Source organism: Papio anubis, chromosome 5, assembly GCF_008728515.1.
Source record: "Papio anubis isolate 15944 chromosome 5, Panubis1.0, whole genome shotgun sequence".
Classification (NCBI taxonomy): domain Eukaryota; kingdom Metazoa; phylum Chordata; class Mammalia; order Primates; family Cercopithecidae; genus Papio; species Papio anubis.
Genome location: NC_044980.1, coordinates 119,424,530 through 119,487,659, shown reverse-complemented (window position 1 = coordinate 119,487,659; position 63,130 = coordinate 119,424,530). Strand labels below are relative to the sequence as shown.

The window sequence follows — 63,130 nt, the reverse complement described above, 5'->3', positions numbered from 1 at the left end:
TTTCTTTCTTTCTTTTTTTTTTTTTTGAGACGGAGTCTGGCTCTGTCGCCCAGGCTGGAGTGCAGTGGCCGGATCTCAGCTCACTGCAAGCTCCGCCTCCCGGGTTCACGCCATTCCCCGGCCTCAGCCTCCCGAGTAGCTGGGACTACAGGCGCCCGCCACCTTGCCCGGCTAGTTTTTTGTATTTCTTAGTAGAGACAGGGTTTCACCGTGTTAGCCAGGATGGTCTCGATCTCCTGACCTCGTGATCCGCCCATCTCGGCCTCCCAAAGTGCTGGGATTACAGGCGCGAGCCACCGTGCCCGGCCTACCCAGGAGGTTTTCACCTTCCCATAAATACAGTGGGTTTTTTTTTTTACTTCCTCATTGCCTCTATTCGTAATTTTTCCTCGTGTAGAAAGTCCACTGCAGTTTTAATTTCCTCAAATCCTTTTCTTTTTAACAGAGATGGGTTTTCACTATGTTGCCCAGGTTGGCCTTGAACACCTGGACTCAAGCGATCCTCCTGCTTTGGCCTTCTGAGTAGCTGGAACTACAGGCCTATGCCACCATGCCCAGCTCTCATCTCCTCAAATCCTGTGCCCTCTTGGAACCCACTCTGACCCTTGGCTTACAAAACCCTCTCTCTCCTCTGACAGGTAGCACCAGTCAAAGACTTCTTGCCTGTAAACACTTAGGATAAAATGCACAAGCGATTGCTTGAAAACACTATGACACAAGCATCATCTTTGTCTTCCAGTACCAGAATGACAACGAACCTTCCTGTACTTGAAAATAATTCTTCAACTCCCCAGAAAGACCAAAGGATGAACACCTTTATAATCCTGACCAAAAAGGAAAGAAAGAAAGAAAGAAAGAAAGAAAGAAAGAAAGAAAGAAAGAAAGAAAGAGAGAAAGAAAGAGAGAGAGAGAGACAGAAAGAAAGAAAGAAAGAAAGAAAGAAAGAAAGAAAAAGAAAGGAAGAAGGAAGGAAGGAAGGAAAAAGAAAGAAAGAAAGAGAAAGAAAGAAAGAGAGAAAGAGAGAAAGAAAACAAAGGAAGAAAGAAAGAAAGAAGGCCGGGCGCAGTAGCTCATGCCTGTAATCCTAGCACTTTGGGAGGCCGAGGCGGGCCAAGACCATCCTGGCCAACATGGTGAAACCCCGTCTCTACTAAAAATACAAAAATTCGCTGGGCATGGTGGCGGGTGCCTATAGTTCCAGTTACTTGGGAGGCTGAGGCAGGAGTATTGCTAGAACCCAGGAGGCAGAGGTTGCAGTGAGTCAAGATGGCACCACTGCATTCCAGCCTGGGTAACAGAGCGAGACTTCGGGAAAAAAAAAAAAAAAAAAAAAGAGAGAGAGAGAGAGAAAGGCCAGGTGCGCTGGCTCATGCCTGTAATCCCAGCACTTTGGTAGGCCGAGGCGAGTGGATTGCCTGAAGTTGGGAGTTCGAGACCAGCCTGGCCAGCATGGTGAAACCCCATCTCTATTAAAAACATAAAAAATTAGCCGGGCATGGTGGCAGATGCCTGTTATCTCAGCTACTTGGGAAGCTGAGGCAGGAGAATCACTTGAACCCAGAAGGCAGTGGTTGCAGTGAGCTGAGGTCCCGCCATTGTACTCCAGCCTGGGCAACAGAGTGACACTGTGTCTCAAAAAGGAAGGAAGGAAGGAAGGAAGGAAGGAAGGGAGGGAGGGAGGGAGGGAAGGAAGGAAGGAAGGAAGGAGGTTATCATTTTGAAGATATAAGGCCCCAAATCTTTAGGAAAATGACTCATAAATATAGAAAAGAGAAACGATTTAATGAAAACAAACTCACAGGGTTACAATGTGGCAAAGGGCTGCTGGTCTGGCTGGGAACGGTGGCTCACACTTGTAATCCCAGCACTTTGGGAGGCCGAGGTGGGTGGATTACCTGAGGCCGGGAGTTTGAGAGCAGCCTGGCCAACATGGTGAAACCCCGTCTCTACTACAAATACAAAAAATTAGGGGCATACAGTGACCTCGGGCAGCAGGTCCCGTCGGCCAGGCATGGCGGCCCGGAGCCTGGCCGCAGCAGCGCCTCTGCTCCGCTGGATCCGCGGGCTTCCACTTCACCACCGGATGTTTGCCACCCAGACTGAGGGGGAGCTCAGAGTGACCCAAATTCTCAAAGTTTCCATGAGCTACAGCTGTCAAAGTCACTGACATTTCAGGAGTTGTGGGACGATGGATGAAATTAAAATTGAATCAGAAGAATTAAGGAGAAGAGAACTACCCAGCAACACCAGATGGTTAATCAGGCACTAAAAGAAGAAATCAAAAGGATGCATGGATTGCGGATATTTACCTCTGTCCCCAAACTCTGACCACGCCCTGGCTGCATAGATGCTGCTGCTTAAGACCTTGGATGAACTTGACTGACCTCATTCTTCCCTAAGCATTCACCAAAAAATGTATATATTTTGCTCATATACATTTCCATATTATAATTATAAAAGATGTATAACCTATTTAGATGTTAATTAAAGGAAACAAACAACTGAAAAAAATACAAAAAATTAGCTGAGTGTTGTAGCACATACCTGTAGTCCCCGCTACTTGAGAGGTGAGGCAGGACAATTGCTTGAGCCGGGATGCAGAGGTTGCAGTGAGCTGAGATTGTGCCACTGCACTCCAGCCTGGTTAATGGAGCAAGACTCTGTCTCAAAAAATTAATTAATTAATTAAAAGTACATTATGCTGAGTGAGAAAACCCAGTCTCAAAGGTTATATGCCTTATGATTTCATATTACATTTCTGAAGTGGCAAAATTACAGTAACTAAGAACAGATCGGAAGTGGCCAGAGAGGCCAGGCATGGTGGCTCATGCCTGTAATCCCAGCACTTTGGGAGGCCAAGGTGGGCAGATCACCTGAGGTCAGGAATTCGAGACCAGCCTGACCAACATGGCAAAACCCCATTTCTACTAAAAGTACAAAATTAGCTGGGTATGGTGGTGCGCACCTGTAGTCCCAGCTATTCAGAAGGCTAAGGCAGGAAAATCGCTTGAGCTCAGGAGATGGAGGTTGCAGTGAGCCGAGGTCGTGCCATTGCACTCCAGCCTGGGTGACAGAGGGAAACTCCATCTCAAAAAAAAAAAAAAGACAGGGTGCAGTGGCTCATGCCTATAATCCCAGCACTTTGGGAGGCCGAGGCGGGTGGATCACCTGAGGTCGGGAGTTCAAGACCATCCTTGCTAACACGGTGAAACCCCATCTCTACTAAAAATAAAAAAAAATTAGCCAGGTATGGTGGCATGTGCCTGTAGTCCCAGCTACTCGGGAGGCTGAGGCAGAAGAATCACTTGAACCTGGGAGGCGGAGGTTGCAGTGAGCTGAGATCACACCACTGCACTCCAGCTTGGGCAATAGAGTGAGACTCCGTCTCAAAAAGAAAAAAAAAGTATTAAAGGAAAAAAGTGTGTGTGTGTGTGTGTGGAGGGGGTGGGTGGGGGTCTGCGGGAGAGAGAGAGAGAGTTAAAAAAATTCCAAACACTCCAGACAGAGGACAGTACCTTTTTCTCCTCCTGGTGATCTTTAGGAAAAAAAAAAAGAAAACTGATTTCAAAGCCTTTGCTAATTCTTCATGCTGCTGATGGTAGAGACTAGGTATAAATGGCTGTTTTGTTTTGCTAAGTAAAGCATCTCAAAGAATTTTCTTGTTGGTGCAAAGATCTGGAGAGCCCAAATTATTTTCTTCATTGTGTGCAGGAGTCATCTTAGAAAATTATTTTTGTGTTTGGGAAAATGTTTGTTGTTCTTAGTTTGGATTTGAACTTCATCATCGCTGAGAATTATTGCTCATCTGTGCTTGGTGTGTGTGTGTGTGTGTGTGTGTGTAATTTGTCTAAGGCCTATCCGTAGGAGACAAGAAGTCCCTAGAGAAAATAAAGGGGCATGCTTTTCCCTCACACTGCCAGAGAACAGAGGATACTCTCTTTTGTTAAATGCCTGTTTGTCTGTTTCCCATTTGAAAGATTGGAGCCCGGCCAACATGGCAAAATCCTATCTTTATCAGAAAAACACAAAAATTAGGCCAGGCGTGGTGGCTCACGCCTGTAATCCCAGCACTTTGGGAGGCAGAGGCGGGTGGATCACTTGAGATCAGGAGTTCGAGACAAGCCTGGTCAACATGGTGAAACCCTGTCTCTACTAAAAATAAAAAATAAAAAATAAAAAAAATTAGGCTGGATGTGGTGGTGTGCACCTGTAATCCCAGCTACTCTGGAGGCTGAGGCAGAAAAATCACTTGAACCTGCGAGGCAGGGGTTGCAGTGAGCTGAGATCGTGCCACTGCACACTCCAGCCTGGGTGACAGAGTGAGAGTCCATTTCAAAGAAACAAAACAAAACAAAACAACAAAAATTAGCTGAGCGTGGTGGCACACGCCTGTAGTCCCAGCTAATCAGGAGGCTGAAATGGGAGAATCGGTTGAACCTGGGAGGTAGAGTTTGCAGTGAGCCAAGATTGTGCCACTGCACTCCAGCGTGGGCAACAGAGTGAGACCCCATTTCCAAAAAAAAAAACAAAAAACAAAAACCAATTGGATTGCTTATTTTTTCTTATTGATTTAAAGGGGTGTTTTATATATTCTGAATGGGAGACTTTAGATTTATGTATTTCACATGTCTTCTATCAGTCTATGGCCTTCTTTCACTCCTTTAATGGAATCTTATGATGAAGATAAGTTTTTAATTTTAATGAACTTCAAATTTTCAATCTTTTCTTTATGGTTAGTGCTTTTGCATGAAGTCTAAACAATCTTTTCGCTAACCTTAAAGTATTTGTATAACGGTTGCCTCGGCCGGGCATGGTGGCTCACGTCTGAAATCCCAGCACGTTGGGAGGACAGGGCTGGAATCTGACTCCAGGAATTCGAGACCAGCCTGGCCAACATAGTGAAACCCCATTTCTGCTAAAAATACAAAAATTAGCCGGGTGTGGTGGCGCACGCCTGTAATCGCAGCTACTTGTGGGGCTGAGGCACGAGAATCGCTTGAACCTGGGAGGCTGAGGCTGCAGTGAGCCGATATCATGCCACTGCACTCCAGCCTGGGTGACAGAGAGAGACTGTGTTTCAAAAACAAAAACAGTTGCCTCTATTGACTCAGGATATACTCTCTATGACCTACCAGCCTTTGGGTTCAGTACTGAGGACTCAGCACTCTGTATTTGGTGGTGGAGAATGACTCTTCTCTCTGTTTCTAGATCACTCTGTTTTCAAAAGCTAGGCCTAAAAGCTTTCAGAAAGGAGCAGTAATCAAAATCATTGACACACTGTTCAGCACTAGTATTCATCAATCAGAATGAACACTGGTCATAAGCAGCCTGTACTAGTGAAATAGCAACATCATCGACCTTGCTTATAGGAAATGAAAGTCATTTACCCGTGATCCAATTTCTTTAACTCTGCCTCAGCTATGTGGGCTGTGACTGTGACTACTGTAAACAAAAAGTATCTGAGACAGGTCTCAATCAATTTAGAAGTTTATTTTGTGAAGGTTAAGGACAGGCCTGGAAGAAATAAACATGAAATCACAGAAACAGTCTGTGGTCTGTGCCTTTCTCCAAAGATGATTTTGAGGGCTTCAATATTTAAAGGGGAAAAATGGGCTGGAGGGGAAAGAGGAAGTGTGTGGTAATCCACATGTTGCAGGAGAAAAGGAGCAGGGAGGGTAATAGTCAATTATGTATTCATCTTGCTCTAAGTAAATCATAAATCAGCACTTTACATAAAAGAAGGTGAACACAGAGTAGCTACCTACAGAGAGATTTAATCTTTTATCTGTAGCTATCTGCTTAGGAACAAAAGGAAATGCAATTTCTTTTTATTTATTTATTTATTTATTTATTTATTTATTGAGACAGGGTCTTGCTCTGTCACCTAGGCTGGGATGCAGTGGCGCAATTTTGGCTCACTGCAACCTCCACCTCCTGGGTTCAAGGAATTCTTCTGCCTCAGCTTCCTGAGTAGCGAGGATTACAGGTGTGCAGCACCACCTCCACCTAAAGGAAAGGCAACTTCTTTTTTTTTTAGACAGGGTCTCACTCCATCACCCAGGCTAGATGCAGTGGTGCGATCTTGGCTCACTGCAACCTCCGCGTCCCGGGTTCAAGCGATTCTCCTGCCTCAGCCTCCCAAGTAGCTGGAATTACAGGGGCCTGCCACCGTGCCTGGCTATTTTTTTTTTTTTTTTAAGACAAGAGTTTGGCTTTTGTCGCCCAGGCTGGAGTGCAATAGCGCAATCTCGGCTCACGGCAACTTCTGCCTCCCAGGTTCAAGGGATTCTCCTGCCTCAGCCTCCCAAGTAGCTGGGATTCCAGGCCCATGCCACCACACTTGGCTAGTTTTTGTGTTTTTAGTAGAGATGGGGTTTCACCATGTTGGCCAGGCTGGTCTCGAACTCCTGACCTCAGGAGATCCACCCACCTCAGCCTCCCAAAGTGCTGGGATTACAGGCATGAGTCACTGTGCCTGGTCTAAGAATGCTATTTTCTGAAATAGAAAATGTATATTTATATTAGACCGGGAGCTCAGTCCTCAAGTAGGTTCAAAGCTCTTTCTTTGTGTTTTTGTTTTCTTGTTTTTTAAGAGACTTTTCTCCAAAAGTAAGAAAAAAGAAAAAAAGTTGAAAAAAAAAGAAAAAAAGGTTAAAAAAAAAAGGAAAAAAAGAGTTAAACTTTTCTCCTAGTTAAAATGGCCAAGTAAAATGGCTAAGCTAGTAAAAATAGCTAAGAAGTCCAGAGTTCATTGTTAACACTGACAAATCATTTACAATGAAGAGTCATCTGGTTTTTGGGAGGAGTCTGGGGGGACAGTGTCTTACTCTGTCACCCAGGCTGGAGTGCAGTGGTGCAATTATGGCTCACTGCAGCCTCCAACTCCTTGGCTCAAGCTATCTTCCTACCTCAGTCTCCCAAGTAGCTGGAAGTACAGGTGCATGCCACCACACCAGGTTAATTTGTGTGGGTGGGTTTTTGTTTTTGTTTTTGTTTTGGTTTTCCGGTTTGGGTTTTGGTTAGAGACGGTGTTTCACCATGTTGCCCAGGATGGTCTCGAACTCTGGGCTCAAGAGATTCTCCCACTTCAGCCTCCCAAATTGCTGGGATTATAGGTGAAGATGCATCTCTATAATGGAGATGTTAACATAATGTTAACTCCTGGCAACAATGGAGGCAAAGTTACACAAGGGACATCCATGCATTCTTCCACGGTTATTTTCCTGGAAGATAAAGTATTGCTCGGCAATCATTCATTAAGAAGGTAACGGCTGGGCACGGTGGCTCACAGCTGTAATCACAGCACTTTGAGAGACTGAAGCATGTGGATTGCTTGAGCTCAGGAATTCAAGACCTGCCTGGGCAATATGGCAAAAACATGTCTTTACAAAAAATACAAAAATTAGCCAGGTGTTGTGGTGTGTGTCTGCAGTCCCAGCAATTTGGGAAAGTGAGGTGGGAGGACAGTTTGAGCCCAGGAGGTCAAAGCTGCAGTGAGCTGTGATTGCTCTACTGCACTCCTGCCTGGCTGACCAAAAAAAAAAAAAAAAAAAGGCTCGGCGGGGTGGCTCACATCTGTAATCCCAGCACTTTGGGAGGCTGAGGCAGGCAGATCATGAGGTCAGGAGACCAAGACCATTCTGGCCAACATGGTGGAACCCCTTGTCTACTGAAAATACAAAAATTAGCTGGACGTGGTGGTGCATGCCTGTAATCCCATCTATTCGGGAGGCTGAGGCAGGAGAATTGCTTGAACCAGGGAGTCGGAGGTTGCAGTGAGCTGAGATCACACCACAGCACTCCAGTCTGGCGACAGCAAGACTCCGTCTCAAAAAAAGAAAAAAAAAGGAATAAGATAATGGTGCTTAACATTTAAAATTTTATCAAGATTAATTCATTATCTTTAAAATCATGTCCTTAGGCCATCCAATTGCAAAATGCTGCTAGCACACCCAATAAAGAAATGGAGTTAGAGAGATAGAACATTCCTTTCCTGGCTGGGCATGGTGGCTCACGCCTGTAATCCCAGCACTTTGGGAGGCCAGGTGGGTGGCCTCAAGGTCAGGAGTTCGAGACCAGTGTGCCTAACATGGTGAAACCCCATCTTTACTAAAAAAATACAAAAAATTAGCCGGGTGGTGGTGGCGTGCACCTGTAATTCCAGCTACTCAGGAGGCTGAGGCAGGAGGATCGCTTGAGCCTGGGAGGTGGAGATTGCAGTGAGCTGAGATTGCATCACTGTACTCCAGCCCTGTACTCCAGCCTGGTTGACAGAGTGAAACCCTGTCTCAAAAAAAAAAAAAAAAAAAAAAAAAGAATGTTCCTTTCCTACAGGTTTTCCATGGGAACCTAAGGAATATTGACTATAAACCCATTATATTTTGGTCCCACAATTTCATAATTTAGAATTTAATGACTAATAAAATGAAGAAAGAGGAAAACTAACATTTCCAAAAACCATCAAAATGAAATGTTACACCAAAGCATGTAAAGCCCTTTAAATGCCTGTGCGGACAGGTTGGGGATTGGACCTTAAGAGTCAGGGGTGGTGCAAAGCTCCACGGGGATCCCAGCATCAGCTTCTGCGCTGTCTTTGTCTTTCACATCAGCTATTCAATAAATGGTCATTGCAGATCTGCTCTGTGTGAAGCACTGTGGTAAAAGTGAAGGGAAATACCAAGAGGATTAAGGCACGGTCTCAGTCCTTAAGAAGATTTATACAGGCTGAATAGTGATAGAAAACACTATCGAAGCCCAGCAAAAGAGAGGATTATTTCCAACATGACAGATGTGAGAGGGAAAACTTCATGGACAAAATGCAGTTGAACTGGGCTTTGAATGGATGGAAGGTCAGCATATGGTTATATCCAGCAAGTCTGAAAAACAAAAGAGCTAAATCCAAGACAAAGCACAGGCTAGGTATGAGGACTTTGAAGGAAGTTGTTGCCGAGAAAGGAGTGTGAGTGCAAGCATATGTGGGGGCGGTGGGGGTGGCATGAGCATCATACAGTAAGATGCAGTTGTACTAATGAAGATTGACTGGAGTTGGATGATGATGGTCCCTATAGAGCATTATGTTGTGGATATTTGAATCATTAATGGGTTTTTGGTAATAAATATGCATAACATAAAATTTATCATTTTACCCATTTTTGAGTGTACAGTTCAGTGTCACTAAGTACATTCACATTGTTGTGGAATCACCACCACCATCCATCCACAGAACATTTCATGAATGGCTTTTTTTTTTTTTTTTTTTTTTTTTTTTGACAGTCTTCTTCTGTCACCCAAGCTGGAGTGCAGTGGTGATCTCTGCTCACTGCAACCTCCATCTCCCGAGTTCAAGCAATTCTCGCGCCTCAGCCTCCCGAGCAGCTGGGACCACAGGTCCGCACCACCACGCCTGGCTAATTTTTTGTGTTTTTAATAGAGACGGGGTTTCACCATGTTGGCCAGGCTGGTCTCACACTCCTGACCTCAAGTGATCCACCCAACTCGGCCTCCCAAAGTCCTGGGATTACAGGCGTGAGCCACTGCGCCCGGCCTATGAATGGCTTTTGAACAGGAAGATGAAGGGACCACAGGTGACTACATCATTCTAGTAGCAGCATACAGAATTTACAGAACTGTCCCAATTTATTTATGGGAAAGGTGAGAGAGGAGGCAGGGGATGAACTAAGAGGTTATTGTAAGACACTTGGTGCCAGGAGAGTAGTTCCCACAATGAAAGTTAAAGAAGGAACAGCTATGCTAGGTGTGGTGGTGTGTGCCTGTAGTCACTGCTTGGAGGTTGCAGTGTGCTCAGATCGCACCACTGCACTCCAACCTGGGGGATAGAGTGAGACCCTGTCTCAAATAAACAAAACAAAACAGAAAACCCACCATTACCACCACAAAATAAAAACAATATTATGAATTAGCTATCAGTATCCCCATTTTCAAGATGAGAAACTGAGGATAAGGCATGTGGTATACGGAGCTTGCTTAAAGTTGCATAGTAAGTGATGGAGTCAAAACTCAAATACTGGCCGGGTGTGGTGACTCACACCTGCAATCCTAACACTTTGGGAGGCCAAGGCAGGCAGATCACCTGAGGCCAGGAGTTTGAGACCAGCCTGGTCAACATGATGAAATCCTGTCTCTACTGAAAATACAAAATAAATTAGCTAGGCGTGGTGGTGCACACCTGCAAACTCAGCTACTTGGGAGACTGAGGCAGGAGAATCACCTGAACCTGGGAGGCAGAGGTTGCAGTGAGCTGAGATCGCACCACTGCACTCCAGCCTAGCTGACAGAGCAAGATTCCCTCTGAAAAACAAACAAACAAACAAACAAAAACAAACACAAAAAACCTTCAAATCCTAGTTGGTCTAACTCCCAAGTTGATGCTTTGAAGTACTGTACTAATGGTTTTTAGTTTGTCGGAAAAGTTTGGTTTTCCTGTTTAAACGTATTCTCTCTTGTTTTCTCTTTTTCTACTTTCAAATTTTTACATATCAGATAAAATTCTCTGTGGCTCAGTAAAGTGCTAGGTACTAATGAGAATAGTCCAAAGTGTGTAAGTTCCCATTTGTTGATAAGATACTCCACTTGAAATCTTGTTAGTTACAGAGGCACTGATAGATGTTTATGTCTGACTTCTATAATACCATAATATCTCTAGGAAATATAATATCATATTTCTAAAGAAAAAGTTTTCCCTTAGTAAAAAAGAGCAAAACAAAACAAACAAAAACCCCAAAACAATTTATCAGAAAGGCTTTGTTTTTTCTTAAGCGACACAACACTGACCTCTTCTGGTCAGGAGGCAGAAGTATTAGGCAAATAATGAATTTGGAAATCAGGGTGGAAAAGTCAGGTTAAGGAGAAAATAGACAAAGAAACAGATTTCACAGAAGACTTGACATTTATCTTGGATTTGACACTCTGCCAGAACAGAGGGAGAGTGCATTCCACATGAGGAGCAGTGTGTGCAAAGCAAAAATGGTTCCTTCTTTTCTGATGAAATACATCTGCTGCAGATAATTATTCTTTGCTTTTTCCTTTCTTTCTTTCTTTCTTTCTTTCTTTCTCTTTCTTTCTCTCTTTCTTTCTTTCTTTCTTTCTTTCTTTCTTTCTTTCTTTCTTTCTCTTCTTTCTTTCTTTCTTTCTTTCTTTTTGAGGCAAGGACTTACTCTGTCACCCAGGCTGGAGTGCGGTGGTACAATCACGGCTCACTGTAGCCTCGACCTCTCAGGCTTAAGTGATCCTCCCACCGCAGCCTCTGGAGTAGCTGGGACTACAGGAGTGCACTACCACACCCAGCTAATTTTTGTATTTGTTGTAGAGACAGAGTTTTGTTATGTTACCCAGGTTAATCTCGAACTCCTGGGCTCGAGCAATCCCCTTGCTTTAGCCTCCCAAAGTGTTGGGATTACAGGTGTGAGCTATTGCCCAGCCCAGCCATGCTGTTGATAATTTTTAAAGGTATAAGGATGTAAATAAGAATCATCCATAACTCCACCAAGCAGAAATAATACCGGAAATATTTGGATGCACTGACTTTGTTTTCTGGTCATATACGTTATTTTTGTCCACAAAACTAGGTAAATCTCAACTTATTCAGTATTCTATCACACACATGTTCCCACATTCTAAAAAGAAGAAAAAGATGTTTTCCGAAAGGCAGGCTTCTATCAGTAAATCACGTTAAAGAGCTCCTGGAGTGCAAGATATCTGTTCATAGAGGGTGTAGCCCCTTCAGGATATCCTGTAACATTCCCATTCCTTATTCCTAGGAAATTTATTTGGTCTCAGTAATTACCTTGGATTTTGAATTCTAGTTGAGTGGTATAAACATAAGAAATACCTCAAAATTTTACTCAAATACCTTGCTGGAAATTATCCCATCACCAGTTAAATTTACCTTTGTTTTCAGTGGAGGATAAAATTCTTTTTTTTTGAGACGGAGTTTCCCTCGTTGACTAGGCTGGAGAGCAATGGTACGATTTCAGCTCACTGCAACCTCCGCCTCCTGGGTTCAATCAATTATCCTGCCTCAGCCTCCCAAGTAGCTGGGATTACAGGCATGCAACACCATGCCTGGCTAATTTTGTATTTTTAGTAGACAGGGTTTCTCCATCTTGGTCAGGCTGGTCTCAAACTCCCGACCTCAGGTGATCCGCCTGCCTCGGCCTCCCAAAGTGCTGGGATTACAGGTGTGAGCCACCGCGCCTGGCCCTGGAAAGATTCTTAATAGACACAGAGTGCTGATAATGCTTCCTCTTAAAGAGAAGTGGGTTAAGTGGCTCTGGCATATTTTAGTGGTAAGGTAGTGTTAGGGGATTATAGGAAGTAAAAATCTACGTATCCTAAATAGCTTTTAGAAATTCAGGACTACCAGCTTTTTCTTCCTTACATGTGATGTATAAAATAACTCCTCTATGAGGTACTCCCCAGTTATTTCTCGAGTCTTGGACTGAATTGGGTGACAGAATGGCATAGTTATGTAAATTATAGCTCACTGTTTATCTTTTCTCATATACCTTTACTTAAGTTTCAGTACTTGCCAAATAAGAAGACAGAATTAGTCTAGTATTTCTTCTAATTCTTTGGTCTGTACTTATGTTCTCTATGTTACACGAGTCTGTGTGAAGAGAGTCCACCAACAGGCTTTGTTTGAGCAACAAGGCTGTTTATTTCCCTTGGGTGCAAGTGGGCTGAGTCCAAAGAGACAGTCAATATAAATATTGACACGCAGTCCTTTTGCAAGAATGAGGCAATGAGTTCGGCTTGCTGAGAGGTAGTGGAGTGGGACAGAGCGGTAGCCTCAAGGATAGACGTGGAAGATACTATAGCATAGCCTGCCTTTGCTGGTGAGTGGCGATTAGGCCTGGTGGAACTGCCATCAATAAACTAAGTGTGATCAGGGTGAGGAACAGGAAAGAAGGAAATATGGGGAACTGGAGTGAAAGCCAGGTGGATCCGAGAGATACAGCCATGGGGGTCAGGTGTGGTATCAGGAATAATGTGGGAGGCCGGATTGAAGTCTGGGCCAGGAACAATGGTAATTGTGAGAGACTCAACAAAGAGTGAGTACAGCTGAAAGAGCTGGGGAGCAGAAAGTATATGCGTCAGGTGTGAGGAAGAAAATAGATTTTGGAAGTTATGAGAACTGTAGAGAGTGAGTTGAGCATAGTTTGTGATTTTGAGGGGCTCTGAAAGTATTAGAGCTGCGGCAGCCGCCGCACGCAAACACGAGGGCTAGGCTAAAAGAGTAAGGTCAAGGTGTTTGGACGAGAAGGCTACAGGGCGCGGTTCCGGTGCTTCTGTAAGAAATCCAACCGCACACTCTAGAGAAACATGAATATCTAGATGAACTTGAACACAGGGCTTCTCCTCTCCCATTTCTAGTCAGAGGGCTGTCTTTGCAGGAGGGGCAGGATGTCAGTATTTCTCATCCTTCCCCTTACCTGTTTCTCAGGCTAAGCACCAGGCAAGTGTTACCAGGAGGTGGGGACTCTCTTCTACCCTGCTCCAACCCATGGGATAGAAGCTCTCTACATTGGGCACAGAGCCACCAAGAATATTGAGGCCCCAATTACACTTGCCCAGGTTGTAAGGTGGTGGTTCCATGCTGGGAGAAGCAAGATAAGAAGACCCAATTACACTGTCCTCCCACTCCACTGAGTGCTCAACTCCTGGAATAGGTGTGTCATGTGGAGAGATTTGTGCCTTTTTTTTTTTTTTTGACACTGAGTTTCACTCTTGCTGCCAGGCCGAAGTACAACTCCCAGGTTCAAGTGATTCTCCTGCCTCAGTCTCCTGAGTAGCTGGGATTACAGGCTTGCACCACCACGCCCGGCTAAATTTGTATTTTTAGTAGAGACGGGGTTTCTCCATGTTAGTCAGGCTGGTCTCAAACTCCCGACCTCAGGTGATCCAATCGCCTCGGCCTCCCAAAGTGGGAGGCGTTAGCCACCACGCCTGGCCTACGTGCCTTTTTAAAAATCATCCCAAACTCCACAGCCATGGCTTGGAGATTTTGCCTAAGGGGAGAAGCAGGCCATAACACACCTACTTTCTTCCCAGAGGACGTGACTTTTTTGCAAAAGTGTTTGGAGAAGCTTAAGCCTAAGATGCTCTCCAACACAAGGGAGGTTGTCATGAAAGGCAATCGAAAGGAGATTGGTAGACTCCCTGGAGATATAAACTGTAGGCTGGCTAGTTTGACTGAGAGAACCAGGGAAAGAGATAGCTGGAAGAATCCTTTTGGAGTAAGAACAAATCTCATTGACCTTGAGAACTATCCCTTCAAAAGAGCCCAAAGCTGTGGTGGCTCATGCCTGTAATCCCAGCACTTTGGGAGGCCAAGGTGGGTGGATCACTTGAAGTCAGGAGTTCAAGACCAGCCTGGACAACATGGCGAAACTATCTCTACTAAAAATACAAAAATTAGCTGGGTGTGGTGGTGTGTGACTATAATCCCAGCTACTCTGGAGGCTGTGGCACAAGAATAGCTGGAACCCAGAAGGTGGAGGCTGCGGTGAGCTGAGACTGAAAAAAAAAGAACCCAAATGTAATGGGATTAGTCTTTGGAGCAATTCATTCCTTAGGGTGTTGTTGAAAACAATAGAGCAATCAGCTGCAATTAGTGGAGCTTAACAGCTGGGTGGAGTCAGGAAAATAAATATTGAAGAGAGTTCTGCCAAAACCACTGTCCTCAGAGGGTAACTGGGCATACCTAAGGCTGAGATCCTGAGAAACAACATCAGAGGTTTAACACTGCAGGTGGATGTGGGGGTGGGAATGGGGGTGGGGAGAGATTATACTTCACTAAAATTGTCCAGCCAGTCACTAAACAAATAAACAAGCAAATAAGAACAAAATGCACTAGAGTTGGGTGGGACTGGAAGGAATTAGTACCCTAAGTTGCTACAATATATTTTCTAAAATATCCATTTTCCAAGAAAAAATTTTGAGACATGCAAAAAAAGAGAGAAGTTTAATCCATTCACCAAAAAAGAAAAAAAAAAAAAAAAAAAGCAAGTAAGAGAAATGACCAGCTTTGTTTTGTTTATTGAGATGGGGGTCTCACTATATTGCCCAGGCTGGTCTTGAATTTCTGAACTCCAGCAATCCTCCCTCAGCCTCCCAAAATGCTTGGATTACAGGTGTGAGCCATTGTGCCTGGCTGAGCTGTCAGTTTTAACAAAGCATTCAAAGGAACCATTATAAATATGTTCAAAGAACTAAAGAAAACTATGATTAAAGAAGTAGTTCCACCAGCCTGGGCAACATGGCAAGACCTTGTCTCTACAAATAAATAAATGAAAATTAAAAAAAATTAGTACGCCAGTTGTGGTGGCTCACACCTATAATCCAAGCACTTTGGGAGGCCGAGGCAGGTGGATCACCTGAGGTCAGGAGTTCAAGACCAGCCTGGCCAACATGGTGAACCCCATCTCAACTAAAAATAGAAAAAAATTAGCTGGGTGTGTTGGCACGTGCCTGTAATCCTACCTACTTCGGGAGGCTGAGGCAGGAGAATCGCTTGAACCTGGGAGGCGGAGGTCACAGTGAGCCAATATTGTGCCACTGCACTCCAGCCTGGGTGACGAGAGAGAAACTGTCTCAAACAAACAAACAAACAAACAAACAAATTTGGTGTGGTGGCATGTGCCTGTAGTCTCAGCTGCTCGGGAGGCTGAGGCAGGGGGAGTGCTGGAGCCTGGGAGGTGGAAGCTGCAGTGAGCCATGATCTTACTACTGGACTGCAGCTTGGGTGACAGAGCAGGACCCTGTCATGAAAGAAAAGGAACAGAAAAGAAAAGAAAAGAAAAGAAAAGAAAAGAAGGAAGGAAAGAGAGAGAGAGAGAAAAGAAAAAGAAAAAAATAAAATGAATAGTTTCAGCTTGCTGAACATGCGGAGGTGCTGAGAGGGTGGTGCACCTGAAGAGAGCATAGGTGCTCTCTGCTCCTTCCTCCATACCTTGCCTTATGCGTGTCTTCCACCTGGCTGTGCTTAAACTGTATCCTTTTATAATAAAAATAAAAAAGAAGTAGTAAAGGAAGATATGAGAAAAATGTTGCATTAAATAGAGAATAACAGTAAAGAGATAGAAACTATAAAGAGACAAGTGGATATTCTGGAGTTGAAAAGTATAACAAATTAAATATTAATTCACTAGGGGTTGGGGGTAGGGAGGAGGGGATTCAATAGTATCTTCAAACTGGCAGAATAAAAAAGTAGGGAATTTGAAGATAGATTAATAGGGCTTACGTAACATGAAAAACAAAAAGAAAATAGAATGAAGGAAAATTAAGAGTCTTAGAGAAATTTGGGACACCACTCAGTTAATCAACACAGAAGTAATGGAAGCATGAAGGAGAGGGGAAAAAGAATGGAGCAGAAAAAAAAATTGAACATATAATGGCTGAAGTCTTGCCAAATTTATTGAATGTTAACTGACACATCTAGAGTGTCAATGAACTCCAAGTAGGATAAACACAAGTAGACCCACAAACAGAAACATCATAGGAAAAATGCTGAGACTCAGCAACAAAGAATAGCCAAAGAAAACAATGAGTCACTTACAAGGGAACCCCAATAACATTAACAGTTATCTTTTCAGCTGAAACAGTGGCAGCCAGAAGGCAGTGGAATAACATATTCAAAGTGCTCTTAAAAAAAAAAAAAAAAAGAAGCAAAACTAAACCTGACAACCAAGAATCCTATATCCACCAAAGCTTCTTTCAAAAATGATGGTGAAATAAAGATTTCTCAGATTAACAAAAACTAAGACAATTCATTGCTAGTAGACATGCCTTAAAAAAAAAAAAGTAAAGGAAGTTCTTCAGACCAAAAGAAATGGATCTCAGAAGGTAATCTGAATCTACACAAAGAGCAGTAGTGACTTATTTGGCTCTGGCTGCTGTAACAAAATATAGTAGACTGTGTGGCTTAAACTACATTCATTCATGTCTCACAGTTGTGGAATCTGGGAAGTCCAAGGTCAAGGTCCCAGAAGATTGAGTTCCTGGTGAGAGCCTTCTTCTTCCTGGCTTGCAGATGGCCACTTTCTTGCTGTGTTATCACATGGTGAAGAGAGTAAGTGAGCTCTGGTCTCTTTCTCTTCTTATAAGGATATTAATCCCATCATGGGGCTCCACCCTCATGACTCCATCTAAACATACTCACTTCCCAATACAATACTCACCTCCCAATACAATCACATCAGGAGTTGAGGTTTCAACCTTTGAATCTGAGGGGACAAAAACATTTGGTCCCTAACAACCAGTAAATCTAATTATGTAATTATTCAAGATAGTATAAATACATATTTCTTCTGCTTTCTTCTTTTAACTGATTTAAACAGCAATAGTGTAAAATAATATGTATACACTGTATTTTGGGGCCTATAACCTAAACAAATATATTTGCCTGGATGGGTGCGGTGGCTCACGCCTGTAATCCCCGCACTTTGGGAGGTTGAAGAGGGTGGATCACCTGAAGTCAGGAGTTCATGACTAGCCTTGCCAACATGGTGAAACCCTGTCTACTAAAACCACAAAAATCAGCGGGGTGTGATGGCACGTGCCTGTAATCCCAGCTACTCAGGAGGCTGGGGCATGAGAATTGCTTGAACCTGGGAAGCAGAAGTTGCAGTGAGCCAAGATCGCACCACTACACTCCAGCCTGGGCAACAGAGTGAGACTTTGTCTCAAAAAAAAATAAAGTTAAAAAATTTAAAAAAACAAGAAAATATTTGCCAATAACAGCCCAAAGGAGACGGATGGTGGCATAGCTGTTTTGGACTAAAGAAATGACTCCAGATGGTAACTCAAATCCATAGGAACAAATGAAGAGAGCCAGAAATGATAAGTAAGAAGGTTGATATAACAAAAGCTATAAATATATATTTGCTATCTTTCCTTCTTTCAGCTTCTTTAAAAGATATAAAATTATATAATGTAATGATTATACCAATGTGCTGTTGTATTTGTAACATTTAAAAATGTAATATGTGTAACAGTAATAACACAAAAACGGGGGGCAAGAAATAGAGCTATAATGAAGTAATGGGTCTATATCTCACTGAAATTAAATTAGTTGAAATCTGAAGTTGATAAATTAAGTTGCATATGGCAAGCCTGAGAGCAACCACTAAAGAAATACTTCAAAAAATATATTAAATAACTATTAAATAAATTAAAACGCTACTTTGAAAATATTCACTTAATGCAAAAGAAAGCAGTAAATGTAAATTGAGGAACAAAAAGGACATGAGGCATATAGAAAACACAGTAAAACTGCAAATGTAAATCCAACTATTATTCATATTAATTCAACATTCTTCTTTTTAATATTATCAATAACAAAAACTCACTCAAGGGAAAAAAAAAAAGACAATCTGAATAGACCTATTATAAGTAAAAAGATTGAATAAATAACCCAAAACCTAACTGCAAAGAAAAGCCCAGGCTACAGATTGCTTCACTGGTCAATTCTTTTTTTTTGTTTGTTTGAGATGGAGTCTGGCCCTGTCACCCAGGCTGGAGTGCAGTGGCACGATCTCGGCTCACTGCAAGCTCCGCCTCCTGGGTTCATGCCATTCTCCTGCCTCAGCCTCCTAAGTAGCTGGGACCACAAGCGCCGCCACCACGCCCGGCTAATTTTTTTGTATTTTTAGTAGAGATGGGGTTTCACCGTGTTAGCCGGGACGGTCTCGATCTCCTGACCTTGTGATCCGCCCGCCTCGGCCTCCCAAAGTGCTGGGATTACAGGCATGAGCCACCGCGGCCGGCCCGCTTCACTGGTCAATTCTACCAAACATTTAAAGAAGAATTTATACCAATTCTTTTCACATTGTTTCAAAAAAATAGGAAGGATATTTCCCAATTCATTCTATGAAGCCAGTATTACTGTGATATCAAAGCTGCACAGAGCAATATCCCTGTTGAATATGGATGTAAAAATCCTTAGCAAAATAATATCAAATCATATCCAGCAGCATATAAAAAGAATCACAAGCATACCTCATTTTCTTGTGTTTGGCAGACACTGTGTTTTTTACACATTGAAGATTTGTGGCAGCCCCGTTAAGTCATTGGTGCCATTTTTCTAACACTATGCACTCACTTCATGTTTCTGCGTCACATTTTGGAAATTCTAACAATTTTTCAAGCTTTTTCATGATTATTATATCTGTTGTAGTGATCTGTGATCGGTGATCTTTGAAGTTACTATTGGAATTGTTTGGGGCGCCATAAGCTGCACCCATAGAAGACAGAAACGTAATAGATAAATGTGGTGTGTGTTCTGACTGCTCCACTTACTGGCCATTCCCCTATTCCTACGCCTTTCCTTGGACTTCCCTATTCCCTGAGACGCAACAGTATTGAAATTAGTCCAATTAATAACCCTACGATGGCTTCTAAGTGTTCAAGAGAAAGGAAATATCACACGTCTTCCACTTTAAATCTGTATTAGTTGGTTCTCGCTTTGCTATAAAGGAGTACCTGAGACCGGGTAATTTATAAAGAAAAGAGGTTAAATGGGCTAATGGCTGTGCAGGCTGTAGAAGCATGGCGCCACCATTGCTTGGCTTCTGGGGAGGCCTCAGGGGGCTTTTACTCATGGTGGAAGGCAAAGTGGGAGCAGGCACATCACAAGGCAAAAGCAGGGGCAAGAGAGAGTCGGGGTGGGGGAAGTGCTACACACTTAAAGGACCACATCTCATGTGAACTCAGAGTAAAAGCTCACTTATCGCCAAGGGGATGGCCGAAGCCATTCATGAGGGATCTGCCTCCATGATCCACACACCTCCCACCAGGCCCTACCTCCTAGACTTGGGATTACATTTCCACATGAGATTTGGACAGGAACATACATTCAAACTGTATCAAAACTGAAAGCTAGAAATGGTTAAGCTTAGTGAAGAAATGTTGAAAGCCAAGATAGGCCAAAAGAAAGCCTCTTGCATCAAACAGCCAGGTTTTGAATGCAAAGGAAAAGTTCTTGAAGGAAATTAAAAGTGCTATTCCAGGGAATATATGAATGATATTAATAAGTCAAACAGTCATATCGCTGACATGGGGAAAGTTTTAGTGGTCCATATAGAAGGTCAAACCAGCCACAAAATTCTCTTAAGCCAATGCCCAATCCAGAGCAAGCTGAGAGGTGAAGAAGCTGCAGAAGAATAGTCTGAAGCTAGCAGAGGTTGGCTCATGAGGTTTAAGAAGTTGATGAAGCTAGCAGAGGTTGGCTCATGAGGTTTAAGAAGCTGAGTCTATAACACATAGAATTGGTGAGAGCAGGCATCTCTGTTTTGTTCCTGATCTTAGGAGGAAGTGATCCAGTCTTTCTTCACCATTAGTTATAATATTAGCTGTGGGTTTTTTGTTTTGTTTTGTTTGTTTTTAATTTTTTTGCTGTGGGTTTTTCACTGATGAGCTTTATCAGGTTGAGGAAGTTTCCTTTGATTCCTAGTTTTTATCATGAAGGAGTGTTAGATTTTGTTACACACTTGTTTAGTGTCTACTGAGATCATGTGGCTTTTGTGTTTTATTCTTTTGATATAGAGTGTTACATTAACTGATTCTTGGATATTAATCTAACCCTGCATTCCTGGGTTAAATCACAGTTAGTCAGGGTGTGACTTATACTTATACCTTATACATCCTGACTAAATGTGATTTAACCCAGAAACGCAGGGAGGGAGATATTGCACGTTCAGTTCCAGACCGCTGGAAGTGCTCTGAATTAGGCTTTGGCTTAAGGGAATTCTGTGGCTGGCTTGATCTTCTATGTAGACCACTAAAACTTTCCCCATATCAGCAACATGGCTGTGTCACTTAGCATTCTTGTATTCCCTGGAGTAGTACTTTTAATTTCCATCACTGGAAGAATTGCAATAAAGCAAGTATTGCAATAAAGTGAATCACACAAATTTTTTTTGGTTTCCAAATGCATATAAAAGTTACATTTACGGCTGGGAGCGATGGCTCACGCCTGTAATCCCAGCACTTTGAGAGGCCGAGGTGGCCAGACGATGAGGTCAGGGGTTTGAGACCAGCCCGACCAACATGGTGAAACCTCATCTCTACTAAAAACACCAAAACTAGCCAGGCTTGGTGGCACGTGCCTGTAATCCCAGTTACTCAGCAGGCTGAGGCAGGAGAATTGCTTGAACCTGGGAGGCAGAGGCTGCATTGAGCTGAGATGGCGCCACTGTACTCTAGCCTGGGTGAGAGAGCGAGACTCCATCTCAAAAAAAAAAAAAAAAAAAAATTACATTTATGCTATAGTGTAGTATATTAAGTGCGCAATAGCATTCTGTCCAAAAAATGTACATACTTAAATCTTAAAATATTGTTTTTGTTTGTTTTGAGATGAGGTCTTGCTTTGTCACCCAGGCTGGAGTGCAATGGCCTGATCTCGCCTCACTGCAACCTCTGCCTCCCGGGTTCAAGCAGTTCTCCTGTCTCAGCCTCCCGAGTAGCTGGGACTACAGGCGCCCGCCGCCATGCTCGGCTAATTTTTTTTTTTTAGTAGAGACAGGGTTTCACCGTGTTAGCCAGGATGGTCTCAACTCCTGACCTGGTAATCCGCCCACCTAGGCCTCCCAAAGTGCTGGGATTACAGGCGTGAGCCACTGCGCCAGGCAATATTGTTTTTTAGAAAAGCTTCAGTATGCTGTTTTCACCTGTGAATAGCCACTGCACTCCAGCCTGTGCAACAGAGCAATAATTTGTCTTTAGGAAAATAAAACAAAAAGGCTGGGTGTGGTGGCTCATGCCTGTAATCCCAACACTCTGGGAGGCTGAAGTGGGAGGATCAGCTGAGGTCAGGAGTTCAAGACCAGCCTGGCCTGGCCAACGTAGTAAAACCCCATCTCTACTAAAAATACAAAATTTAGCCGGGCATGGTGGCAGGTGCCTGTAGACCCAGCTCTGGAGGCTGAGGCAGGAGCATTGCTTGAACCTGGGAGGTGGAGGTTGCAGTGAGCCGAGATTGTGCCACCGCACTCCAGCCTGGCTGACAGAGTGAGACTCCGTCTCAAAATAAATAAATACATAAACAAATAAGTAAAACAAATAACCTAACATTTAAAAAAAAGTGTATTACTGGCTGGGCGCAGTGGCTCATGCCTGTAATCCCAGCATTTTAGGAGGCCGAGGTGGGTGGATTGCCTCAGCTCAAGGGTTCAAGACCAGTCTGGTCAACACGGTGAAACCCAAAATACAAAAAACTTAGCTGGGTATGGTGGTGTGAGCCTGTAGTCCCAGCTATATTACTAAATAGTAATTTGGTGAGAATATGCCAAGAACCTCAAGTCTGAACTGCTTTTTATCCAAGGCTGCCGTCTCAGTTATCTTTGATATGCTACGAAGCACCTGGCCTAAATTAAACAGAATTTATATATGCCACTTCATGATACGAAGACGGCATATTGAGCATTTGTCACGTTAAGAATAGCTGTGCTTGGCTGGGCCGCGGTGGCTCATGCCTGTAATCCCAGCACTTTGGGAGGCCGAGGCAGGCAGATCACGAGGTCAGGAGATGGAGACCATCCTGGCGAACAAGGTAAAACCCCGTCTCTACTAAAAACACAAAAATGTAACCAGGTGTCCTGGCATGCGCCTGTAGTCCCAGCTAGCTACTTGGGATGTTGAGGCAGGAGAATCGCTTGAACCTGGGAGGTGGAGGCTGCAATGAGCTGAGATCATGCCACTGCACTCCAGCTTGGGCGACAGAGCGACTCCGTCTCAAAAAACAAACAAAACCAAATGAAATGAAATGAAATAAAAATAAAATAAAATAAAATAAAATAAAATAAAATAAAATAAAAGTTTTGCTATGTTGCTCAGGCTGGTCTCTAACCAATGGGCTCAAGCAATCCTCCCCACATTTCAGCATCTGTAGCTGGGACTACAAGCCCACATCACCGCACCTGGCTATCTCTTTTGAATATCCTATTTAGTGGCATTTCATACATTCACCTTTAGCAACCATCCATCTCTAGAATTTTTCCATCATGCCAATCTGAAATTCTGTACATATTAAAATGATAACTTCCCCATTCCTCCTCCCCACAGACTGTGGTAAACTAATTATTCTTTTTCTTTCTTTCTTTCCCTTTTTCTTTTTCTCCCTTCCCTTCCCTTCCCTCCCTTCCCTCTTCCCTTCCCTTCCTTCCCTTCCCTTTCTTCTTCCCTTCCTTCCCTCCCTTTTTATCATACGATCTCGCCCACCAGCCTCCCACCTCCCAAAACCTGCCTCCGCACGTTTCACCACACCTGCCACTTCTCCTGGCTGGTCTCGAATTCCCAACCTCAGGTGATCCATCCACCTCGGCCTCCCAAAGGTGCTAGGATTACAGGTGTGAGCCACTGTGCCCAGCTATTCTTTCTTTCTTTATGAAGGTGACTATTTTCGGATCTCACATAAGAGGAATCCACACAATATTTATTCTTTTGTGTCTGGGTTGTTTTATTTAGTATGATGTTTTAATGTTCCTCCATGTTGTAGCATGTATCAGAATATCACTCCTTTTTGTGGGTAAATGATATTCCATTGTAGGTGTATACCACATTTTGCTTATCCATTCATTAGCTGATCAACATTTGGGTTGTTTCCACATTTTTGCTCTTGTGAATAATGCTGCTATGAACACTGGTGTACAAATATCTGTTCACATTCTTGGTGTCAATTCTTTTGAGTATATTCTGAGAGGTGGAATTGCTGAATCATATGGTAATTCTACGTTTAATTTTTTGAGGAACTACCAGGCTGTCTTTTACAGTGGCTGCATCACTTTACATATGGTAGTTGTTGTGTAGCCAAATTATGTGAATAAATTATTTGCTGTAGGAAATTGGCACTTGGATACTCTAAACCAATACAGAAAATGTATCTCTCTTAAGGAAGGAGACCACTACTACTCCTGCTGCCCTCCTCCCTCCACCTTGTGTAGTTCACAAGACAGGAGGAAAGAGAGAAAGAAAAAAGTTAGAAAGAAATAAAAATAAGATAAATAGCCAGACAACCTTGACACCACCACCCTGCCCTAGCGGTTAAAAAAAGTAGTAATAATAACATCAACCCCTGACCTAAACTACTTGTGTTATCTGTAAATTCCAGACACTGTATGAAAAAAGCATTGTAAAACTTTTTGTTCTGTTAGCTGATGCATGTAGCCCCTAGTCACGTTTCCCACGCTTGCTCGATCTATCACAACCCTTTCACGTGGACCCCTTAAAGTTGTAAGCCTTTAAAAAGTCCAAGAATTTCTTTTTCGGGGAGCTCGGCTCTTAAGATGCTAGTCTGCTGACGCTCCCGGCTGAATAAAAAAACCTCTTCCTTCTTTAATTCAGTGTCTGAGGAGTTTCGTCTGTGGCTCGTCCTGCTACACTCTCACTAAAATTGTTTGATGCATCAAAGAGTTTTCTGCCAAACACTTCTAATTACCATGGTGATTAATTACCAGTATCCAGAATCTTAGGTATATGTGTGTTGGAGTAGTCAGAAAAGAGGAGGTTAGGTGGAATCAGCAAGTAGCAAAAATATTTCCAAATCTTGCCAGGCGTGGTGGCTCACACCTGTAATCCCAACACTTTGGGAGGTTTAGGTGGGTGGATCACTTGAGCTCAGGAGTTTGAGACCAGCCTGAGGAACATGATGAAACCTCACCTCTACAAAAAATAAAAAATTAGCCAGGCATGCTCTCTTTCCTCCTGAATTGTGCACTTATAGACCCAGCTACTCGGGATGCAGAGGTTGCAGTGAGCCGCTGGGCAACAGAGCGAGACTCTGTATCAAAAATAAATAAATAAATTAATTAAACATCCTGCAACTCTATTTCAGTTTGGTTCATCTGACATTGAAGATCAACGAGGATGAATAATAGAGATACAGTGAGGAGGAGAGAAAGGTAGAGGAATGTGGTAAGATTAGGCAGTGGAACTGGATTGGTCTGCTGATTCTTATGTGCTTAGTGTGAAATGAATGTCAGCAAGGCAGTTTTCCTTCCTCCTCCACTTCATCTCAGATTATCTCAGAGTCTGTTTCCTTGCTAAAGCTTGTATAATCTCTAAGTTATACAACTGACTTAAGACCTTTAAACAAATTGAACTTGCAGGTGAAATACAAATTTACAACACATTAAACATTTATCAGAGACAGTAAGAGAGCAGAGATTGAAACACTTTATTATTTTACTCTTCTTCCATCAGACTAGTCGCCTCCTGAAGCCATGGGAAATCACAGTGCTTTGGTATCTGGAGAGAGGCGAATGCAGAGGCATATCTGCAATTTTTATTTCTGGTGGGCCTTTCTGCAAGACAACTTTGCGATCTTCCCCATGGCAAAGCCTTTCACTGTGATCCAAAAACAGAGAGTCTTCTAAAGGGCCAGTATGGATTCCACACACTTCTGCTCGCTAAGAGGAAAGAAAATCTTCTCTGTTACACATCAAACATCATTTTCTTGTTAGATTAAGAGGGAAGTTTCACCAGGAGCCATGGCTCATACCTCTAATCCCAGCACTTTGGGAAGCCAAGAAAGATTGCTTGAGCTCAGGAGTTTGAGACCAGCCTGGGCAACATAGCAAGACGCCATCTATACAAAAAATAAAAAATTAGGTGGGTATGGTGGCACATGTCTGTGAGGCTGAGGCAAGAGAATCCCTTGATCCTGGGAAACCAAGGCTGCAGTGAGCTATGATCACACCCCTGCACTTCAGCCTGGGCAAGAGAGTGAGACCCCATCCCCTCTCCAAAAAAAGATGGAAATTTCCCCATAGTTTTTCTAACCATCCTGGTTGAGAAGGAAGCTCTGCTGAACAGAGGAACATCCCTTTTCTAAAAGCAATGCTTTGTGGGTCAGTGTGATCTGACTACCAGAAAGAGTCATGCAGATTATAAAGGTGATACATTTGGAGGCAGATCGTTGAACTTGAGCTTCACTGCTTAACGTGACCTTTTCAAGTCCTTTACTCCCAGAAGACTCAGTTTTTTCAAATATAAAATGGGAATATTAAAGGATTCTTTGAGTAGCAAATAAAATATATGTGAATGAAAAAGCTTTGCCAACTACTAAGTATCAAAAGGGTATAAAGTATAATGGTGCTGTTATGACTGTTGAATAAATAAATAACAACTATTTGAAGTTATTAACTTAAATACATATCTACTTCTGATTCTTCAATATTGCCAAATAGCATTCTGGCCTGTTCTTGGGATGCAGTCCCAACTCTGGTATGTTGTGTTTATATATATATATGTATATATTTATGAAAAATAAATAAATTAATTAAACATCCTGCAAGTCTGTTTCAGTTTGGTTCATCTGACATTGAAGATCAAAGAGGATGAATAATAAAGATACAGTGAGGAGGAGAGAAAGGTAGAGGAATGTGGTAAGATTAGGCAGTGGAACTGGATTGGTCTGCTAATTATATATATATAAAATGCTGTGTTATATATATATATAGTTCACAGATGGGGGGCCTTAGTCTGTCACCCAGGCTGGAGTGCAGTGGTGCAATCGTAACTCACTGCAGCCTGGAACTCCTAGGCTCAAGCAATCCTCCTGCCTCAGCCTCCCAAGCAGCTGGAACTACAGCACACACCACAATGCACAATGCCTGGATAATTTTTTTTTAATTTATAGACAGGATCTCGCCATGTTGCTCTGGCTGGTCTTAAACTCCTGGCCTCAAACCACGCCCCTGTCTCAGCCTCCCAAAGTGCTAGGATTAGAGGCATAAGCCACTGCACCCAGCCTCTGTGCTACATTTTTTAATGTTGTTAGATGCAGTTTTTAAACTCCTAATGGAAAAATGGTGAGGATAAATAAAAGGAAGGAAAGCATAAGTTAGCATTTACTCAGTGTGGGAACATTCACTTTACTTAATTACTTAATTCACTTATTTAAGTTTCATTGGTAGGAACACTGTCAACTAAATTGCAAAAGTAAAATAGCTCTGAAAAATGATGCTGAATCATAGCTCTAAAAGTAAGGTCAAGAATAAGTGTTTTGATGCAATCAAAACAAAGTTTTTCTTTACTGATTTTAACTTATAAAGTTTACAACCTATAATTCTCATAAATGAAAAAGTCAATACTGTTACCATGCTGAAGCTACTTAGGGCATTTAAAACGACCTTGATACGCTACTAAATTACATGAAATGCAGACTAATATTAAGACTGTAGTAAATCTGAGTAAACATATTTGTTTATTTATTTATTTATTTTGAGATGGAGTCTTGCTCTGTTGCCCAGGCTGGAGTGCACTGGTGTGATCTGGCTTGCTGCAACCTCTGTCTCCTGGATTCAAGCGATTCTCCTGCCTCAGCCTCCCAAGTAGCAGGGATTACAGGCACGTGCCATCATGCCCGGCTAATTTTTGTATTTTTAGTAGAGATGGGGTTTCACCATGTTGGCCAGGCTGGTCTCGAACTCCTGACCTCAGGTTATCTGCCTGCCTCGGCCTCCCAAAGTGCTAGGATCACAGGCATGAGCCATCGCAGCAGCCACAAAATGTTTTAAAACAAACCTGTTGGAATCCCTGCTTTAGATTATTTTGAGCATATACCTAGAAGTGGAATTGCTGAATCATATGGTAATTCTATGTTTAATTTTTTGAAGAATGGTCTCACTATCTTCTACAGTGGCTGCAGCATTTTACCTATATAGTTTTCCTGCTGTTTTAAAACTATTGACTGGAGCCAGGTACAGTGGTTCATGCCTGTAATCCTAGCACTTTGGGAGGCCGAGGCAGGAGGATCGCTTGAGCCCAGGAGACCAACCTGGACCACATAGAGAGATCCCATGTCTACAAAAAATACCAAAACTCTCTGGGCATGGTGGCATATGCCTGTAGTCCCGGCTGCTCAGGAGGCTGAGGTGGGAGGATCACCTGAGCCCAAGAGGTTGCTGAAGCTGCAGTGAGCCATGACTGCATCATTGCACTCCTGTCTGGGTGACAGAGTGAGACCCTATCTCTAAATAAATAAATAAATAAATAAAGTAGGCCCGGCGTGGTGGCTAACTCCTATAATCCTAGAACTTTGGAAGGCTGAGGCAGTAGGATCGCTTGAGCTCAGGAGTTCAAGACCAAACTGGAAGTCATAGTGAGACCTCATCTCTACTAAAAATAAAAAAGCTAGCAAGGCGTGGTGATGTGCACCTGTAATCCCAGCTACTTGTGAGGTTGAGGCAGGAGAATCAATTGAGCTCAGCAGATTGAGGCTGCAGTGAGCTTTGATCATGCCACTGCACTCCAGCCTGGACGACAGAGCAAGACCCTGTCTCCAAAAAGAAAAAAAGGAATAAGTAAATAAAACCGCTGACTGAACAGGAGCATTGAATGGGTAAATCATGTGTAAAACTAGCCAAAATATTCCCATGCCTCGCTATCTGAATATGCAGTGCAACCTAAAAAATATACACTCTGTAGTGTACCTTTAATATTAATGGCATCTTCTGATGATGAGTTTAACAACTTCTAGATAGCATCACGTGAAATTTCTGAAATTCTTCAGTATATAAATAGGTTATTTAAACAAATATTACTATTTAACATTCATTTGCAAGTTTATGTGCAGTACATCAAAACAGTTTTTGTATAGTTATGTACATCTATCACAGATATACTAAATTATATATATATTACTTATTTATTTATTTAGAGACAGAATCTAGCTCTGTCGCCCAGGCTAGATTGCAGTGGCGCAATCTCGGCTCACTGCAACCTCTGCCTCCCGGGTTCAAGAGATTCTCATGCCTCAGCCTCCCAAGTAGCTGGGATTACAAGTGCCCGCCACTATGCCCAGCTAATTTTCATATTTTTAGTAGAGACGGGGTTTCACCATGTTGGCTAGGCTGGTCTTGAACTCCTGACCTCAAATGATCCACCAGCCTCTGGTCTCCCAAAGTGCTACAATTATTGGCATGAGTCACCGTATCCAACTTAATGTTTTTTTTTTTTTTTTCTTATGTATGCTTATGGGGAAATACCTTCAGATTCACATTCCTGAATATCATGTTTTCTTTCCAAGGCATAACATAACGTCTTGGGATCATCCCTTGCTTTAATGAAAATTGTGGCAAATGAATCTCCTCATACCTGACGATTAGGAAAGCAAGAAGAAAAGATATCTTGTGAGCCAAATACAATCATTTTAGCATCATTCCATGGACTGGAGGCAGTTGTGCATTCACGTTTAGTCCCCTGCTGCTGCAGGACAGACAGCTGTGCTATTGAAACTCAACTAAAAGATAACCATTTAAGTACCCAGGTATCACCAAGATCAAGTCAGGGCCAGGTATCTGTAACTCTAACTGCATGCTATCCTTTACAATTTGCCCACAATGTCCATTTTAATCTGACTTTTTTTTTTTTTTTTTTTAAATGAGATGGAGTGCATCACCATGCCCAGCCGGGGTTTTGCCATGTTGGTCAGGCTGGTCTCAAATTCCTGACCTCAAGTGATCCAGCCGCCTTGGCCTCCCAAACTGTTGACTTTAGAGCTGTGAGCCACTGCATCAGGCCCATTTTAACTTGACTTTAAGGGAAAAGTCAAGGTACCTGGGTTTGCCTCAGGCCTACCCACTGCCTAAAGGAAATGTCTGGCCAGCCACAAAAAACAGTAACTATATTGACTTCTGAATTTATGTTTGCTCTACACTCAGGTCACACTTGCTTTCCTTGCACACATATTTCCCTCTGGAACATAAAACTTTCTATATAGATGCCAAAGGGGAACACAAAGTTATTGACCTTATCTTTGTAGCTCCCAGGTTGCAAAACAAGCAAACAAAAACCCCCAGAACCCCGTAAGTCCTTACTTATTAGCAGATTTGTAGGGACTCTCATCAGAGCAGTTGTTACTGAGTTTAGGCAAAGTAGGATAAGTATCTTTCCCTGAAGCCATTCCTGACAGCAGTGGATGGAATTCTCATCTACTTTACTAACTCACTAGTCTAATTATGATGACAACGCTGCTCTGATGTAACAATGTTTTGCTAACTTCATAGTAACTCTCAGCAGTTACAGTAGCAGTTAAGTGTGTCCAGCTTACAGGTGTGGTGGTGGGTGCCCGTAATCCCAGCTACTCAGGGGGCTGAGGCAGGAGAATCACTTGAACCCAGGAGGCAGAGGCACTGCACTCCAACCTGGGTGACAGAGTGAGATCTATCTTAAAAAAAAAAAAAAAGTGTCCAGCTCAGAGCTATTTTAAGGGCTTTTAAAAAAATCCCCCTTCTGGCCTGGGCACAGTGGCTCATGCCTGTAATCCTAGCACTTTGGGAGGATGAGGCAGAAGGATCACTTGAGCCCAGGAATTCGAGACCAGCCTGGGCAACATAGTAAATTCCTATCTCTACAAAAAATAAAAAAATTTGGCCAGGTGTAGTGGCTCATGCCTGTAATCCCAGCACTTTGGGAGTCCAAGGCAGATGTTATCACTTAAGGTCAGGAGTTCAAGACCAGGCTGGCCAACATGGTAAAACACCATCTCTATTAAAAACACAAAAATTAGCCAGGCATGGTGGTGTGCACCTGTAATCCCAGCTACTCGGGAGGCTGAGGCAGGAGGATTGCTTGAACCCGGGAGGCGGAGGTTGCAGTGAACAGAGATGGTGCCAGTCCAGTCCAGCCTGGGTGACAGAGCAAGACTCTGTCTCAAAAAATTAAATAAATAAATAAATAAATAAATAAGCCAGGCATGGTCACGTGTACTTGTGGTCCCAGCTACTTGAGAGGCTGGGGCCAGAGGATCACTTGAACCCAGGAGGCTGAGGCTGCAGTGAGCTGTGATTGCACCACTGCACTCCAGTCTGGGCAACAGAGCAACAGCTTGTCTCCAAAAAATAAGACAAGACAAGACAAAACAAAACAAAACAAAACAAATCTCTTCTTGAGTAAAACATCATTCTTATAATGAGCAATTAAAAAATGAAGATGTTTGTTTGTGACATAATACAAATTTGACACATACTAGAAAATATGTTGAACTGAACAATTATTCAGGCCGGGCACGGTGGCTCACGCCTGTAAGCCCAGCACTTTGGGAGCCTGAGGCGGGCAGATCATGAGGTCAGGAGATCGAGACCTTGCTGGTTAACATGGTGAAACCCCATCTCTACTAAAAAATACAAAAAAAATTAGCCGGGCATGATGGTGGGCACCTGTAGTCCCAGCTACTGGGGAGGCTGAGGCAGGAGAATGGTGTAAACCTGGGAGACGGAGCTTGCAGTAAGCCAAGATCGCGCCACTGCACTCCAGCCTGGGCCATAGAACGAGACTTCGTCATTAAAAACAAACAAACAAACAAAAAATCGCTTCAAATTCACATTCTTTATTGGTCCATGGCTGATTTTCCTCTTTATATATTGCGCATGCCACCTACAGTCAACTGATTTTCAACAAAGGTGCCAAGAACACACATGAGGGAAAAGACAGTCTTTTCAATACACGGTGCTGGGGAAATTGAACATCCCCATGAAGAAGAATGAGACTAGACTCCTACCTCTTACCATACACAAAAATCACCTCAAAATGGATTAGGATTAAATGTAGCTTGAAATTACAAAACTACTAGAAAACATACGGAAATAGTCTACAACATTGGGCTGGGCAAGGTTTTTTTGTTTGTTTTTTTGTTTTTTCTGAGACAGGGAGGTTCTCTGTCACTCAAGGTTGAGTGCAGTGGCGCAATCACTGCTCCCTGCAGCCTCAACCTCAATCAATCGTGGGCACAGGTGAGCTTCCCACCCCAACCTCCCGAGTAGCTGGGACCACAGGTGTGCACCACTATGCCTGGCTAATTTTTAATTTTTTTGTAGAGATGGGGTTTTGCCATGTTCCCAGGCTGGTCTTGAACTCCTATGCTTATGTGATTCACCCACTCTAGCCTCCCAAAGTGCTGGGATTACAGGTGTGAGCCACTTCGCCTGGCCCAAGGATTTTTAAAATAAGACCTCAGCAAAACAGGCCAATAGCAAAAATAAACACATGGGATTACATCAAACTGACAGACTTTTGCACAGCAAAGGAAACAGGAGTGATGAGACAACCTACAGAATGGGATGAAACATCTGCAAAATATGTACCCGACAAGGGGTTAAAAACCAGACTATATAAAGAACAGTGAAAAATGACCAATCTGATTTAAAACTGGGTAAAAGGACTGGGTGTGCTGGCTCACGCCTATAATCCCAGCACTTTGGGAGGCTGAGGCGGGAGGATTGCTTGAGCCCAGGAGTTCGAGACCAGTGTGGTGTTAGGCATGGTGGATCCTCAGGCAGGAAGGTCACTTGAGCACCGAAGGTCGAGGCTGCAGTGAGCCATGACTGTGCCACTGCACTCCCAGCCCAGGCAACACAGCAAGACCCTGTCTCAAAAGGTAAAAGATCTTAGTAGGCATTTCTCAAAAGAATGCATGCAAAGGTCAAGTACATGAAAAAATGCTCAACATCACTATATACTGCACAACTGATACGTGTCCCATTTATGTTTCACCATCTATTACATTCAGCTCGAGTGTAAATCCAATTTGTCTAAACCCAAATCAATCCAGCCTATTTTATTTCCTAAGATTTGTCATATTGCAGAATATTTTAGATTATGAAAACTGATTTTAATAAAGGTTACAAGTGAGGATAAATGCTTAAACTACTAAAACAGAGAGATGGAGGGTTATTAGTGTAAGTCCTACCCACTGGCAAGTAGGAAAAATATTAATATTAGGCTAAGCAGGAAGAATTACTGCAAGACATGCTGGTTTGATGAGAGCATAAACTAAATGAATACATACCTAAGAACAGTTTGCACATCTTCATTTGGATAGCCAGAAAGGTTCAGAAAGAGTCATCTTAGATACATTTTTATTTTATTTTTGGAGACAGAGTCTTGCTCTGTGCCCAGTCTGGAGTGCAGTGGCATGATCTCCATTCACTGCAACCTCCTCCTCCCAGGTTCAAGCAATTCTCCTGCCTCAGGCTCCCGAGTAGCTGGGACCACAGGCACATGCTGCCATGCCTGGCCGATTTTTTGTATTTTAGTAGAGATGGGTTTTCACCGTGTTGTCCAGGCTGGTCTCGAACTCCTGAGCTCAGGCAATCCGCCTGCCTCGGCCTCCCAGTGTTAGAATTACAGGCATGAACCACCATGCCCGGCCGATAAATTTTTAAAGAACCTTAAAAACTCCCCTTTCCTCAGCTGCTGCCAAGGTGCTTGGTCCTTCCAAGGAAGCTAAGGCCACACTGGGGTGAGAGCCTCACTTTATCCAGCGATTAGCACTGTGTCCAGCAGCGCCAACCCCACACATGCCCGTGCCATGGCCTCCCTCTCCCAGCTTGCCTACATCTACTCGGCCCTCGTTCTGCATGATGATAAAATCAAAGCCCTCATTAAAGCAGCTGGTGTAAATGTTGAACCTTTCTGGCCTGGTGTGTTTGCAAATGCCCTAGCCAATGTCCGCATTGGGAACCCAATTTGCAATGTAAGGGCTGGTGGACCTGCAGTAGCTGGAGGTCCTGCCCACTCCACTGCTACTGCTTCAGTTGAAAAAAAGTGGAAGCAAAGAAAGAACAATCTGAGGAGTCTGATAAGGACATGGGCTTTGGTCTTTTTGACTAAACCTCTTTTATAGCATATTCAATAAAAACCTAAACTTTGAAAAAAAGAAATAAATAACCTTAAAAATTGAAGCACTGTTTTCTGTATGGCAGTAGGATGCAACACAAGCCAGAAATCTGAATGGTTTTCAAATGTTAAAGAAACAACTATTGGCCAGGTGTGGTGGCTCACACCTGTAATCCCAATACTTCGGGAGGCTGAGGCAGGTGGATCACCTGAGGTCAGGAGTTCAAGACCAGCCTGGCCAACATGGTGAAACTCCATCTCTACTAAAAATACAAAAAAATTAGCTGGGTGTGGTGGCGTGTGCTTGTAATCCCAGCCACTTGGGAGGCTGAGGCAGGAGAATCGCTTGACCCAGGAGGCAGAGGTTGCAGTGAGCTGATACCGCGTCATTGCACTCCAGCCTGGGCGACAAAAGTGAAAACTCCCTCTCAAAAAAAAAAAGAAAAAAAGAAAAAAAAACTATTGATAAAAAACCAGGAAAGTGTGGAGAAGAAACAATCTTGACGAAGATAAAGTAGTTTCAGGCATCAATGCCCTTAAAAAGGCATAATTTTGCTAGAAAAATTGGCAATATTTATAATATGTGGCATTTAAGTATTCAGATTATCTTTCTTAATGTACTAATTCTAAAATCACCTCCCATAAATTGTTTTGAGTCAATATCCAGTTACCTTTTAAAAATATTTTTCTTGGTTATAGCAATTTTATGAAAAAACATTCAAGATTTAAAATTATAATCACTTGAAGCTCATTAAGGACTGCCAAAAATCTAATTTTATTTTTGCATTCTTTATAAATAAAAAGCAACCGATAACCACTTTCCTCTTAGATCCAACTTCAATGACCATATTCTCAGAACTACCGAAAGACTTCAAGTACATTGTCTGAAGGAATAGTTTATAATGGCTGAATTTTACATTTTTGCTTAACAAACAAAATTTCTGCTTAATATATCAAGCATATTTTTGCTTAATATATTTTTGTAAACTACAGTTAACTCTTGGAATGTCTAAACTACCTTTATTTTCTTCATTAATGAGTAATTTAAAACTTCATGCACATGTAATATTTCATTATTATTATTACTGAGACAAAGTCTTGCTTTGTCGCCCAGGCTCGAGTGCAGTGGCATGATCTCGACTCACTGCAACCTCTGCCTCCCGGGTTCAAGCAATTTTCCTGCCTCAGCCTCCCAAGTAGCTGGATTACAGGCATGCACCACCATGCCTGGCTAATTTTTTATATTTTTAGTTGAGATGGGGTTTCACCATGTTGGCCAGGCTGGTTTTCAACTCCTGACCTCAAATGATCCACCCATCTCAGCCTCCCAAAGTGCTGGGATTACAGGCATGAGCCACTGTGCCGGCATATGTAACATTTGAAATACCTAACTTCCTTAACATAAGGTAAAACAGTCTTAGGCAGGCTGCCACTGGGAATGTTTGTTTTTCTTTTTCTTTTTTAAACTAGAGACAGGGTCTCACGATGTTGCCCAGGTTGGTCTCAAACTCCTGGGCTCAAGCAATCTTCCTCTCTTGGCCTCCCAAAGTGTTGGGATTACAGGTGTGTGTCACCATGCCCAGCTTGAAAATTTTTTTAAAGTATGTAGTAATACACAGGAGTAGATCACATTTAGTATATAACCAAGTTAATTAAGAAGTCAAAAAACATGTTAAATTTAAGAATAAGGCTGGGTGCAGTGGCTCATGCTTGTAATCCCAGCACTTTGGGAGGCAGAGGTGGACAGACCACTTGAGGCCAGGAGTTCAAGACCAGCCTGGACAACATGGCGAAACAGTCTTTACTAAAAATACAAAAATTAGCTGGGCGTGGTGGTGCACACCTGTGATCCCAGCTACTCAGGAAGCTGAGGCACATGATCACTTGAACCTGGGAAATGGCAGCTGCAATAAGCCGAGATCATGCCACTGCACTCTAGCCTGGGTGACAGACAGAGGCTCTTAAAAATTTCTGACATTTATTTACTTCTGGACAAACAAATGAGTGGGACGAATCATCAGTATACACCTCTTAACTGTATCTTTTTTTTTTTGAGACGGAGTCTCGCTCTGTCGCCCAGGCTGGAGTGCAGTGGTGCAATCTCAGTTCACTGCAACCTCTACCTCCCGGGTTCAGGTGATTCTCCTGCCTCAGCCTCCCCACTAGCTCGGATTATAGGCATGCATAACCACGCCTGGCTAGTTTTTGTATTTTTAGTAGAAACAAAGTTTCACCACGTTGGCCTGGCTGGTCTCAAACTCCTGACCGCAAGTGATCCGCCTGCCTCAGCCACCCAAGGTGCTGGAATTACAAGCGTGAGTCACCGTGCCTGGCCAATGTTAGTTTTTATCCTTAAAATTGCCTGAGTTCTTAGAACACAGAAAAAACAAATTTGAATGCATTTGTAACAGCTTAATAATTTATATGTCCCATTATGATTTTAGTGGAATGTTTTAAAGTCAAAGCATAATTCACTGCAAAGATAAACTTGAAAAAGCACTTTCGAATAGTATGTTATGACCTAGACAAAACTGATTATCAACTAGTAATACTCACAATTAGCACGTGCAACAGAATGAGAAATTAAATCCTGTGCTATATACTCTTAAGTATTGTCAGACGTGAGATATCCTTAAATGTTCTATCAATTGCATTCCTTTCTGCACATACACCATTTTAAACAAAACAATTGTCTTTCCTCCAGATTCTCATGTTTATCAGTGCAAAACATTGCAATCTCAGTAAAAATGGTTTATTACAATGTTATTTTAGAAAGGCTTAGTCCTCAAACTGTCAAAAATGTACTTAAAAAATGTCCAAATCATGAGAATGATCAACTTCAATGGCTTCCTCTGCATCCAACTTGGCTTCTCCATGTCCTTCCTGTGACTCATCAAGAGAGGCCAAGGCCTCATTTGTATCACTTGCAAAAGTTTCTCGTGATGTATCATCATCCTCTTGAAAATTTAGACTTTTAATAGCTTGTTTCATCTTTTTTCCCAACACTTGTGTTCTCCTCTTCCTAGCAGCTTTTTTATTTTCGTATTCCTTTTGGTTTTCAATGTAGAAAATGTCCTGTAATAAAGGAACAACTTTAGTAAGCAAGAACTACCATGTATTAAAAGTTTATTCCATGCCTGTCCCTTTAAAATCATTATCTCCATTTCTTACCAAAAATAAGCAAATATCATTAGGCTCCTTATTAAGATGGAGTTCAAGATATTAAGTAAGTACTCACTGCAAGTAAAGGTTGAACTGATTTAAACCCAGCCTAGTGCTAGGTTTAGGGCCCATGCTTATTCTACCATAACGTATCATCTCTACAGTTAAAAATTTCCTAAATGAAGGCTGGGCATGGTGGCTCATGCCTATAATCCCAGCACTTTGGGAGGCGGAGGTGGGTGGTTCACTTGAGGTCAGGAGTTGCAGACCAGCCTGGCCAACATGGTGAAACCCTGTCTGTACTAAAAATACAAAAATTAGCCAGGTGTGGTGGCATACATCTGTAGTCCCAGCTACTAGGGAGGCTGAGGCAGGAGGATCATTTGAACCCAGGAGACAGAGGTTGCAGTGAGCCGAGATTGCACCACTGCACTCCAGCCTGGGTGGCAGAGCAAGACTGTGTCTCAAAAAAAAAAAAAAAAAAAAAAAAAAGACCCAAACCAAAACAACAAAGTTTTGGAGCATTTTGGATTTCTAGATTAGGGATCATCAAACTGTACTAAAACAGAGAAGGTTCAAAGCTTTAAAAAAGAAACTAGTGTTGGCAGGACACACTTCTGGGACCCTATTATCTTCTGGGCAGGGATTCCTAAAAGCTGCAGCCAAGCCAGTGCCTCTAATATTCTTAACGAATATAAATCCCAATGTCTTTTTGTTTATAAAAAGCACTATGGAAGATGGTGGGAAAAAGGAGACCCTCTCCTAAAATTTATGCTAAATAGTTATAAGCAGCACACAGAATTAACAGAGGAAGGTGTAAAGATCTTTGAAATGAAGGGGTAAGGGAAAACTTCAGAATATGAGTGTTTTGATGAAGAGAAATAATAAAAGTATTTGCTAAAGAGGAGGAACTGAGGATGGAGAAGGAGGGTACATATGTGAGAAAAGACAAAGGTAAACTCAGAAGATAATGAGGCTCGCTACCAGTTATCAAGTGAGTACTTTTATGTACCAGGCATTTTGCTAAGGACTTTACACACACATTAACTCATTTCATCCTCACAAAAGCCTTACAAGGTGGTTATACTATCTTTGTTTTCAGATGTGGAAAATGAGGCACAAAATTACAGAGCTAACATGTGAAAGTATGAAGTCTGAACTCATATAAGATTTCTCTAATATTCTTCTTAAAAGTTTTTGATAGAGATGGGGCCTTGCTCTGTCACCCAAGCTGGAGTGCAGTGGTATAATTAAACCTCACTGCAGCCTCGAATTCCTGGACTAAAGCAATCATCCTGCCTCAGCATCCCAAGTAGCTGGTGATTTCTCCCACATTCTTTTTTTTTTTTCTTCTTTTTTTTGAGACAGAGTCTGGCTCCGTCGCCCAGGCTGGAGGGTAGCAGTGCAATCTCGGCTCACTGCAATCTCTGCTTTCAGGGTTCAAGCAATTCTCATGCCTTGGCCTCCCGAGTAGCTGGAACTACAGGTGTGAGCTACCACACCCAACTAAATTTTGTATTTTTAGTAGAGATGGGGTTTCTCCATGTTGCCCAGGCTGGTCTCCAACTCCTGGCCTCAAGCGATCCACCTGCCTCGGCCTCCCAAAGTGCTGGGATTTACAGGGGTGAGCCACTGCACCCGGCCCAATATTCTTAAAATCCATTACACTGACTTCACAAAAGTGTGATGATTTGCAATTTTTTCCAAGAGTTCAATTACCTTTAATTCAAAGACTATGAAGAAGCCACAAGTAGAAGCATTTTCATTTTATATGGAAGCACATCCAAGCATCTTGCTAAGAATTCTAAGTAGTATAATGCTTGGTAACAACGAATAAATTTTATGAAGCTGTTCTTTTCTCTCCAAACATGGCAAGCCTTACTAAAAAGAAACTTTGGCCAAGTGCGGTAGCTCATGCTTGTAATCCTAGCACTTTAGGAGGCCGAGGTGGTCACATCACTTGAGGTCAGGAGTTTGAGAACAGACTAGCCAATATGGTAAAATTCCATCTCTACTTTAAAAAAAAAAAATACAAAAATTAGGCTGGGCGTGCTGGCTCATGCCTGTAATCCCAGCACTTTGGAAGGCCGAGGCAGGTGGATCACGAAGTCCGGAGATCGAGACCATCCTGGCCAACATGGTGAAACCCCATCTCTACTAAAATACAAAAAATCAGCTGGGCGTGGTGGTGCGAGCCTGTAATCCCAGCTACTAGGGAGGCTGAGGCAGGGGAATCGCTTGAATGTGGGAGGCAGAGGTTGCAGTGAGCCAAGATCGCACCACTGCACTCCAGCCTGGGCGACAGAGCTAGGAGACTCCATCTCAAAAATTAAAAGAAAAAACAATAAACAAAATAAAAAGAAACTTTATTCCCATGCGTTATGAATTTAATAGAACAAAGTGGGAAATGGTTCCCAAAATGTTGTTGCAATACGTTAGTATCTTTTTTTTTTTTTAGACAGAGTCTCGCTCTGTTGCCCAGGCTGGAGTGCAGTGGCACGATCTTGGCTCACTGCAAGCTCCACCTCCTGGGTTCACACCATTCTTCTGCCTCAGCCTCCTGAGTAGCTGGGACTACAGGCGCCTGCCACTACGACCGGCTAACTTTCTGTATTTTTAGTAGAGACGGGGTTTCACTGTGTTAGCCTGGATGGTCTCGATCTCCTGACCTCGTGATCTGCCCAACTCAGCCTCCCAAAGTGCTGGGATTACAGGCGTGAGCCACCATGCCTGGCAATTGTTGTTAATATCTTTATCACAAAGGCAGGCAGGTAATTTGAGGGAAAATTTCCCCCTTCCCATCCATATCTATATATACTTAACTCTCCAAGTTAAGGAAGTTAAGGATCTAACTCTAGTGTTTTAGCTGAGCTTTTTTTTTTTTTTTTTTTTTTGAACAAAGTAAATAAAGTTTTAACTATTGCTTTTTCCCCTCAGAAAACTTTATATTTTTTATTTTTTATTTTTTATTTTATTTTTTTGAGGCGAGGTCACCGGCTCTGTCACCCAGGCTGGAGTGCGGTGGCGGATCTCCGCTCACTGCAAGCTCCGCCTCCCGGGTTTTACGCCATTCTCCTGCCTCAGCCTCCCGAGTAGCTGGGACTACGAAGCCGCCACCTGCTTCAAGTTTTGTATTTTTGAAGTAGAGCGAGGGTTTCACTGCTTCCGGCCCAGCCAGGATGGTCACCGTCTCACTGACCTCGTGATCCGCTTCCGTCTCGGCCTCCCAAAGTGCTGGGATTACAGGCTTGAGCCACCGGGCCCGGCCAACTTTATATTTTTTAAAACAAAACTTAATTGTGAGGTCATGTACCCAAATGGAATTTTAAAACAGGAAAACAAATCCATTCAGTCAAGTTCTGGCTTCTAAGTTCTACATATGGTGATTGTTAGCAACACAGCAATGAAAAGAATAATTATAACATCATCATTTGGGTAGTATCTGAAATAAATTATGTATAATAAAATTGTATTGGTCAGGCATGGTGGCTCACACCTGTAATCCCAGGCCTTTGGGAGGCCCAGGCAGGAGGACTGCTTAAGGCCAGGTGTTTGAGACTAGACTGATCAATACAGAAAGACCCTGTCTCTACAAAACATTTAAAAAAGCCGAGAGTGGGCCGGGCGCGGTGGCTCAAGCCTGTAATCCCAGCACTTTGGGAGGCGAAGCGGAGGCGGATCCGCAGTCCAGGGAGATCAAGACCATCCTGGCTAACACGGTGGGGAAACCCGTCTCTACTAAAAAATACAAAAACTAGCAGGCCCGGCCGGCCCAGGGCATGCAACAGTCCCAGCTACTGGGAGGCTGAGGCAGGAGAATGCGTAAACCGGAGATGAGGCACAGTGAGCTGAGATCCGGCCACTGCACCTCCAGCCTGGGCTGACAGAGTGAGACTCCGTCTCAAAAAGCGAGTGATGGCATGTGCCTGTAGTCCCAGCTACTTGGGAGGGTGAGGCAAGAGGGTACTTGAGCCCTGGAGTTTGAGGCTACAGTAATTCTGAAATGGTGCCACTGGACTCCTGTGTGAGAGTGACAGCAGGAGATCTAACTCTTCAAAACAAAACTGCCGGGTACAGTGGCTCACACCTGCAATCCCAGCACTTTGAGAGGCCAAGGCATGACCATCATTTGAGCCCCAGAGTTCAAGACCACCCTGAGCAACACGGCGTGAGACCTGGAGTGACAGAAGTGGAAACAGTCTCTTTTTTTTTTTTTTTTTTTTTTTTTTTCTTTTTTTTTGGAGGCCGAGGTCGGCGCTGTGTCACCAGGCTGGAGTGCAGTGGCGTGATCTGCGACTCTGCAACCTCCGCCTCCCAGGTTCAGGCCATTCTCCTGCCTCAGCCTCGAGTAGCTGGGACTACAGGCCCGCCTGCGCCCGGCTAGTTTTTGTATTTTAGTAGAGACGGGGTTTCACCATGTTAGCCAGGATGGTCTCGATCCTCCCTGACCTGGAAGTGATCCCGCCCGCCTCGACCTCCCAAGAATGCTGGGATTACAGGCAGGCCACGGCGCCCGGCCTAACAGTCTCTTTTTTAAAAAGAATTTTTTGACCAGGTGCGGTGGCTCCGCGCCTGTAATCCCAGCACTTTGGGAAGAACAGGAAGAGTGATCACCTGAGAACAGGAATTTGGGACAAGCCTGGCCAACATGGTGAAACCATCTAAAAATAGCAGTGTGATATGCCTGTAATCTCAGCTACTCGAGAGGCTGAGGTGACAAAACTGCTTGAACCTGGGAGGCGGAGGACGCAGTGCGCCAAGATCGCGCCATTGCACTTCATTCAGCCTAGGGGAAAGAGTGAGACTCCGTCTTGCTGAGGCAGGAGAATGGCATGAACCCGGGAGGCAGAGCTTGCAGTGAGCCGAGATCCGGCCACTGCACTCCAGCCTGGGAGGCAGAGCGAGACTCCATCTCAAACAAACAAACAAACAAACAAAAGAATGTCCTTGTAAATCAACATGTCCCTATTATTAGATATTCCAAATGTTTCTATTTTTTCTTATTATAATGCAAAGTTTCTGGCAGTTTAACATAAAAACTTTCTAGCATTAAAATCCTTTCCCTCAATGAGCTGGAATTACTGAATTACAAAGACATAATACAGTGAAAGTAACTCCAGCATGGGTTTGGAGTCAGAGTGGTCTGTGTGATCTCAGGCATATAATTTTGATTATTCTTCATTTGCATAACAAAGTAACACCCACAGTGATACAATGTGAAGATTAAGTTACATAATATTAATCTCTGGTCCAGTGGGAGGAAATCAATAAATGTTACAGTATTTCTTCTCTCCTGCCTGAGAATATTGTTTGTCCAAGGTTTAGTTACTTAGAAGGTATCTTTTAAGTACATACTTTTGTCAAGAATTATTTTGGGTGAGGGGAGAGAACATTAGAGTATAATCTTTGCTACCACTCAACAGTTGTGTTCCTAAGGAAACTTACATTGTCACAAATCATGTTACTGAAACAGTTGTTACAATGAAATGAAAAAAGTAGTTACTATACTAGAGATTTTAGATTTGCAGTAACAGTAACATTTCCTATAGGAATGTCAACATAGCAGACTCTTTTAAAGTGACTGTTAAGTGAACAGCCAGAAAACTTAAGGAAAAAGAACACTGAGCAGATGCAAAATACAATTACCTGGACCAGCTCAAGGTAAGTGGCTTTATCTGTCACATTAGCATTACAGTCAGTATGGCTAAAAGACACATTCTTATTAATCTTTATCACCATTGTTATCATAAGGAAAACACAGAGCTACTCAAATACAACAGCTGCATTAGATGTGTACCACCTCTTTCCTATGCAAGAGGTTAGTTCTCAATCTTTAGTATTTGAATAAATGCTAAGTACAAATTATGTTCTCTGATTAACAAATTAAAAGATGTCTATAAAAGACATTCCCAATAACACAAAAATGACTTAAAATACTAAAGAGTCTCTGGGCGTGGTGGCTCATGCCTGTAATCCCAGCACTTTGGGAGGCCGAAGCGGGTGGATCACGAGGTCAGGAGATCGAGACCATCCTGGCTAACATGGTGAAACCCCATTTCTACTAAAAATAAAAAAAGTAGCTGGGCGTGGTGGCGGGCGCCTGTAGTCCCAGCTACACAGGAGGCTGAGGCAGGAGAATGGTGTGAACCCAGGAGGCGGAGCTTGCAGTGAGCTGAGATCGTGCAACTGCACTCCAGCCTCAGCGACAGAGCGACTCTGTCTTGGGGGAAAAAAAACCCCAAAAAACTAGAGAGTCTACACCTTCCAGTTTATAATACTGGAGACAGAAGAATGAATTAAACAAAGCCAGGAGGAGGCAATCACCAGAATATAATAAAGTAACCAAATATTCTGTAAGATAACCACCTGTAACTCTTCTTCTTCCTTTTTTTTTTTAAAAAGACAGAGTCTTGCTCTGTCACCCAGGCTGGAGTGCAGTGGTGTGATCTCGGCTCACTGCAACCTCCACCTCCCAGGTTCAAGTGATTCTCCTGCATTAGCCTCCCGAGTAGTAGGGACTACAGGCGTCCGCCACCATGCCTGGTTAATTTTTGTATTTTGAGTAGAGTCAGGGTTTCACCATGTTGGCCTGGCTGGTCTTGAACTCCTGAACTCAAGTGATCTGCCCACCTCGGCCTCCCAAAGTGCTGGAATTACAAACATGAGCCACCATGCCTGACCTCACCATCTTTAACTTTTTTTTTTTTTTTGAGACGGAGTCTCACTCTGTCGCCCAGGCCAGAGTGCAGTGGCTGGATCTCACCTCACTGCAAGCTCTGCCTCCCGGGTTTACGCCATTCTCCTGCCTCAGTCCCGAGTAGCTGGGACTATAGGCGCCCGCCACCTTGCCCGGCTAGTTTTTTTGTATTTTTTTAGTAGAGATGGGGTTTCACCGTGTTAGCCAGGATGGTCTCGATCTCCTGACCTCGTGATCCGCCCGTCTCAGCCTTCCAAAGTGCTGGGATTACAGGCTTGAGCCACCGCGCCCGGCCTTAACTCTTTAAAAGGTCTAAATCATGAAGGAAAATGTGGGGTTAAAAAGAATAAAGGAGGGCCAGGCGAGGTGGCTAACACCTGTAATTCCAGCACTTTGGGAGGCCAAGGTGGGAGGACTGCTTGAGCCCAGGAGTTGAAGACCAGCCTGGCCAACATGGTGAAACTCCGTCTCTACAAAAAATACAAAAATTAGCTGGCCATAGTGGTGCGTGCCTGTAGTCCCAGCTAATTGGGAAGCTGAGGGTCATCTAAGACCAGGGAGGTCAAGACTGCAGTGAGCCGTGATGATGCACTTCAGCTCGGGCAACAGAGTAAGACTTTGTCTCAAAAAAATAAAATAAAATAAAATAATTAAAAATATATAATAAAGGAGATTTAACAAACGGAATATGGAAACCTAGACTGTATCCTGCTTAGGAGGAAAGTATGTAAAATATATTCTTTTTTTTTTTTTTTGAGACGGAGTCTCGCTCTGTCTCCCGGGCTGGAGTGCAGTGGCCGGATCTCAGCTCACTGCAAGCTCCGCCTCCTGGGTTTATGCCATTCTCCTGCCTCAGCCTCCACTACAGGCGCCCGCCACCTTGCCCGGCTAGTTTTTTGTATTTTTTTAGTAGAGATGGAGTTTCACCGGGTTAGCCAGGATGGTCTCGATCTCCTGACTTCGTGATCCGCCCGTCTCGGCCTCCCAAAGTGCTGGGATTACAGGCTTGAGCCACCGCGCCTGGCCGTAAAATATATTCTTGGGACAAATTACGAAATTGGAATAAGGCCTAGATATTGAATATTATGAAACTGTTTTTATTTCTCTTAGGAGTGATAACGGGTCTTGTGGTTATGTACGGTATTGTCATTACTGGGACATACTTTTTTTTTTTTTGGTGGGAGATAGCACCACGCTGAAGTGCTAACTGTACTACTCACTCCAGACTCACTGCCTGCCCTTACGCTTGTTCAAATAATTAGAACTAAGCATTTGATGCTTGTTATTTATTTCCACATGGAACAGAAAAAGACTGTATAGGCCAGGCGTAGTGGCTCATGTCTATAATCCCAACACTATGGGAGGCTGAAGTAGGTGGATCACTAGAGCCCAGAGTTCCAGACCAGCCTGGGCAACATCTCTACAAAAAAATACAAAAATTAGCTGGTTGTGGTGGCGCATGCCTGTACTCCCAGTTACTTTGGAGGCTGAAGTGGGAGGACCATTTGAGCCCAGGAGGCAGAGGTTGCGCAGTGAACAGAAATGGTGCCACTGCACTCCAGCCTGGGCAACAGAGCTAGATTCTTAGACCCTGTCTCAAACGATTAAATAAATAAATAAATAAATAAATAAATAAAGTGTATAGGTAAAGTAACAACGGTTCATGCCTGTAATTGCAGCACTTTGGGAGATTGGGACAGGAGGATTACTTGAGCTGAGATGTACAAGACCAGCCTGGGCAACATACCAAGACCCTGTATCTACAATAAATAAAAAGCTGGCTGGGCGCCTGTAATCCCAGCACTTTGGGAGGCCCAGATGGGCGGACTGCTTGAGGTCAGGAGTTTGAGACCAGCCTGGCCAACATGGTGAAACTCTGTCTCTACTAAAAATACAAAAATCAGCCGGGCATAGTGGCATGTGCTTGTAATCCCAGCTACCTGGGAGGCTGAGGCACGAGAATCACTTGAACCCAGAAGGTAGAGGTTGCAGGGCGCTGAGATCACGCCACTGCACTCCAGCCTGGGTGACAGAGTGAGACTCCACCTCAAAAAAAAAAAAAAATAAATAAAATAAAAGGCACAAATGTTCCTTAGAATAAGACAGTAACAAAATCAGTCCACTGAAGGCACAGCAGGTAATGGATATTCAAAGAAAATGAAGCTAGAGGATGAGTTACAAGTCAAATTATGATGGAGTTTAAGAGGTGAGGACATTATTATTACCTTAATTTGTTCCTCGCTGATACTAGGAGTGTTTTTCAAGAGATTCAGAAAAACTCCACCTGGTGTTCTTCTTCGACTACCATTCTACAAAAAGGAACAGAAAAGTTAAAGTGCATATACTCTTCCCATAAATGGTCAAGGCATCTTTTAACAGAGACACAATTAAGGAGATAGAAGGAATACCAGATCTGAAGTCCAGTCCTGATTCTGACTCTTATGAAATAGATAACACCAGTAAATTACCGAAATATGAGTTTCAGTTTCTTCATCTATAAAACGAAGGCCAAAGGTCTTTGGTCTTTTTTAACTCTGAAATTCTGTGATTTAAAAAATCTATATGGTAACAAAGAGAAATAGGCCACTCAGCTCAAATGACCTAACAAATCACTGGATTTTCTGTTTTTAACTGCCACCTGCTTAAGTCAGTAAATTTTTTTTTTTTTTTTTTTTTTGAGACGGAGTTTCACTCTTTTGCTCAGGCTAGAGTGAAGTGGCGTGATCTTGGCTCACTGTAGCCTCTGCCTCTCCCGCGGGGTTCAAGTGATTCTCCTGCCTCAGCCTCCTGAGTAGCTGGGATTACAGGTACTCACGACCATGCCTGGCGAATTTTTGTATTTTTAGTAGAAACAGAAATTGCCATGTTGGCCAGCCTGGTCTCGAACTCCTGACCTCAGGTGATCTGCCCGCCTTGGCCTCCCAAAGTGCTAGCATTACAGTTGCGAGCCACCGCATCCACCATGAATATTCTATTAGATGTTAAAACACATCATAAACCCTACATAATTAAAACTGTATGGTACCAAAATAAATCTAGAATGATCAGTGAAGCAAAACAGAAAATCCAGGAAAAAAGGCCAAATATATATTGGTATTTAGTCTATGATATAGATGCTATCTTAAATTGGAGAAGATAAACGTATTATTTATTTTATAGTATGGAAGCTGACACAAGGTAGAGTGTTGCCTTGTTCGACGTCAGTTAAGCATGTGCATGTTGGACAACTCAAATTTTTTTAGAAACTGCACGTCTGTGAACGACTGTGAAACCACTAGCATTAATTTTGAGGTTAATAACTTTTTACCAAGTAGGCAAATTTGAAAATATAAAATCTACAAATAATGAAGATCAACTGAGCACGTATGTGTATATACACACAGTAATACAAATTATGATATAACCATTCACTGGAATGCTAGCAACTGCAAAAAAGAATGGAGGGGCTGCCGGGCGCGGTGGCTCAAGCCTGTAATCCCAGCACTTTGGGAGGCCGAGATGGGCGGATCACGAGGTCAGCAGATCGAGACCATCCTGGCTAACACGGTGAAACCCCGTCTCCACTAAAAAAAATACAAAAAATTAGCCGGGCGAGGTGGCGGGCGCCTGTAGTCCCAGCTACTCGGGAGGCTGAGGCAGGAGAATGGCGTAAACCCGGGAGGAGGAGCTTGCAGTGAGCCGAGATCCGGCCACTGCACTCCAGCCTGAGCCACAGAGCGAGACTCCGTCTCAAAAAAAAAAAAAAAAAAAAAAAAAAAAAGAATGGAGGGGCTCTCTTTATATACTTCATAAGATTTCTAAGATACATTAAGTTAAAAAAGCAAGGTATAGAATAGTGTGTATAGTATATGACCACCTGTGTAAAAAAAAAAGTGTGTTGGAGCCACGCGCAGTGGCTCACGCCTGTCATCCCAGCACTTTGGGAGGCCAAGGTGGGCAGATTATGAGGTCAGGAGTTTGAGACCAGCCTGACTATCATGGTGAAACCCCATCTTCTACTAAAAATATAAAAATTAGCTGGCCATGGTGGCGCGTGCCTGTAATCCCAGCTACTTAGAAGGCTGAGGCAGGAGAATTGCTTGAACCCGGGAGGCAGAGGTTGCAGTGAGCCGAGATCGCACCACTGCACTCCAGCCTGGGTGACAGAGCGAGACTCCATCTCAAAAAAATAATAATGTGTGTTGGGGAGGAGTCTGAGTGGCTCGAGGATACATGTGGTCGGGTAGCCTCTCACTACATACCTTTTACTCTTCTGATTTTTTACTGTGATAATAAACACATGACAAAAATTTTTACCGTCTTCACAATTTTTAAGTGTACAATTCAGCAGTAAAGTATATTTACACTGTTATAAAATGATCTCCAAAACTGTTTCATCTTGCAAATCTGACACTCTGTACACATCAATTTTCCTCAGCCTCCTCCCTTCAGCCCTTGATACTCTTTCTTATGTTTTATCATGTGAACTGGTTGCCATTCAAACAACTGAATTTTTAAAAATAAGGAAATAGGTACATATACACACGTGTGGCCGGGCGCAGTGGCTCGTGGGTTGGGTGAGGCCAAGACGGGTGGATCACTTGAGGTCAGGAGTTTGAGACCAGCCTGGCCAACAGGGTGAAACCCTGTTTCTACTAAAAATACAAAATTAGCTGGGCATGGTAGGATATGCCTGTAATCCCAGCTACTAAGAAGGTTGAGGCAGAATTGCTTGAACCTGGGAGGCAGAGGTTGCAGTGAGCTGAGATGGCACCACTGCATTCCACCCTGGATGACAGAGCAAGACTCTGTCTAAAAAAAAACAAAAACCAAAAAACAAAAACCAAAAAACTCACACACATATTTTTTTGTAGGAGTTTGAGACCAACCTGGGCAACATGGTAAAACCTCATCTCTACAAAATACACAAAAATTAGCTGGGCATGGTGGCTCAAGCCTACAGTCCCAGCTACTTGGAAGGCTGAGGTGGGAGGACTGCTTGAGTCAGGGAGGTTGAGGCTGCAGTGACCTGATTGTGCCACTGCACTCCAGCGTGGATGACAGAGTGAGACCCTGTATCAAAAAGAAAAAAAAAAAGAAAGAAAAAAGAAAAAAAACCACCCATAATCCCACTACCTATAGGTAATCACTGTAACATTTCGACACATAATCTTTTTACTTTTATTTGACACAGTCTCACTCCGTCGCCCAGGCTGAAGTGAAGTGGTGTGATCATACCTCACTGCAGCTTGACCTCCTGGGCTGAAGGGATCTTCCCACCTCCTTAGCCTCCTGAGTAGCTGGGACTACAAGCACTTGCCACAACATCCAGCTAATTTTTGTATTTTTTTGTAGTGATTAGGTTTCACCATGTCACCCAGGCTGGTCTCAGAATTACAGGTGTGAGCCACCACACCTGGACATCTTTTTACTTTTTTGTATGCCACATACATTTGTAACCCAACCCCAAATGGGATTCTGTTATATAAATTGGTTTGTTTATTTATTTATTTATTTTTGAGACAGAGTTATGTTCTTGTTGCCTGGGCTAGAATGCAGTGGCACATTTCTGCTCACTGTAACCTCTACCTCCCTGGTTCAAGCGATGCTCCTGCCTCAGCCTCCCGAGCAGCTGGAATTACAGGCACATGCCACCATATCAGGCTAATTTTGTATTTTTAGTAGAGATGGGGTTTCACCTTGTTGGCCAGGCTCGTCTCGAACTCCTGACCTCAGGTGATATGCCCGTCTCAGCCTCCCAAAGCGAGTAAGCCACTGCACCTGGCCAATTGGTTTGTAATCTGTGTCTTTTCATTTAACAATCCATTATACACACCCTTCCATGTTCATGTTAAATAGACTTTTGAGACTCTGGAGCTAATGTGAATTTTTGGACATTGCTCTTTAAACTGGCTAAAAACCTTGGAGTAATCCTTGACTCTTCCTGTTCTTACATCCTGCATCTAATCCACTAGGAAATTCTGTTGGCTGTATCTTCCATATATACTCAGAATCTGACCACTTTTCCTTCACCCCAGCGCTACCATGCTGGTCAGACCCACCTGGAATGGCACTTCCTGCTTCTACTCTTATCCCTCAAAACAGCAGCTGAAAGGAAATGCATTTCTTTTTCTTTTTTTTTGAGACTGAGTTTCACTCTTGTTGCCCAGGCTGGAGTGCAATGGCGTGATCTCGGTTCATGGCAACCTCCACCTCCTGGGTTCAAACGATTCTCCTGCCTCAGCCTCGTGAGTAGCTGGGATTACAGGAATACACCACCATGCCCGGCTAATTTTTGTGTATTTTTAATAGAGATGGGGTTTCGCTATGTTGGTAAGGCTGGTCTCGAACTCCCAACCTCAAGTGATCCGCCCGCCTCAGCCTCCCAAAGTGTTGGGATTACAGGTATAAGCCACCATGCCCGGCCTAGGAAATGCATTTCTTATCATTCAAAACCCTCTATGGACTATCTCATTTAAAGTAAAAGGCAAATTCCTTAAGATGGCAAACAAGTTCCCACTAGACCTGGCCCAATTACCTCTCTAACCTTATATCCCAACTCACTCTCTCATGAACTCTGCTCCTGCCACACTGGCCCCTTGTTCAGACAGGAACTAGGTAGAGATTAGGGTGGAAAGAGCAGCCTTGCCAAGTTCAGGGTAAGAGCCTGTCTTTAAAATTTTGTCCATTATGGATTTTTTGCATTAATTTTGATTTTTGAAATTGGTACATTCAAATATTATTTGTTTTGATTACTGAGTTTTTAAGGCACTCTCAAATTTTGCACCTAAAGCAAGTAAATTGTTCACTTCACCCCAGTTCTGGCCTTGCTGGGCACCCTTCACTTCTACAATGGGTGTTACTTCTACTTGGTCTATTCTTCCAGCAGTAGTCATTGCTTCACCTCAAGTCTTCGTTCAAATGGCGCATTCTTAGTAACATCTACCCAGACCACTCTAGTTTAACTGCAACGTCCCCCTCTCCACTACTCCCTATAGCTCCATCTGATTTCTTTCTTTTACCATAGGATGTATCACTTTTTATTTTTTTTGAGACAGGGTCTCGCTCTGTCACCCAAGCTAGAGTGTAGTGGTATGATTACGGTTCATTGCAGCCTTGACCTCCCAAGTTCAAGTGATCCTCTCACCTCAGCCTCCTGGATAGCTGGGACTAAACACATGTGCTACCAAGCCCAGCTAATATATATATATGTATATATATATATATGTATGTTCTTTTTTTTTAGAAACAGGATTTCACCGTGTTGCCCAGGCTGGTCTCGAACTCCTGTACTCAAGCCATCTACCCTCCTCGGCCTCCCAAAGTGCTGGGATTACAGGTGTGTCCAGTCAATGTATCAGTTTTTAACGTACTTGAAGTTATACTTATTGTTTATAGACTGTCTTCCTCTCCCCCAACCACACCATAAGCTCCTTCCTCTAGAACAGTGCCTGGCATGTAGAAAGCACTAAATTCAAGGGCAGAATGTATCCAAAGAAGTAAATTTGGGGGCCAGACATAGTGGCTCACACCTGTAATCCTAGCACTTTGGGAGACCGAGGCTGGCAGATTGCTTGAGCTCACAAGTTCAAAACCAGCCTGGGCAACATGATGAAACTCCGTCTCTATTAAAAACACAAAAAAATTAGCCAAGCGCAGTGGCATGCACCTGCAATCCGAGCTACTCAGAGGCTGAAGTGGGGGAAGGCTTGAGCCTGGGAGGGGGAGGTTACAGTGAGCTAAGATCACACCACTGCACTCCAGCTTGGGCAACAGAGCCAGACTGTGTCTCAAAAAATAAAATAAAATAAAGTAAATTTGAACTTGCATCTTCCCAATATTCAGTAAATCTGCATTAGCTCATTGGAATATAAAGTTTTATTACTACAGTATTAAAATATTGATGAAATCTGTAACTGTGTTTAACTGAATGAAAATTGAAGTACTTTTAACAATGACACAAATAGGGATGGCAGTGCATTCGTGATTATTATAATTTGTTTTGTTGCTAACTTCTGTTTTGACTCCTGTAATTTATGTTCATAGGCTATTTCCTTAGCCAATGCTATCAATCTTAACTGGGTTTTCTTTCTCCCCATGTTTAAAGCACAATATTGATCTACTCCCTTGTGATGTCATTATACTATTCAGACTTAACCAGTAAAAAAAACAAGGAAGTCATTCAAACCTTCATCCTCACCCGGTGGTGAAAGCTGAATTAAATGAGATGTGCCAAACCCTTCTACAACTGCCAGTGCTCGTGATCTGGCCTAGGCAGAGCAGCTCTTTCTGTCATTCTGAAACAGTTAAGTGCTTCTCAAACTGTTCTCCCATTATTACGCCAGGACCCTTTTTAGACTTCCCCCAGCTTTCATTCCTACACCCAGGAAATTTTAATACACACAAAAATACTGTGTACCTATTTGTGCTTTCCTGTGTATCTATCTGTGCTCATATAACAAAAGTGTTGGCCGGGCGCAGTGGCTCAAGCCTGTAATCCTAGCACTTTGGGAGGCTGAGGCGGGTGGATTGCCTGAGCTCAGGAGTTCTCAACCAGCCTAGGCAACACGGTGAAAACCTGCCTCTATTAAAATACAAAAATTAGCCAAGCGTGGTGGTAGATGCCTGTAGTCCCAGCCACTCGGGAGGCTGAGGCAGGGGAATTGCTTGAACCCAGAGGCGGAGGTTGCAGTCAGCTGAGATCGCACCACTGCACTCCAGCCTGGTTGACAGAGTGAGACCCCGTCTCAAAAAACAAACAAAAAAAGTTATTTTTTTGCCCTCTTTTTCAAGAACGCATGAATTAAGTGAACCAAAAAGAATACTTCTGTTTACCATTGCTAAAGTGCTGGACACCGTGGTCAGTACTTTACGTGCATCATCTCTTCTACTCCTTACAAAGCAGGACTAATCTCCATTTTACAGCTGAGGAGACTGAGGCTCCAGGGAGTCAAACAATTTAGCCAAATTTCAATTAATATGCTGAAAATCTAGAAGTAAAAAAGGGTACCTAAACTCTAAAACCCATATTCTCAATATCTGAGCTCCTAGGCTCCCCTAGACTCTATTGTCTTAAAATTTCAACCCCTTGGCCGGGTGCAGTGGCTCACGCCTATAATCCCAGCACTTTGGGAGGCCGAGGTGGGTGGATTGCCTGAGGTTGGGAGTTTCAGACCAGCCTGGCCAACATGGTGAAACCCCATCTCTACTAAAAATACAAATATTAGCCGGGTGTGGTGGTGTATGCCTGTGATCTCAGCTACTTGGGAGGTTGAGGCAGGGGAATTGCTTGAACCCGGGAGGCGGAGGTTGCAGTGAGCCAAGATTGAACCACTGCACTCCAGTCTGGGTGACACAGCAAGACTCCTTCTCAAAAAAAAAATAAAAAAAAATAAAAAAAATAAAAAAAAATTCAACCCCTACCTTTAACGAATCATGTAAGAAATGTTTTGGTGACTATACAGTAAGAGGCTACAATTTATCTGTTTTCTTTTGTCAGGAAAGTATAATTAATACAGTCTATAACTGTATTAATTTTTTTTTTCCAGACGGAGTTTTGCTTCTGTTGCCCAGGCTTGAGTGCAAGGGTACCATCTTAGCTCACCGCAACCTCTGGCCTCCCGGATTCAAGTGATTCTCCTGCCTCAGCCTCCTGAGTAGCTGGGAGTATAGGCATACGCCACCATGCTTGGCTAATTTTGTATTTTTAGTAGAGACAGGGTTTCTCCATGTTGGTCAGGCTGGTCTCGGAACTCCCAAATTCAGGTGATAGGCCCACCTCAACCTCCCAAAGTGCTGAGATTACAGGCGTGAGCCACTGCGCCCAGCCACTGATTTTTTTTTTTTAAACCCAGTCTTCACTGTTGATAATAGTTTAAAAACCTCAAACATACTGTAAGAAGGCATGATAAATCAGAGATCCAACAAAGACCAAGTTAAATTTGTAATCAAAAACAAAAACAAAACCACAGGATAAACAATACAAAAACAAAAACGGTTAAGCAGTCTTACCATTATAAAGAGACCACCATTTTGTTCAACTTCAGCAGTTTCCATCAGAAGTTCAATTGCCTTTTTGTTCCCAATAATCCTCACTACTCGAGCTATCAGGTCTTTCTTTGGTTCCTGTAACCTGATGAGAAACAAATAAGTAAAATTAACCTCTGTTTGTTGTACAAAGTTGAAGAAATCTACCTGAGTCTCCAGCTTAGTCCCCAGCTAGAATAAAATCTGATTCCAGCAACACCTGGTTTCCTAAATCTTCAATATTTAATCTTGGAATCACTGACATGTAAACATTCCTAATCTTTGGTCACAGGAGATGGTAACCTCAAGTTTCCATCTAAACTCTCATATTTGGCTTCTTTATTTGCCATACTGTATTGCAGTATATTTCAAAACGCACATACAGCACGACGAATGCAGGCCCGAATGCAAAAGAAGATAAAGCCAGTCCACTATTGTCAAAATAAATGACAGACATATACGCTTTCAATTATTATGCCTAAAAGCTAAGGCTCTCTAACTCCAGAGATGGCTAGAGCTTTACAATGGGATAGGACCTTTCCCTCATAGACTCCCTGCCTCAGAACAAAAAATAGAAATAGCTAATATTTACTGATGGCTCATTATTATTACAGTAAGCATAATCCTAAAAACCTTACATGCACTATGCCAGTTGATTCTCTCAAGAATGTACAAGATACCGGCCAGGCAGGGTGGCTCAAGCCTGTAATCCCAGCACTTTGGGAGGCGGAGCTGGGCAGATATCTGAGGTCAGGAGTTCGAGACCAGCCTGACCAACATGGAGTAACCCCGTCTCCACTAAAAATACAAAAAAAAGTAGCCAGGCCTGGTGGCGCATGCCTGTAATCCCAGCTACTCGGGAGGCTGAGGCAGAATTGCTTGAACCTGGGAGGCGGAGGTTGCGGTGAGCTGAGATTGCGCCATTGCACTCCAGCCTGGGGAACAAGAGCAAAACTCCATCTCGAAAAAAAAAAAAAAAGAATGTACATTTTCATTTTGTCATTGAGATTTTAGAAACATAGGTAGCCTAAGTAATTCTTCCAGTGTCAAAGCTCACACTCTCAACAGATCAAGAATTCAGCTGGGTGCCATGGCTCATGCCTGTAATCCCAGCACTTTGGGAGGCTGAGGTGGGCGGATCACCTGAGGTCGGGAGTTTGAGAGAACAGCCTAACGTGGAGAAACCCTGTCTCTACAAAAAATACAAAATTAGCTGGGTGCGGTGGCGCATGCCTGTAATCCCAGCTACTCGGGAGGCTGAGGCAGGAGAACTGCTTGAACCCTGAGGCAGAGGTTGCAGTGAGTTGAGATTGCACCACTGCACTCCAGCCCGGGCAACAAGAGCGAAACTCCGTCTCAAAAAAAAAAAAAAAAAAAAAAAAGAATTCAGACTTGGCATCCTTTGTTTCTTCTCAACGGGAGGCAGTGTATTTTTGTGGAAAGAGAGATAGACTAGGAACACGAGAATCAGGGTTTAGTTCCAGGTCTAATATTAATCTGTAAAATGAAGGTTTTGGTTTACAACATCTCTAAGTTCCTTTCCAGCACTCAAATTCCAAACTTCCCCAGTATTTTAAAAATCAAGTACTGGTGTTCAGATAGGTTTGCCTGGAAAGTAAATACTTGTTTTCCTACCAGTTGCATTACTCTTGAACCATACCTGTTTTCAAATTTGTGACACTGTTCATTAGTGATTTAGAGCTAATGAAAATGTTAATTCAAAATCTGAACTTGGTAAAAATACATGAATTGTAAATTTACCATACACCAAGCAATTCTACTTCTGGACATTTACCCAAAAGAAATGAAAATATGGCCAGGCGAGGTGGCTCACGCCTGCAATCCCAACACTTTGGGAGGCTGAAGAGGGTGGATCATCTGAGGTTAGAAGTTTGAGACCAGCCTGGTCAACATGGTGAAACCCTGTCTCTACTAAAAATACAAAAAAAAAAAAAAAAAAAAAAAAAAAAAATTAGCTGGGCGTGGTGGTGCACGCCTCTAATCCCAGCTATTAGGGAGGCTGAGGCAGGAGAATTGGTTGAACCCAGGAGGTGGAGGTTGCAGTGAGCTGAGATCGTGCCACTGCACTCCAACCTGGGCGACAGAGTGAGACTCCATCTAAAACAAAACAAAACAAAGATATGAAAATATATGTTTAAAGATCTGGATGTGAAGGTTCATAACAGCATTATTCATAATAGCCAAAAAGTAGAATAATCAATATGAATATATGCATATATACACACACAATAAAAATGTATTGACTCCTGCTACACCACGGATCAATCTCAAAAACATAACACTGGCCAGTCACAGTGGCTCACGCCTCTAATCCCACCACTTTGGGAGGCCAAGGTGGGCGGATGACCTGAGGTCTGCAGTTTGAGACCAGCCTGGCCAACATGTCAAAACCCTGTCTCTACTAAGAAATATAAAAATTAGCTGGGTGTTGTAGCACATGCCTGTAATCCCGGCTACTCACGAGGCTGAGGCACAAGAATTGCTTCAACCCGGGAGGCGGAGGTTGCAGTGAGCTGAGATCGTGACACTGCACTCCAGCCTGGGCAACAGTGTGACACTCTGTCTCAAACAAACAAACCACACACACACACACAAAACAAAAAAACAAAAACATTAGGTGACAGAAGCAAAGCACAAGATTACATACTACATGACACCATTTATATGAAATACCAGAAAAGGCAAATTTATACAGATAGAAAGTAGATTAGCAGTTATCTGGGATGAGAACAGGGATTAAATGTAAATTGGCATGGGGACATAAGGGATCTTACTGGGTGACGGAAATGTTTCAGAGGTGATGGTTATACAACTTGATATGTTTCCTAAAAAAATTAACACTAGAAATGGGTGAATATTATTATCTGTAAATTATACCTCAAAGTTAAGAAAAAAGGGACAATTTCTTGAAAACACTAAACAAACAAAAACAACTCATGATTTAAAAAGATATGCTTTATTTAAAAAGCTCTATGGCACTAAATGCAACGAGTTGTTTAACAGTTCATAAAAGTCTGCAAAATTATTCTATCAGGCTTGTCCAAATTTAAGAAAATACAGCTGGTGTGCAGCTCACGCCTGTAATCCCAGCACTCTGGGAGGCCAAGGCAGGCAAATCACTTGAAGCCAGGAGTTCAAGACCAGCCCGGCCAACATACTGAAACCCCATCTCTACTAAAAATACAAAAAACAAAAACAAAACAAAAAAAATGTATTTGAATGTGGTGGTGAATGCCTATAATCCAGGTTACCCAGGTAGCTGAGACACGAGAATTGCTTGAACTCGGGAGGGGAGGTTGCAGTGAGCCAAGGTAACACCACTGCACTCCAGCCTGGGTGACAGAACAAGACTGTCTAAAAAAACAAACCAAAAAAACAAACTGAAAAATACAATACAAATGTATTCATATAACCAAATTACCCCAGTTCCTTAAAGCCTCAAAAAGAGTCAGGCACAGTGGCTCATACCTATAATCCCAACAATCTGGAAAGCTGAGACAGGATTGCTTGAGCCCAGGAGTTCAGCTTCAGTGAGCTATGATTGTGCTACTGCACTCCAGTTGAGTGACCAGAGCAAGATCGTCTCTTAAAAAACAAAAACAAAAAAATCTGCAGACAGTGCAGTGGCTCATGCATATAATCCCAGCACTTTGGGAGACCAATGTGGGAGGACTGCTTGCACCCAGGAGTTTGACACCAGCCTGGGCAACATAGTGAAACTCCTAATTTTTTTTTTTTTTTTGAGATGGAGTCTAGCTCTGTTGCCTAGCCTGGAGTGCAGTGGTACAATCTCGACTCACTGCAACCTCTGCCTCCCAGGTTCAAGCGATTCTCCTGCCTCAGCCTCCCAAGTAGCTGGGATTATAGGTGTCCACCACCATGCCCAGCTAATTTTTGTATTTTTAGTAGAGATGGAGTTTCACTGTTTTGGCCAGGCTGGTCTCAAACTCCTGACCTCATGATCCGCCCACCTTGGCCTCCCAAAGTGCTGGGATTACAAGTGTGAGCCACCGTGCCTGGCCATTTTTTTTTTTTTTTTTTAAATTAGCCAGGCATCATGGCCTGAGTCTGTAGTCCCAGCTACTTAGGAAGCTGAGGTGGAAGAATCCCTTCAGCCCAAGAATTCTAGGCTCCAGTGAGGTGTGATTGTAGCACTGCACTCCAACCTGGGCAACAGAGTGAGATCCTCTCCCCTCCAAAAAAAATAAATTAGGTCAGCTCTTGGCTCATGCCTGTAATCCCAGCACTTTGAGAGGCGAAGGCGGGTGGATCCCTTGAGCTCTGGAGTTCGAGAGTAGCTTGGACAACATGGTAAGACCCTGTCTCTACTAAAAATACAAAGAATAGTTGGGTGTGGGGGTGCGTGTCTGTGGTCCCAGCTATTCAGGAGGCTGAGGTGGGAGAATCCCTTGAGCCAGGAGGCGGAGGTTGCAGTGAGCAACTAACTGCACTCCAGCATGGGTGACAGAGCAAGACGCTGTCTCAAAAAAAAAAAAAAAAAAACAAAAACAAAAAGAAAAAAGAAAAAAAAATCTCAAAAAAAAAAAAAGGGGGAACATATCATTAAAGTATTTGGCATTTATTTTATTTCCTGTAAATAGAAGCCATCTGGTCAAGTACTTATTTGTAATTCAAATGCTCACCTGAATGAAATTTCATCAGCCACTTTCTCTTGAGAATCTTCCTCTGTGATCTCATATCGACCTTTATAGTTCATTTCTGGTCTGTTCCCCAGCCTGTCTTTGACAGGTCGTTTCCTTTTGAGATGACCTTGCCCATTTTCCTCTTCCTTTGATCCCATTTTTTTGCCACCGTGCATATATTCATCTAGTTCCTTGTCTAGATCTTTTGTATGCTCTTGAGATTCCCTCCTAAGTTTCTTAGCAAGCAAATAATTGTAGGTCTCAGACTGCCTGCTTCTGTCAATAGTGCCCTCCATTCCCAAGATACCAAGTTCAGTGGCCACTGCATCTTGATTCTGTTCCTGCAGCACAGCACCCCATATGTTGTTAATCTTCTTTCCTCCAGCAACAGGTGGTTTCTGACTGCTCTGGCCAAACTGAAAAGGCTCTGGTTTGGGAGGAGGGTTAAAACATTTCTGTCGTTTGCGTTTCCAAAGACAACTATCATCATCTGAATCAGAAAAACTCTCTTCACTCGAATCCACGCTTTCAACAGCTCGATAATGTGATACTGGCGCACATGTCGTTGCTGTGTTCTGGAAGGCCCTCATAGCACTGTCGCCACCTAGCACTTTCTGCAAGTGAAAAGAAACACAATCCACTTCACAAAACACATAAACTCCACCTACCTAATTTTTAAAAATTTAGAGATTCAACTGCGCCATTCCAAAAGGAACTGATCTTCAAAGACAAGTCTGAGACCAATGAAATCCTTACTTTTCTAAGTTCCACATGGAATTCGCCAATTTAAAAGCCACAAATTCTTATCTTTACAACTAATGCAGCACTTTGTTCTAAGATATCCTTTTACTATATTACCAAAGTTCTTGTCACCTTTAAAAGATTTCAAACTTTTCAGTTATTGTCAGAATGTTTTAAAATGACATACATAATAACTGTTACTTTTTTTTTTTTTGAGACAAAGTTTTGTTCTGTGGCCCAGGCTGGAGTGCAGTGGAGCAATCATGGCTCACTGCAGCCTCAACCTCCCAGGTTCAAGCAATCCTCCTACCTCAGCCTCCTGAGGGACTGCGACTACAGGCAACCCTCACCATAACCAGCTAATTTTTTTTTTTTTTGCATTTTTTGTAGAGATGGGGTTTTGCCATATTGCCTAGGCTGGGCATGATTTTTTTTTTTTTTTTTTTTAAGAGGGAGTCTCGCACTGTCACCCAGGCTGGAGTGCAGTGGTGCGATCTTGGCTCACTGCAAGCTTTGTCTCCCGGGTTCAGGCCATTCTCCTGCCTCAGCCTCCTGAGTAGCTGGGACTACAGGCACCTGCCACCACGCCCGGCTAATTTTTTTGTATTTTTAGTAGAGACAGGGTTTCACTGTGTTAGCCAGGATGATCTCAATCTCCTGACCTCGTGATCCACCTGCCTCGGCCTCCCAAAGTGCTGGGATTATGGGCGTGAGCCACCGCACCCGGCCTGGGCATATTTTTAAAACCCCACAGTCCACAGCATTAAGTTTATTTACCAAGTCATGGGTCAATTTATGTAAAAACAACCTGAGATTGAAAAACAAAATATCTTGGTACTAATTTCCTAAACATTTATATGCAAAAGCAAGTATTCGTATTTGTTAAAACTCCTACTACGCTGGAAATGCAAGTAGGGAGGATCTATCTCCCACTATCTTCAAATAATGATCAGAGATAACACTTTTCAGGCATTACCGCGCACTGTATGCTCCATAGAATCCTTGCAATAACCCTATCAGTGATACATCATGCCAATTCCATAGATGGAGACAAAAAGCAGTGAGGCTAAATAAACCTGCTGTAGGTCACACATCGGTGGCCCCAGGATCTGAACACAGGCAATCTGGCACCAAAGCCCCCTCAAAGAGGTTGCTACCTACTAAGGCAGTCAAGACAAATTACCGTTTAGAAAGCAGGGAAGCTGGGCCCGGCGCGGAGGCTCGCGCCTCTAATCACAGCACTTTGGGAGGCCGAGGCAGGTGGATCACTTGAGGTCAGGAGTTCAAGACCAGCCTGGCCAACATGGAGAACCCCCGTCTCTAATAAAAATACAAAAACTAGGCTGGGCGCGGTGGCTCACGCCTGTAATTCCAACACTTTAGGAGCCCAAGGCGGGTGGATCACTTGAGGCAGGAGTTTGAGACCAGCCTGGCCAACATGGTGAAACTCCGTGTCTACCAAAAATATAAAAATTAGCCGGGCGTGGCCGCAGGCCCCTGTAATCCCAGCTACTCGGGAGGCTGAGGCAGGAGAATCGCTTGCACCCGGGAGGCGGAGGTTGCAGTGAGCCAAGACTGCGCCACTGCACTCCAGCCTGGGTGACAGAGTGAGACTCTGTCTTAAAACAACAAACAAAACCAGAGAAGCTAGCACAAAAACCTAGTGCCATGGTACCGCATGACAAAGCTAGGTTCGGTGGAAACAAGGAAAACCAGCTCTTTTTTTTTTTTTTGAGACGGAGTCTCGCTCTGTAGCCCAGGCTGGAGTGCAGTGGCCGGATCTCAGCTCACTGCAAGCTCCGCCTCCCGGGTTCACGCCATTCTCCGGCCTCAGCCTCCCGAGTAGCTGGGACTACAGGCGCCCGCCACCTCGCCCGGCTATTTTTTTTTGTATTTCTTAGTAGAGACGGGGTTTCACCGTGTTAGCCAGGATGGTCTCGATCTCCTGACCTCGTGATCCGCCCATCTCGGCCTCCCAAAGTGCTGGGATTACAGGCTTGAGCCACCGCGCCAGCTCTTTAAGTGAACTCTGATAAACTTCATTCCTGGGCCTCAGTCTCCGTCTCAGGGAGAAAAGGAGCACCACAGGCTGTTTCAGGCCGTTTCAGGCCGATGTCCCCAGATGCTATACATCTGGCAAAATCTGCCCCTTAATGGTCACCTAGCGGCGCTGGAGTGGGGAAGCCCTAAGTTTAGAAAAAAACAAAGAGCGGTAGGTGGAGGTGAGACCGCCAAGAGACAGCCGCCAAGCCAGCCTCCAGGAGGCGCCAGGGCTCGCGCGCCCGGCCTCGCATGGAGCCGCCAGGTTGGGGCTCGCACACCCAGCCGCTGCCGCCGCCTCCGCCCCTCGCTGCCAGACCCTGCAGCCCGGGCTCCGTGAGCCCGCCCGGGGTACGCCTGCTCGCCCTTTCTGCCGCCACTGACCCAGCAGCCCGGTCCGGACCGGGCTCCTAGCTCTCACCCCTCACCCTCACCGCTGCCTGCGCGCTTCCCGCGGCCCAGGCTCGGCGCGCCCAGCCACGATAACCCGCCCTCCTTTCACACTCACCGGCAATTGCAGCGTCCTGTCGCTGGGTGCGACCGTCATGTCGGAATCCGAGTCGGAAAGCTGCCCATCTTCCATGTCGCCGACCTCCAACGCCATCTTCCTGCCGTGCGATGAGCTGCGCGGCGGAGGGTCAGGAGAGCACTTCCGGCAGTGCAGCCGGAAGGCCCGGCGGCGCGCCTGTTTGGGCGCCCCCGCACGGAGGCCAGCATGTTGCAGCGGCTTGAGGCGTAGCCATTGCATTTCAACTACCGCGGGAAAATGAATCCCTTGTTCCCCCAACACTTTTCTTTCAAACTTTATTTTCGTGCAAACAAAAATATGTCACGAATCGCGGTCGTCTGGGATTCCCCCCTTGGCCGTACATCCTTCGCCTGTATGCTCTGGACAAGCCTCCCTGCTTCCATTCTTGCTCCTCCGCTACCCACTCTACATATTGCTTCCAGGGAAGCGTTTCAAGCGGTATAGTCCGCCCTCTGTATCCACTCCCTATCCACAGATGCCAAACCTGCGGATGGGAAGGACGCACTGTGCACCACCACATAATATAAGGGGCTCGAGCATGGCCTATGTTGGTATCTGTGGGGGTCCTGAAAACAATGACCGGCAGATACCGAGGGACGATTGTACCTTAGCTGGAATCTTCCAAGTGCACCCCTCCCCAAAACAAGGACTGAGTTCTCAGCATGGTGTTTGAAATGTTTGTTTTTCGGTGTCATAAAGAAATAGCACTTGAACATTAATTTATTGAGTAAGGCCATTTTTACTTTCTGCAGAAAGGGTACGCCCACCAGCAGTTTTGCCAGGAGAGTACACTGAACAAAGGAGACAGGGTCATTTATAAGCTGAGGTGTTTACCTTACTGCTGTGGCTGGTTTTTATTGGCTGGAACAGGACCTCACATTTTGTATTCCTCGGGATTGGCTAGCAACTTGGAACTTTTTAAAAGAGGCAAAGGTAGAGGAGAACAAAGGAAGGAAGAAATACCTTGTGGAATGTGGAGAAAGATAAAAACACTTTTAAATAAGGAAGAGGAACAGGCTATGACCTAATGCTTCCTTGGACTAGTATAAGCATGCCAGGGCAAATATTTAGGCTAAATTGTGGGAGCTAAGAACATAAAGTACGTTTATTTTATTATAGCTAGCAGATATTTAAGAATGTTAGCACAGGTCTTTGAATAAATTTTGCTTTTAAGAGAGGTTACTATTTATTCCTAATTAGATGGGGAGGAAAGTCTTTGAGGAGGAACCTCTATTTTACTTTTTACAATGGCAAACAAGGTTATGTGGACTGGGCACCAGGTCACTGGTCCTGGTGTGTCCCCCTGCCCAGCCGCTGGCGCGCTGAACCTGTTGTTCCTCAGGCAAGCCCTCTGCATTTGCTGTTCACTCGGCCTGGAAGGCCCTTCCCTCAACCCACCCCATTCTTTAAAGATTATCTTGGAATCGGCTTTGCAAAAATTGTAACAGTGAGAAAATTACGGCAGCGGGAGAGATCTGATCTAGCTAACCCCTATTTTGCTTTTAGCCTTCAAGCTGCCCTTAATTATTCCTGGGCTTGGGCCAGTCAGTGTAACTTTGGGAGATATTTAGTTTATAGTTTAAATGATAATAACCCTTCCCCAAAAGCCAACCGCCTTTGTAAAGCTAATAAGAAATCACCAGGGTAGAAGGATAAAGG

The 63,130-nt window shown here is 43.5% G+C and overlaps 2 protein-coding genes and 2 pseudogenes across 2 annotated transcripts; 2 read left to right on the top strand and 2 right to left on the bottom strand.

The window, feature by feature from the left end:
* Positions 1 to 1,717: 1,717 nt before the first annotated feature.
* On the top strand, positions 1,718 to 2,506 carry LOC101019987 (annotated as a pseudogene).
* Positions 2,507 to 25,165: 22,659 nt separating this feature from the next.
* TEX43 (testis expressed 43) lies at positions 25,166 to 30,061 on the bottom strand. The gene is made up of 3 exons (XM_003912848.4): positions 29,835 to 30,061; positions 29,004 to 29,112; positions 25,166 to 25,421 (listed from the first exon to the last, which is right to left on the bottom strand). Exons 1-3 carry the CDS (start codon positions 29,918 to 29,920, stop codon positions 25,212 to 25,214), a joined length of 405 nt encoding a protein of 134 aa, XP_003912897.1. The 5' UTR covers positions 29,921 to 30,061; the 3' UTR covers positions 25,166 to 25,211.
* Positions 30,062 to 33,325: 3,264 nt separating this feature from the next.
* On the top strand, positions 33,326 to 33,627 carry LOC103878802 (annotated as a pseudogene).
* Positions 33,628 to 34,384: 757 nt separating this feature from the next.
* On the bottom strand, positions 34,385 to 62,237 carry PHAX (phosphorylated adaptor for RNA export). Its single transcript, XM_003900051.5, has 5 exons — positions 61,451 to 62,237; positions 58,162 to 58,775; positions 53,483 to 53,603; positions 45,718 to 45,801; positions 34,385 to 36,708 (listed from the first exon to the last, which is right to left on the bottom strand). Exons 1-5 carry the CDS (start codon positions 61,688 to 61,690, stop codon positions 36,439 to 36,441), a joined length of 1,329 nt encoding a protein of 442 aa, XP_003900100.3. The 5' UTR covers positions 61,691 to 62,237; the 3' UTR covers positions 34,385 to 36,438.
* Positions 62,238 to 63,130: the final 893 nt, after the last annotated feature.

Excerpts from the sequence above, each read along its gene's own strand:
- PHAX (XM_003900051.5), bottom strand. The coding sequence starts at position 61,690 with ATGCAATGGCTACGCCTCAAGCCGCTGCAACATGCTGGCCTCCGTGCG. Across the intron at positions 53,604-58,161 it reads GCTGATGAAATTTCATTCAG|GTTACAGGAACCAAAGAAAG; the intron begins GTGAGCATTTGA and ends GTTTCTCATCAG. Across the intron at positions 45,802-53,482 it reads ATGGTGGTCTCTTTATAATG|AATGGTAGTCGAAGAAGAAC; the intron begins GTAAGACTGCTT and ends TCCTTTTTGTAG.
- TEX43 (XM_003912848.4), bottom strand. The coding sequence starts at position 29,920 with ATGGCTTCAGGGAAAGATACTTATCCTACTTTGCCTAAACTCAGTAAC. Across the intron at positions 29,113-29,834 it reads CCCTACAAATCTGCTAATAA|GTATGAGGAGATTCATTTGC; the intron begins GTAAGGACTTAC and ends CCTAATCGTCAG. Across the intron at positions 25,422-29,003 it reads TCAGGAATGTGAATCTGAAG|CGAGCAGAAGTGTGTGGAAT; the intron begins GTATTTCCCCAT and ends CTTTCCTCTTAG.